The sequence below is a fragment of the Mixophyes fleayi genome, chromosome 4 (genome assembly GCF_038048845.1).
Source record: "Mixophyes fleayi isolate aMixFle1 chromosome 4, aMixFle1.hap1, whole genome shotgun sequence".
Classification (NCBI taxonomy): domain Eukaryota; kingdom Metazoa; phylum Chordata; class Amphibia; order Anura; family Limnodynastidae; genus Mixophyes; species Mixophyes fleayi.
Window position 1 is genome coordinate 53204176 of NC_134405.1, and position 72089 is coordinate 53276264.

Here is a 72089-nt window from a genome sequence, read left to right on the forward strand (position 1 = left end):
AGTCAGATCCTTTGGGTCGGGGGCTTTGTTGTCGAAACTAGATATTGAATCTGCCTTTCGCCTGCTTCCCCTTCATCCAGAGTCCTTTAGATTTATGGGTTTTCGTCTGCCAGATGGGTACTATGTGGACAAATGTCTTTCAATGGGTTGCGCAGTGTCCTGCACATTCTTTGAAGCGTTCAGGTCCTTCTTGCACTGGTGTATACAGGCAGGAACGGGTCATGTGGGTATAGCTCACTATTTGGACGACTTTTTGTTTATTGGAAAGGTGGGCTCGTCAGAGTGCGCAGACATGCTGTTTGCGGCCAAGGCTTTATTTTCTATCTTGGGAGTGCCGGTGGCACACGACAAGACAGAAGGTCCCTTAACTTGTTTGTCATTCTTCGGAATCGAGATTGACACGCGGGAAGGTTGTTGTAGGTTGCCCTAGGAGAAGGTGGAGAAGCTGGTAAGATCAATTGAGCTTACGTTGGCTTCAAGGTCTGTTTCCTTACGCCAGGCACAATCATTGTTGGGTTCCTTTAATTTTTCCTGCAGAATTATTCCTATGGGAAAAGTGTTCTGTAGAAAGATGCAGCTGGCTACAGTGGGAATGTCGCGGCCGCACGCTAGGGTTACACTAACTAAGGAGATTAGAGAGGATTTGCAGATGTGGTTAAGGTTCTTGGAGAAATTTAACGGGATTTCTATCTGGCCGGCTGCACCAGTCTCTAATAAGCACCTTGAGTTAGTGACAGAAGCCTCTGGGTCGGTTGGTTTTGGAGCATACTTTAAAGGTAGATGGTGTGCGGATCGGTGGCCAGAGGCATGGCGTGGTAAAGGGTTGCTAGTCAACCTACTGGTAATGGAGTTGTTCCCCATTGTAGTAGCGGTGGAATTATGGGCGTCTCTGTTAAGAGGGCAGGAGGTGATATTCTGGTGCGATAATCTGGGAGTAGTGCAGTGCATTAATAAACGGAGCACATCATCCATTCCTGCAATCGAGTTGTTGAGGCATTTGGTGCTGCGCTGCCTTGAGAATGACATTACATTCAGAGCAAGACATGTGCCTGGTGCGGAGAATGAGGTGGCGGATGCGTTATCCAGAGGACAGTGGGCACGTATTAGGGAATTGGCTTCGCAGGCAGACGTTACGGGTACGCCATGTCCCCCTTTTGTTTGGCAGGTAGTCGAGACTGGCGGAAGCTTCTTTGGCCCCTTCCACCAGGAGAGCATATCGTGCAGCATGGCGCCAATGGGGACAGTACTTACAGTCGCGCGGTCGGTGTGACTCAGGTCAAAGCGCGGACATGCTTGATTTTATTTGGTTTAAGTATCAGCAGGGCATTTCTAAAACTTTAATGACGGCTATGCTGGCAGGAATCTCGTTTATGGCCAAACTCCATAGGTGAACTGATTTTACTAAAGGGTTCTTGGTCACTAAGGCCTTGAAAGGTTGGTTGTGAGTGCAACCAGGTAAGGAGGATATTAGAAGGCCGGTGGACATGAACATCTTGAGGAAGCTTATTTCTGCGCTGGCGGTCATTACAGAAAGTGTTTATGAGTCGTTGCTCTTTCGCTTAGCTTTTTCGCTCGCTTTCTTTGCTGCGTTTAGAGTGAGTGAGTTGGTGGCGCAGTCTAAGCATAATTTGGGGAATGCCTTGTCAGCAAAGCACATGTTGTTGTATGTTAACATGCTGTCTTGTCAAATCCTCAGATCCAAAACAGATCAAGTGGGTCGTGGTCAATGGATATCCATTTCTGCACAAGGGGATTGTGATATCTGCCCCGTGGTACTGTGCATTGAGTTTCAAAGAGTTAGACCACATGATTCTGAGCCCTGGATGATTCATGCTGACGGATCACCTTTGTCGAAATATCAGTTCACGGCCATATTTAAGAGTGCACTGAAGCACGTGGGCCTAGACCCGTTATTATTTGGCACTCACTCCTTCAGGATTGGGGCGGCTACTGTTGCTGCTGAGAGTGGTTCTTCCGTTAGCGCCATTAAAGCTTTAGGGCGCTGGAAGTCAGACGCGTACAAAAGGTATATTAGACCAAATAGGTGATGGATACGCAATAATATACTCCCCGTCCAGTGTTAACCTTGGGCTTTGCTGCTCGCTGTTGTTTTTATACGGGGGCATGAAGGTATTTTGCCATTTTTTCCTCCGAAATAGGAATGATGGGGTTCACCTGTCAGAGGAAGGGAATTGGATTTTTATAGAACAGCTTTTTTGGAGAGTAGGTCAGTTAGTGAGGTCTATGGGTGGCGGGCTGGGGGTCCGTTAAAGGACTCCAGCGTGGCAGGAGAGCTTTTTCAATCAGCGACTAATTCATACGGTGCTACCACTGATTGGCCGCACGTCACCGCTCCTTTCGAAGCACCCTGGCTCTTGGTACCTCTGTGCGAGGACCCCTTGACCAGCACTGTGCGCGTACGTCTTGGGGAGCCCAGAGGGGAGTGGTCACTATAACGCCAGATTTAGCAGCGGCCGATCGTAAACGACTGTGGTGCCTGGGACCAGTGGTTAGTGCCTGTGGGCCATACACTGTTCGGTTTTCGATATTAATTGTTAGCAGATTCAATCGCTCTCGCCGCCACCCTTTATAGGTAAATAAATAAATAAAAATATTATTTTATTTTCCACTACAAAGTTGTTGTGTCTTTATTATAGTTAAGTTTATAGTGCTAAGATTAACAATATTAATGTATGTTGTTAAGCTGAGGGAATCAGAAGTCTACAGTTTATAAGCAATCCGTCACTGTACCCGTGTAATGTGCTACAAACCAAGACTAAATACAATAGTAAGTGACCATGCTGCTTTAGAACTGAAGATATAGCACTGTGATACTGCAACCCCTTTGTACTCCATACGGTAAGATTTATGGTACTTTAATATCTGCTTTATTGACGAGAGAGGGTTTCCCAGGAGGGACAACATTTATTGACCCTACTCTACAAGTGTTGGCAAGAGAGGATACCAAGATGCCTTTGTTTTTCAATGTGCCCAGCAGCCTGCTCTTGCCACACCAGCGTCTCTTCACAATAAAGATGGCAATTTATTTTCAAGACAAGAATATCATAAAGTTGTTTGGATTGGGAGCAGAGACAACCTGCCTGTGCTAACCACCCGGGTGTACAAGAGTCCTGATCATCTTTATGTCGTTCAATATGTACCCTGCTCTGTACAGAGTGTGCCAAAGAGCATCTTCTTTATGTCAAGTGCCAGGTGGAGAGAGAAGAGCCCGGATGGGCCATTTTAGCCTTGTAGAAACGGGGAGATGTGTCACATGCCGGGCAGATCCGACGGGGTATGGAGGAGCTGCCAGCGGGGATTCCTGGCTTCCTTAGCAGCACCTAGTCCAGCAATGACCATAAAGGGTTAGGAGAGGCCTTGGAGGACGGTTGTGGTGCAGAGAACCAGCTCGCTCGTCTTCTCATTTCGTATAAAAGTCTCTTTTCCTCGGTCACAGAAACACAACGTACGAGGAAAGCTCCCCTTACACTCAGACAGGGAAGGGTTTACGTGTCTGCGTATCCACCAATAGAAACACAGGACGGACTGTGCACACCAGCCAATCACAGCGCAGCCGGCAGTGTATATAAGAGACTTCTGCCGCTCTCTATGGATAGTACTTTTCTATTTGTGTAATTGTAGTGAAGATGGCAGAAACCGCACCAGTCGCCGCTCAGTCTGTTCCTCTATCAGAGGGCGCCGGCAAGAAGAAGAGACAGCCGAAGAAAGCCGCAGGACGAGCCAAGAAGAGCCCCAAACCCTCTGGTCCTAAAGTGTCCGAGCTGATCCTGAAAGCCGTGTCCGCCTCCAAAGAGCGCAGCGGGGTTTCTTATACCGCCCTGAAGAAGGCTCTGGCTGCCGGAGGTTACGATGTGGAGAAGAATAACACCCGCGTCAAACTGGCTGTGAAAGGTTTAGTGACCAAGGAAACCCTCATCCAGGTGAAAGGCAGCGGCGCTTCCGGCTCCTTCAAGCTGAATAAGAAGCAGCTGGAGAGCAAAGGGAAGGCGGCGGCAAAGAAAGTGGCCAAATCCCCTAAGAAGCCCAAGAAAGCTCCGAGTGCGGCCAAGAGCCCGAAGAAGGTGAAGAAGCCAACGGCGTCTGCCGCAAAAAGCCCGAAGAAGGCTGCCAAGAGCCCGGCTAAGAAGGCGGCTAAGCCCAAAGTTACCAAGAGCCCGGCTAAGAAAGCGACTAAACCTAAAGCTGCCAAGAGCCCGGCTAAAAAGGCGGCTAAGCCCAAAGCTACCAAGAGTCCGGCTAAGAAAGCTGCGGCAAAGAAGTGATGGAAGAGCCGCAGCCTGATCTTTCTTAACTCCCCCCAAAGGCTCTTTTCAGAGCCACCCAGCCTCTCACGACAGAGCTGTATGCACACGATATGATCTATAAGGAGGAAACACGGGAGTGTGGGGTATGTATTAGGTAACCATATACGGTCTCCAGGCCTTACACTCAACCACATTTGCTGTCATAACCTTGGGTATTGCTGTGAAGAGGCAAATGTGACTTCATAGCAATATTACAGTAAGACTGCAAACTCATGCGCTGGTTATTACATCTAGACAAATGTATGTTGACTACATAGAAAAATCACCGTTTCCCCTGCAACACCTCCTGATTATCATTGTATATTACAAACGCTGGTTGTTGCACTGCAGTGTATAACATGATTGATCTGATTGCAGATAGGTTCTTCAAGGGTTACTGACATTCTCGGCAGTCTTAACCTTTTTGGCACTTTCAGATACGCAGGGTTCTCGCGACGCCAGCAGTCTTTCAATAGATTCTGTCCGGTATACCCACTGTCATAATGGAGAATATGCAAACTTTAACTCCTTGCATTACACCTGCCGTTAACCATCCTTCCTTGCACATTGTGATCAACTTTGGCACAAAGGATAAATAGCATTGCCGACAATACTTATGTCTCTTGGGGAATACGGTTTATTCACTCTTTTACTCATAGAAATGTAGCAAAAATATAATGCACAAAAAATATTCACTTTGATACTCTATTTGTTACAGTTCAATGTATCAGTAAATTCCTTAACCAGAAGTGGAGAATTAAACAGATATCGGGACAACTAGAGGAGAGTTTCCCTCAGTGACCACATGAGGTCGCTCTTGGGTCAGATTAGTGTGGTTGCCAACTTCCAGTTTCTGATGTTTTCTAAGAAAGAGCCAAGAATCCAAAGCGCGTTTATAAATTAATAATGAACACAAGAAATACAAATTCTATGAAATGTTGTATAATAAATGTTAATGGACAAGGGTTATTACCACATTTATATTTACGTTTCTTTAAGTGCACCATATAGATCAACGTGTACACCTTAAATATTCGCATCATTAAAAGTCCGAATAAACCATTCAGGAAATTGTTAAATGAAGTCCGGATGAAAAGCCAGATAATAGTCTGAAATCATTTGCTAGCACCCTAGTACAGTTACAGCACAAAACACAATAATTACAGCCCGATTATAAAGGAAAGTGGGTGGCTCTTAGAAGAGCCTTTGTGTTCATTTCGGGCGGAGAAGGGATAACTTGGCGCTGGTGCACTTGGTGACGGCCTTAGTGCCCTCGGACACGGCATGCTTGGCCAGCTCTCCCGGCAGCAGCAGGCGTACGGCGGTCTGGATCTCCCGGGAGGTGACGGTAGAGCGCTTGTTATAATGAGCCAGGCGGGAAGATTCCCCAGCGATGCACTCAAAGATGTCATTAATAAAGGATGATGCCCATAGCCTTAGAGGAGATACCGGTATCGGGGTGCACCTGCTTCAGTACCTTGTACACGAAGATGGCGTAACTCTCCTTCCTGGTCTTTCTACGCTTCTTCCCATCTTTCTTCTGGGTCTTGGTCACCACTTTCTTGGAGGCTTTCTTAGACGCAGGCGCTGACTTTACAGGATCAGACATGATCGATTCACTCCTTCTACACACTACAGAATAAACAGTTTTAAACAGCTCCCAGATCTCCCATATTTATAGGCAAATGAATGCAAATGAGGAATCAAGCAATATTGGACAGACGTATCATGTGACGATCAGTACGTCCATAATTCCACCTTTCACTCTCTGATTGGTCTGTGCATGAACCTGAGCGGCATTGGTTATCTTGAAATGGACCAATCACGGAGGAAGAGCAAGTGATTTGATCTGCATGTTACCCTACAGAACCGACATCCCTACAACACAAAGGCTCTTCTCAGAGCCACCCACTTTTTCCTGTAATAGCTGATTACAGCGCGGTTGTTTCCATTGCAGTTTATTTGTGTAATTTTACAGGCCATTATTTTACGTCTATACCGAGACCATGTATCAATCTAGATTTGTGAGCTTCCCGACAGAAAGGAGCTGTGCCGCGGGGAAGTTAATGTTTGGCTCGTGTCATTTTTATGCACTGTAAGAACTCAATGTTATAGAAAAAAACTGTAGCTAGAGTGGGTGCACGTGTTGTGTTCTTACCATAGACAAACTGTAAAGAACGGATGATCTGAGCACAGTATTCGAATCGTGTTTTGTTTTTAAGCGATGACATTTAGATACCACATAAACCGGTAAACAGCGGGTGTAATAGCCTCTTATAAAGTAACATACAGATCATGCCAGAGCTCGTTTAGAAGGATTTGGTAGCTCTGAAAAGAGCCTTTGTGTTATGTATATAGATGTACTATTATCTTATGCCCTCTCCCCGCGGATTCTGCGGGCCAGCTGGATGTCTTTGGGCATGATGGTCACCCTCTTGGCGTGGATGGCGCAGAGGTTGGTGTCCTCGAAGAGCCCCACCAGGTAAGCCTCGCTGGCCTCTTGCAGGGCCATGACTGCCGAGCTCTGGAAGCGCAGGTCGGTCTTGAAGTCCTGGGCGATCTCTCGCACCAGACGCTGGAAGGGCAGTTTGCGGATCAGCAGCTCAGTGGATTTCTGGTAGCGGCGGATCTCTCGGAGAGCAACAGTTCCTGGACGGTAACGATGCGGCTTTTTCACGCCGCCGGTAGCTGGGGCGCTCTTCCGGGCGGCTTTAGTTGCCAGCTGCTTGCGGGGAGCTTTCCCTCCAGTAGATTTGCGGGCGGTCTGCTTGGTCCTGGCCATTGTTCTATTACACGTATGTACTAGTAACTGAAGAAACAGCCGTTAAAACACATCTATATATGCTCAGTCCTGCGCTATGATTGGATAGCTAAAGAATGATCCTGATTGGTTTACGATTTTTCGTAGCAAGTTTTCAAAAGCCCGCCAAGAATTTGTGTTTATTTTTTCATTAATTATTCAATAACGTCTTTCATGTGAAAGAATATGAATTATCTTAACTAATTTATGTATTAGTATACCATCTTCTGTGCAAACAATGTAATGCCTTTAAATTTAGACAACTAAAAAGAACATATTTACTGCTTTACAATCTTTAAATTAGCTATAATGTTATATTACTAGTCCAAATCAGAGGACAAGATACTTACCCGACCAATTTTTTCCATATATTAGTCCCTTTCAGAACCACAATTCCATCCTTCATTTCATTTATAAAGCAAGTACATTTTACATATATAACACATTACAACACAGGAACATACTTAGGGGCACATTTATCATTAATCGGCAAAAGTGAGAAATAGTTATCAATCCTTATCGCAAGGATAAGGATTGAACTATTTCTCAAATTTATTAAAAAGGGAACACAGAAACAGCAGTTCCGAAAAACTGCTGTTTCTGTGATAGAAAAAAATCACACTTACCCCCCTCTTCGGATGCGCTGTTTGGGGATCTCGTCTTCGTTCCTCTTCTTCCTTCAATTGCGCATGTGCAGTGCACATGCGTACAAAGTCCCCACTCTGTCTCTGCAACTATCGTTGCAGAGAGAGCGCACTGAGTGACAGGGAGGGATCATGTGATCCCTCCACACATGCGCTGTCCAGCTCTGCTCTTCGGAGCAGAGCTGACAGCAGTGGATTTCTTCAATTCTGATGATGTACGCCAGTACATTATCAAGACAAGTTCCCGAAATTTTTCTTTTTCGGGACTTGTTAGATTGCGGCCAGGAGCAGTCACCATTCTGTTGAATGGTGACTGCTCGCATAAACGATCAGGAGTGCAAAGCAGCAGATATCCATGATATCTGCTGCACTGCACCTTTAATAAATTTGCGGAGGGCACATCGGGACTTTAATTCCACGGTAAGTGCACAATAGTGCACTACCGTGATTAGTTAAATATGCCCCTTAATGTCTTTAGTTAAATGTATAAAATTAAGTATTTGTATCCTCTTTTTTTGTTGTTAAACTTTCAGCATATATACGTAATTAATCCTTCACAAAACAAGTACATGAAGTTGCACAGGACCAAATCTTTTGCCCCATCCCTGATGCAGTATAGTTTGGTCTGACACACCGCTCACTCACTACTTATCCACCCAGCAAAGAACCGAATGTATGTACACATTACACACAAACCTCCACATTTGGCTTCTTTCTTGTTCAATTATCTTAGTGACTTGTTAAAAGTCTGAAAAGAAGGTTTAGCATGTCTCTAATAGAAAGTAAAACGTGATCTGGTCTTAAATTGTAATGATGGAGAACCAGTGCCCAACGGGATATGGGTAGGAATCTAAGTTTTAGGAAGAACATCAGTTTCAACCAATCTTATGATTTTTATTCCATAGCAACTGATGTTTTTTTTGTGTGCTTTTTACTGATTATTATTAAAAGGTTTAAACTGCAAACAAGGGAAATTTTTTTCTGTAATCACTTCTCAGAAGCTGCAAATAATCACGTATAGAGGATCTGATGAAAAAAACTAAGTTTTACGTATTCTATACCCCAAGCAAATGTTCACAAAGCAGATTATTTTGCAATGTAGGATAAGACATTGATGTAAATAGAGCATACACGTTAGTGATCACATTTCATTAAATGCAAATCATCCTTGTTACTCGTCTCTGGTGTCCTAACCTTAATTCTCTGAGTAGCGACTTTGCCTCTGTAACACTGTCAGATTTGCTACGGACTGGGGACTTGTCTTCCACCAGTAACCAGCAGCTACAAAACAAATCAAGATTCCAACGTCTACAAAACGTGTGCTTGACTAGGACGTGGATGGGGGAATAATACAAGAGTAACTGAATTCCACCGGTTAAGGCTAAGGGATGTGTTATGGGGATCTATGGTTGGGCGGTTTAGTCTGCGTGGAATTCTGCATTAGGAAATTAACAGCATAATGTCACACACTACAAGCTAAATTAGGCACATTACATTGTTGATTTCCAAAAAGTCATTTAAAAATTTTATATTTCCAGTGCAATTCCTTTTCTTAGTTTTTCGGTAAAATTTTATATGTCAGCGATAGATACACAGCTTTCTGTAATATCCAGATTTACAAGTAGAGAAAGTCACCAGTCCAGATTCTGACAGTTCCTCCACTTCCTCCTTTTTGTGGATTTTCCAGGACAGCGGCACATGGCACCGGAGAACCATTGTTGATGCAGAGAGCAGATACTACTGAGGGAGAGATCCACTATGGACATTTCCCTTATAGCAGATTTTCAGCAGCAAATCCTGTAGCGTGGCCTGTACTAAGAACCTGGCATCAGTTTTACAGCCTCCCGTGCATATACTGTTACAGGATACAATTACTGGATCAATCATATTGTTAGTCCATAAACACTACAGTTCTTTCTTCTGTTGAGAGCAACAATGTGTTAATATATTCAAATCGATCAGGCTCTTTGTTTTATTACATCCACATCATCTGGCGCAAGCTGCACTGGCTCACTGGTAAACTGAGTGTCAAAGTTCTCCAACCCATAATCATCTGCGATCTGAAGCTTGAAGGGAGGAACAACCTACTTTTTCTCCAGCATATTCCATACTCTTCTCCTCTGAGGATTTCAGGAGAAATGTAAGTTGGTGATCACAGAAAGTGCTAGTTGTGTCTCCTGGCCCTAGGCCCTCCTTACACAAGCCATAATCAGTTAGCTTGATGTGATCCAAGAATTTGTATTTAGTACTTTGTTTTAAATCTAATAAGCGAGATGGCAGGATCACAAATGAAATTAGTTACAATAAGCAACATTTTTATGTTTCAGTCATAATTACATTAGAATTGAATCAAGAAGAATTTTCTAAGAAATAAGAAGTAGATACACATACTTACCACATGGTGGTAATATCGCATCACATACTGCAATTTAGTACTAAGCTCCAAACATTCTACAAAGAGAGTTTCTGAAACAAAGTCTTCACATACACAGGAAATATACACTTCCCGTGACTTGGAATCTCCATACATATTTTTATATAGCATCCATTATTGATAATGATATAATCATTTGTTTTAAATGATCAATCTCATTTGACGGTCTTAAATAGGTTGTCTCTGTTTATTTAATGTACTGTAAGAGGATAATAAAATATGATGTCCGGAGAGCAGGGTGCCAGGCACCTTGAAAAGTAAAGGTACAGCCCACTTGTCATCCTCTCTCTTCAGTAGTTATATATTTTATTCAGTGACATAGTTTCAAATGTGTTTTAAGCGTCGCAATTTACAGTACTTAAAAGTTTTCCTGTGTGTTCTTTATGTAAAAGTAGGAAGACATTGGACTCAGTCCCAACCTCTCTGACAGAGGAGCAGAACATGTTGTTCTGCAGTCAGGTCATTGCTCCAAGTGACTTTGTGGATATTGCCCCTATAGGGTGAGTTGTTTAGTTGGCTTAGGTGCTTTCAACCCCCTGACACTGTTTGTTAAAGAGTGTGTATTTACTGAAAGCATTTTATTTAGAATAAAAACCTATTTGTTTTTTCATCCAACTGTTTTTGCTAAGTAATTCATGAGGGAAGAGCAGGGTGCTGGACATTGAAAATAAAGGTTAAACTTGCTTGGCATCGCCTCTGATCCAGTACAAGGCACTCATCGCATGTAATGTTTTGACAGTTCTTAAATATTGCCAGGTGGGTCCTCTATGCAACACTAGGCAGTCCATTACTTCCTCTGAAGGAGCTACTATAATACATGGATACCCAGCCGACAGGAAACAGCCAGAGAGGTTACACAGATCGTTGGCTGAGACTTTTTTTTTTACTTGCTGCCCTTGGTGGTCGTCCGTGTTGTGCTAGAAAAGTGGTTAAACTGGGACATGGCTCATAGTGCCCAGGGGTGCAACATTATTTTAGTTAGTTAAGCAGATGCTTCTTGACTCATTTTTCCCTTCCAGCTATATGTTTCCCTTTCTCTCTCTCTCACAAAGACACACACAAAGGAAATATTATCACTCCAAATCCGTCTAAAAAACACAGCGACACGTTTATTAGTTAGGCATGGATCTCTAAGTTGTTTTTTTTTTACTAACTTTTATATAAAAAATAGATTGCTTTGGTTCAAATAAATGGTGACAAATAATTTGAAACAATACTTATTAGTATCTAAAATATAACCTACACATTCCTCACTAGTCTGATGTAGCTAAGAGGTACCTCTATACCTTCTAATAACTGTCTTTCAATATCTCACTAAGGGGTCTATTTATCAAGGATTTTTCTTGTGTTAAACACCCGAAAACAACAGTTTTCGGGTGTTTACCGTGAAATTGCTATGTATTATTGAAGCATCGCAGCAGATATCTCAGATACCTGCTGCTTTGCATTTCCTATCGTTTTTCTGAGCACTCCCCATAACAGTGTATGGGAAGTGCTCAGAACCGCTTTGTATGCAAGTCTATTTAGAGAAACTTTTCTCTTTTTTTACATGTTAATGTACGCCATCTGAAGCTGGCGCCATCTGAAGCTGGCGTACATTAACATATCTGAAAACTTTTGCGCTGTCCAGCTCTGCTCTGAAGAGCAGAGCTAACAGCGCATGTGTGGAGGGATCATGTGATCCCTCCCTGTCAATCACCCTGCAGTTTGCCGTCCAGAATGCTAGTGCGCATGCACCAACTTTTTAGTCGGTGCATGCGCACTAACAAAAAAGGAAAAAAAAGAGAAGATCACCGCAGCCTTTAAACTTGAGAAAAGACTGCGATGATCAGGTGAGTCACTTCTCAGGGACAGCAGTCTATCGGCACTGCTGTCCCTGAGAAGTTTTTTTAATACATAGCCGTTACTTTTCAATCCTTATCAAGGAGATAAGGATTGAAAAGTATCAAGTGAAAAAAACGAAGGGTCATAAATAGACCCCTAACAACGATAACTATCACTAACAATATACACTAAACTCTATCACAGCTGCTTTAACTTAGTAAACACATAGCATACAAGTACATTTGGATGTTAAGCAGAGGTATATATGGGTATGCAGTCTCTATACAGTGGCAGTTTAAACACAGTTCACTACTTCTCTTTCACAGTTCAAACAAACATTCCGTGGAAAATAGCACAGAGCAACGTCACGGCTCCCTGTATTCCTCAATTTGAATTTAGCACGAATAATCCCAAACAGTGGAACATTGCAATGTTAATCCCCTCCAACGAACAGTTACTTTATTCCAGGCAATTTGATAAAGCACGTGTAAGAAACTTACCTGCTCCACGCTCCTGTTCCCGTCCTGTCTGTAATGTGGGGACTTCCGATTGTGCGGCTCTGCTGGTCATGTGACCTCCAGCAGGGAATTTGACCTTCCCCTTCCTACATAAGAATCACTCTGACACTTGTATGGTGTAAGTTATCTAGCGTCTGACTCGCTTTGCCTTCTAGGTGCTTCTTCTCCCTGTGATTCGTGCCTGCTTCATTACTGGTTCTGACCTGTGTACCAGACCTCGGCTTATCTTGAGACTTCGCTACTGGATACTCCCTGTGTACGACTTGATACATTAAAAAACACCTTGACTACCCAAGTTAATCCTCCGGCTTGCGGTCCCCCAGTGCAAAGCTCTGCAGTAACACATTCTTCTGCGTCATAGCTCCGGATCCTTAATTCTCCGAAGTTTGATGTTGATCCTAAGTCCTGTTGGGGCTTTTTAATTCAGTGTGCTTTACAATTTTAATTGCAGCCGGGAAATTTTCCTACTGAAAAAACCATAGTCACATATATCATTTCTGTGTTATCTGGCCAAGCCTTGGCTTGGGCCTTGCCGTTCTGGGATCGCAACCATCCTTTGTTACATAACTACACTATGCTTTTGGAGATGTTTATGAAAATATTCGAAGAACCAGGCAGGTTCTCTAGTACAGCCTCCGCCATTCTTCATATACGACAGGGTACGCTTCCTCTGGGTCAATATGCCATTAAGTTTCGTACTTTGACTTCTGAGCTGCGGTTGAACAATGACACCCTGGAAGCAACTTTCTGGCAGGATTTATCCAATTTTATAAAGGATAATCTAGCTGGTCAGGAATGTCCTGTTTATCTTGATGCCCTTATCTCCATTTGTAACCAAATTTACATTAGTTTTAGGGAGAGAAATCAAGAGAGAGAACATTCCTGTCGCTCTAACCTGTGTTTGGCTCCCAGTTTTCAAAACCCCATTGTCCCTGTTGAGTAGTCCATGCAAATAGGCTGAGCACATCTCTCACTTGAGGAGAGGGAGAGACGTTTTAATAATAATCTCTGTCTGTACTGTGGTGAGCCCGGACATTTCTTGATACAATTGTTCTAAGCACCTGGGAAACGGGAGAACCCAACCTCCTCCAGAGAGGCCGGGTTAGGTACATCAGAGATCTCTCTGTGTGACTCAAACTATTCCTTTGAAGTGCTGCTTTGTTATGCTGATCATCAGGTCTCACTGCCCGCTCTTATTGACTCCAGTGCAGCCGTACATTTGCATCTCCTTCCTCAACTCATAGCTATCACTAACATTGACTTAGTCGCATTGTGGGGGAATCAGTCAGATTTTGCACTATTCCTCTTTCTCTTCAGGTGGGTGCGCTGCACACTGAATGCATCTCCTTTCTGATTATCCCTATATCCATTAACCTGCTGGTATTAGGTCTTCCTTAACTCCAACTCAATTCAAAGGTATTGTATTGGCAAAAAGCGCAAGTGGTATCTTGCGGATCCTCCTATCATTCCCGATGCCTTCAGAAGGTGCTGATTCCTAAGAGAGAATCCTTACCATATTTGTTTACTTCCTTGGATCTTCTGGCTCAGTACGTTAACTTCACAATTGTCTCTTGTGAACAAGAAGCCTCCAAGTTACCCCTTCATCGGGCTTGGGATTGTGCTATAGAGTTGTTAACTGGCAAGACTCCTCCACATGATCGCGTCTATCCTCTCTTCTTACCTGAATCCCAGGCCATGTCTACCTACATTGAGGACAACCTAAAGAGAGGCTTCATATGGAAATCTACCTCCCCTGCTGGGGCATAGTTCTTTGCGTCAATAAGAAAGATGGAGGGCTTCGCCCTTGCATTGATTATAGGGGTCTCAATTCCATCACTGTTATAAACAGGTACCCACTGCTCCTGATCTTGGAACTCTTTGACAGGATAAAAGGAGCTTCCATCTTCACAAAATTGGATCTAAGGGGAGCTTATAATTTGAGTCGGATTAAAAAAGGCAACAAATGGAAAACAGACTTTAACAACCTTGATGGCCACTTTGCGTATACGGTGATGCCTTTCAAGCTGTGTAATTCACTCACTGTTTTCCAAATTTTTATAAATAAGGTCTTTCAAGATATGCTCTATCAGTTCGTGGATATATATCTGGATGATATTCTCATCTACTCTTCTGATTTAAGATCTCATCGTGAACATGTGGCTGCCGTTCTCACTCAGCTTCGACAATATCACTTTTTTTTGTAAATTAGAAAAATGTGTTTTGGAGAGAGAACAGCTTCATTTTCTTCGGTATGTGATCTCTGGTTCCGGATCTCAAGTGGACCCCGAGAAACTCAAGGCTATCTTGGAATAGCCCCAGCCTGTCTGTCTCAAAACAACTCAGCGTTTTATAGGGTTCGCTAATTATTATCGTCACTTTATTTGGGGATTTTCTTCTCTTGTTGCGCCCATTACAGCCTTGACTTAAAAATCAGCTGATTCTAAAACTGGCCTAACGAGGCAGTAATGGCCTTTGCTTTACTAAAATAAGCCTTTGATTATGCAACAGTTTTGCAACAGCCCGACACTACTTTCCCCTTCCTTCTGGAAGTAGATGCATCCTCCATTGGATTTGGGACTATCTTGTCTCAAAGTTCCTCTAATGGGAAAATTTACCCTTGTGGAGTCTTCTTCCAAAAATGATCGTCTGCTGAAAAGAACTATGCTATTAGAGACCGGGAATTACTTGCCATAAAACTAGCACTAGAGGAGTGGAGACAACTGCTGGAAGGCACATCTTTTTCTGTTACTATTTATACTAGAGATGGGCGGGCTCGGGTCCCCGAGAACCGAAAACGCCCGAACTTCCGGAATCCGAGTACCGAGCCGAGTCGACTCGGTACTCCGGCGCCTATTCGGATTCCAAAACGAGGCAAAACGTCATTGTGACGCCGTCGGATCTCGCGAGTTTTAGAATGAATAAATAGCCGCCTCCACGGCGATCTAGCGCCATTTGAGAGAGGGACAGGGGAGTGTTAGGTCAGAGGAATAGAGCAGGAAGAGAGAAGTATAGAGAGTATAGAGGAGGCATTGTTCCTGATTTACACTACAAAGGGTTTGGGGTGTTATATTTCCCCCTTCTAAAAAAACGATTTGCTGACTGCTGAAATTCTAATATAGCAGCACTATATATTTCTGAATTTGCACTACAAAGTGTTTGGGGGTCTTATTAAAATGGAGACACAGCAGTACACACATGAGTAGGAGCAGCAAGCTGCTTCTGCCACCAGTCCTGATGGTAGTCTTTCCTGTACATCATCTGGTAAAGCCTATGTAAAAGTACATAGTCTTTTGAAGTTAGGGAAAAAAATCACAGAAAAAAAACACCTTTTACCGTGTTGAAGAGAAAAAGAGCTGTAATACAGGAAAAGTTAACTGCCCATAAAAAGAAATTGCCAACATGCCATTTTACACACGCAGTGACAAAGAAAGAATAAGGCCTTCGCCTTTCTCTATTAGTGCGTGATTTAAAAATGTTACTGAGGCTTCTTTTTGTAAGGTCACTCGTGACCAAACAGGAACAAGTAATTCAGAGTCCAAAAGTGGTGCACAACTACTGTTACGTGTGAAAGCCGAGCTGCAAGATAACAGTAAGGCATTAGAGGAAAATGTATGTTCAGAATCAGAAATTACACCAATCCCTGAGGAGAGTCCATCCACGAGTGGTATGTGCAATCGTGACCATTCTAATAGTGTACCCATAAAGAAGGGCCCTTTCAGCATTTCTACTGATGTGTACCTGAACTGCCCGAGTGTAGCTGGCGATACACCAATTGAGGATGCCACTTTGGAATTGGAGGAGGATGAGGGGGATATTTATGTAGCTGACGAGGGTGCTAAAGAGGGTGTTGATGATGATGAGGTTGTTTGTGTAAGTCCTGCACCAGTGGAAGCAGTTCTGGCAGGTGACAAGAAGAAGGCCATTGTCATGCCTGGACATAAGAGCAAAAAAAGCCACTTCTTATGTGTGGAATTATTTCTACCCAGATCCTGACAACAGTTGTCTAGCCAATTGTAGTGTATGTAAAGCCACATTCAGTCAAGGGAGGGACCTTAACCATCTTGGAACCTCATCCATGTTACGCCATTTGACGCAAGTTCATGGCAAGGTGTTGGGAAAAGCTGAAAGAAAAATAATAACAAGCAGTCCGTCATCAGCTAGGACCCTTCTCTCACCTACATCTCGACTCCTGCAATCTACACCCACAACATTGTCCTCATCAATATCCTCAGTAGTGATAGGAGTTAGCCCTGCATCCAACTTTGTAAGGCTCGATGACTCCTGCATTATAATTGATTCCTCTGAAGAATTCTTGAGCGTTAGTCCCACTGCTGCTGCTGCTGCTGAGGGTGAATCTTCCACCCATAAGCAGCCCAATATTTTTACATTTTGCTGTGCCATAAAATATATGTGTGCTACGAACGATCTTAGGTGTTGACCTAAATGACTGCTACAGCTGTACTAATTGCAGCAGGTTGTATATATAATTGGACCCCAACGAGTGACCACAAAGTATCTTTGACATAGTCAGAATCAGACTGACGAAACGCGTTAGTGGATATTTATTCCGAATCAGACAGACATATGTGGAATTTTAACATCCTTTTAACCTGGACATCAATGTTTCTATCAACTTTTGAGAAATATTCTCTCTAATAAGTACATCATTATAGAGGAACTGTGAATCGAACAACTGTATTTGGCTGCAGGAATTGTAGAGGGGGAGAATCCTTCTTCAAACAGCCCACAATCTCTGAATCAGGAGGTTGTCAGCCTTAATTGAGGAGAGCATGATAAGACTAGATTATTGTTCCTATGGAGGGATATCAGATGAACTTTGCCATTGTTTTTCAAACTTAAACACTCCTTTGGCGCATCTATATATGTTTATAGATTTTTCGGTACTGTAGGGGTTGAGAGGCTGAAAAGAAACTCAGTGAGAGAAGACTCGGTGCAGGAGTTGCTGCTGATAAACTCCTCTAGATCCTGGCAAATAGCCTGTGGGTGCTGCATATTGTGACACCCAATTCTCCAAGTGTTCCAACAAGGGCACATTATAAAGTCCCTGAGCTAATGTCATCTATTGCTCTGTGTCACATTGTATTTTCAATTGACTATAACAGGAATAATAGAGACAACCTATGTGATAGTTACATCAGAATGATCATTTAAAACAAGTAATTATGCCACTATCAAAAAGTGATGCTATACTGTAGAAGAATAAAATAGAAGGAATGGGGAGGGGGAGTATATATTGAACGTGGGCTGTTTAGATCCTAGTACTGTTTTGTAGATTGTGACGCAATATCACCACCGTGTGGTAAGTATGTGTATCTACTTGTTATTTCTTCCCGCTGAAATACTAGGAAATACTTCCCGGTTCTGTTAAATCGTAATAATCATTATTGAAACATGAAAATACCGTTTGTCCTAATTGTTATCATTTAATTCCTCATCCTGTCAGATGGCTTATATAAAAAATAACGAAAAAAAACAATAAAGATTATTGGCGGACTTTTTGAAACATGCAGCGAGCTGATTAAACCAATAAGGATGAAAGGCGACCTTAAATCATCCAATGACAGCGCAGCACTTTCTATAAATAAAGTTGGTTAAGCAGCTTTTCTTCAGTTACTAGTACACATCTGTAATAGAACAATTGCCAGGACCAAGCAGACCGCCCGCAAATCTACCGGAGGGAAAGCTCCCCGCAAGCAGCTGGCAACTAAAGCCGCCCGGAAGAGCGCCCCTGCTACCGGCGGCGTGAAGAAGCCGCATCGTTACCGTCCCGGGACAGTTGCTCTCCGAGAGATCCGCCGCTACCAGAAATCCACTGAGCTGCTGATACGCAAGTTGCCCTTCCAGCGTCTGGTGCGGGAGATCGCCCAGGACTTCAAGACCGACCTGCGCTTCCAGAGCTCGGCAGTCATGGCCCTACAAGAGGCCAGCGAAGCTTACCTGGTGGGGCTCTTCGAGGACACCAACCTCTGCGCCATCCACGCCAAGAGGGTGACCATCATGCCCAAAGACATCCAGCTGGCCCGCAGAATCCGCGGGGAGAGGGCATAAGATAATCCGTACATCTACATACATAACACAAAGGCTCTTTTCAGAGCCACCAAATCCTTCTAAACGAGCTCTAGCATTGATCTGTGTATGTTTTCAATTATTTATCTAAAGTAATAACTGTCTGGTATAAGACACGGGTCGGTATTCGATCATTTATGGGGATCCAAAGCGGCACCTCAGCCTGTATTATCAGCACAACGTGCATTTCGTCAGTTGCTGTTTGCACACACTGATTCTCCTACCTACTTAACATTATTTTTTATTTATTTTCGAGAAAACTAAGGTTGTACTCAACTAGTTTCAACCACCCGCACAAATGGCATAAACTAGTGTGTGTATGTATAGATACTGACGGCTTTTCTCAGCCACGTTATCCTACTGAACGAGCTATTAACATTAGTTGTTCCCCACAAAGATCGTCCCTGTACATAATCTCACGTATCTACCCAAAGTGGTGATAAAAGTTCTGGCCGGGTTTACTAGTGAAAGAAACAACCGCATTGTAATCAGCTCCTATAGGAAAACGGTTGCGACTAAATCCCCTTCGGCTTAGGTACCCGGTACCTACACTGCATGGGAAATAGCACACTCAGTGTGAGACAGCTAAATCCCCTTCACCGAAGGTACCTTTTGGCCCCCTGCTGGCCGGGTCATGAATTGGAAGGGGATTTAGCCAGCTCAGTGTGAGACAGCTAAATCCCCTTCACTGTAGGTACCTGGTACCTACACTGCATGGGAAATAGCACAGTCAGTGTGAGACAGCTAAATCCCCTTCACCGAAGGTACCTTTTTGGCCCCCTGCTGGCCAGGTCATGAATGGGAAGGGGATTTAGCCAGCTCACAGTGAAATGTCTAAATCCCCTTCAGTGTAGGTACCTGGTACATTGACTGTATGGGAAATAGCATTTAGCCAGCTCTTAGCCACACTTATACTGTCTTATATTATTATTATTATTTTTTTTGGTGATGGTAATATCAGTACTAAATAATATGAAAACCGAAAGTATAATATGTGCATTTTGTTTTTTTTTAATTAGTTAGGCAGTCACCCTAAAAAACTAATATTTATTTTAGCCTTTTTTCTTGTTATTGCAAAAATGTACATAATGTGAGAACCTTTTAATAGTTAATTTCTCTTGTGGTTACTCCTTAATCATTTATATGGATGTTTAGAGATCTAAAAAACAAGTTAATATTAGAATGAAAAAGAGATAAACTTAAGATACAGGGTCATAAATTTCTGGAAATGACAGCAAGAAATGCAAATTGAAAGGTCAATTCAAAGTAAAGGATAATGTGTAGATATCAGGCCATAATAAAAGTTATTTACAATTATTATTGTATGTTAGAACCTTAATGCACATTATAATGCATTAGATATATACGAAGAGCACAATTTTTCCTCTCTATTCACAGAACTTGTTTTCACTAGCAGATAATTATAGTTGGCAGCTCGTTTGTTTGGTGTTACTTATTATTCTCTATGTCTGGAGCATGTAGATTTGCTTACAGGAGATGACTATTATACTTGTATGCTTTGTACTGGATGCTTTAGGTTATGTATTAATCATACATGCACACTATCCCGTTTTGTCCTGGAGACTTCCTAATTCTGAATAGGTCTTCCACTCCCGGGAAAGCAGTTTGTTTTCCCGCATCCTTCCGCTTCCTAGTGAAGTGGGCAGGATGGGATCCTGTATGATGTCAGTCCTGGCAATCCCTGTAATGTTGGCTTTCCCACCTGGGTGATATAGCTACACAGTAATATCAAGGAACTTTTTTAACTCACAGCATTCCACTATTCCAATGTAATATAAAGCATTAGAAAACCATCGACATAACAAATATTAACTATATATAAATTTAATTTAAAAAAAAACAATGATAACAGTCATAAACGTATTTTTTTTTAATTTGCAATATATACACAAAAAAATGTAAATGGAATATAATACAATGTTCCTTTCAACTCAAAATTGCAAGGTAATTTTTATTCTCAATAATGACAACGTAATTTATACATTGTAGCTTATCTTTTTTTGTCTTTACATTGCGGACAGTAAAACATTTTTCTTTTTGTTGTGACACATTTGTCATCCTTTGTTAAGCCAACACAAGTGAAATGATACCACTGTTTACAAAGGTCACACTCCACCATTCCTTCTTTAGGCTTATGGATCTTGCAGAGGCAATGTGTTGTGAGTTGTATTTTTTTTTTTAACATTGTTTTGGCCTTGTTTAATTGAATATGTGGAAACATGGTAATGTTATTTTCTTCAATGCATTTGACTAAATGTTTCCTCATCTTGTCTTGTTCTAAATGTATTTTATTTAAATTCAACCCATTTGCCAGTGACACAGCATTGGCCAAGGCAAATACCCCACAATCATTTGCACCATCCTGTTTTTGGCAACATACCAAATTAATGTCAAGTACTGAATATTCACCAGTAAATAGCGGAGCATATAAACACAACATCTGTTCTTTAAGAGTCTCTGGTATTGATGGTTTTAGGGAGTCATAAACAGTCACTGAATTTTGAGACCTGTGTGACACCACCCAGTGAGCACCCAAATGGTGTATTTGCAGAATATTTTCACAGTCAATCTTAGAAACACTCCCATGTGCCAGTAACACTGTATCCTGCAGACCGGCAACAGAAGGGAATTTCTTTGATATTAAATACTGGGAGATATTCATGACATTGTCATCTAACCAGGCGTCATTGGATACAGCTTCTTTATCAGCAGTAGTTAATTTTATCCCATTGACTGTGACCCATGGACTCTCATTAACTGTAGTGCCTGAGTGGACAGTGTGAAAATCTTGTGATTCAGCAATTTGCGGATCTACTTCTACCGATTGCCATACATCTACTCTAAGCATATCAGCTCTTGATCCAACTCTCTGGGACGCTGGATGCTTAGGCTTTCCATATTTTCTTTTTGGCAAAGGCTCAAATTTTTCAATATTTTTTCTTTTTTTGGGTGTTTCTATCAATGGTAAGCCTTGATCTTTTGGGATGTCTAGTTTAATTTCTTCAAGTAAAGTATTAAATTTTATATCCCAATTTTCCAGATATGTTTCTTCTTTCAACAGATAAACTGTGTCTGTAATATTTTTTAGTGTCTGTACACAATTAATAATAAGTGTTGTTCTTTTGGTCCTCCTTCGTGGTTCAAAGTGTTGAAGATCTTCAAGTGGTGACATCGTGTGCATGATACCTTCAGAGGGGTATTCAGCTTCATCTCCCCCTCTTACAGTATGGTCAGAAAAACAATCTGTGTCTAGTATAAATAATGCATTGTTTGAGTAAGATGGGTTAATTTTTTCCCATCCCCATCCCTCTACAAATTGAAAAATACAACACATGTGTTTACAAGGTAATAGAAATTTGATCCAATCTTCACATGTACATTCTGGACATTCTGCTCCCAGATTTACTGTATAATACTTTTCTTTATCGAATTCACTGTTGACTTTGAAAATGCCACTTGTGTGATCTATACAGGAAACATGTGTTCCATCGAGGTTACTTGACAATCTCCTCATAACGTGGTGAATAAATTCTCTTGGACGATTTTTCAGAAAATTTGGAACATCTTCATGGTATTTCCGGAAACTTTCGGAACTTCTCAAATTTAACTGTACATACCTATGTAAAAACAAATGAAAATCTATCTTATTACAACTATTAATTATGTTTTGCAAAAATTTACAACTGAGGTCATGTCAGGCTCTTTTTCAGCATTTATGAAGTGTAAGTGGCGTGTGTTTGAATTTCATACAAAGTAAGGTCATTTTTGGGTAAGTGACGTGGACGTGCCCACCACATTGTGGATACACCTCCTCTGCTAGTGCATTTAATTACAAGGAGGAGTGCCTGTTTAAATAGCACTTTGCCCCACATTTAGGATGACAGGCCTGCACATAACATAATAGAAATTACCCATGACATTTTACAAAGCAAGATGTAATTTTCTTAATGTATTTCTTCCTTGAAATACATTTTCCAAATATACTTTAAAAAAAGATGTATTACATTTTTGTGGCACAAGCCATTACTATAAATAGCAGACCCAAAATGTACTGAAAACACAAATCTTACTTCTTGTAAGTATTAGGAAAAAAACTACTGTGAAGCACTGTAATCATGTCACTGAGAGTGCAATTCTTGTAGCCATCCAGGTATGTATATTTAAGAGTCTCGTTTTGGCGCTCAAGTCCATTGTTTGTGTTAATTGCAATATGTAGTAATCCAGACCTGAAAACATGTGCCCATTTCTGTAGTGAGGGAGAGAGAAACATCATAAACAAATCATATTCATTTTAAATTGAAAAAATATTTTATTTTTCCCCCCAAACAATATAACCTTTATTAAAAATATGAAACCAAACAAGTGAAGGATAGAACTGTTATTGAAATGGTCCATTATCAACTTATGAGGAATGTTAACAATGTATGCAGAGTGTTCCAACGTTCATATTAACGTCAACTGTCAGGAGTTCAATTAATATGTGTCTTCTATCCTGTCACTTGTTTATTAAAATACACAGAACATGTAAAGGCCAGTTCTAACAGAAAAGTTGAGGTGTTGTATATAGCAATTGGTAAAATTTTAGCTATCATGTAGCTACTACTTTCTAGAAAGTAAAAGATTGAAGTTTTTGTTTTGCTACGGGCAATACCTCCACCTTTAATTTTTAAATGATTGTTAAACCCCCCTCGTCATGTATTGTCCTTAAAAATAACAATAAAACTTTTACCTTTATTTCAGGCATCCACTTGTTTGAGAACCACTGCCGCAGTGCATCGCAGTTTTTCCAAATCTGGCAATTAGTCAGTATATTGAGAGCAACGTTGTGTTCCTCTATGTTTGTAGCAAGTGCTACACTACGCAGCATATTCAATATAACACTGCGACAACTGTGTACTCCATGTTGTTTTTTGGTCACCCATTCCATCCAAGCTTTCTCACGATGAAAATCGCAAAGTAATATTTGTGTATCTAAAATGTAAAAATACTGTTTATTGCAGTGAATTTATCAGATATACCCTTTGAATTAATACTCAAAAAACATTAAAGTTAGTTGATATTGACATTTTATTTGTATTATTATTTGCTAAGATTTGCTGAATGAAAACTTAATTAGAGCTTTCATGTTTTAAAGCTAACTTTAGTTGTGAAGTTTACTAAGTTAGTAAAAGGTTTGCTGGTACTTTTAGCCTACTTAAAAGGGTAATTCCATCCAAAACTAATAAATGTTTGGATTGTGTTAGCTGAGAAAAAAAAAAATTGGATATGGTTACTTGTTTATTTTGTCTCACACTTACCTTGATTTTTTGGGATAACTATGCATTTTTGCGAGATTATTTTTATGAAATGTAATTGATGCTGTTTAAAAATATAGATATTTAAAAAAAAAAAAAAAAGATGCATAGCAAAAATAATTATACAGTAATTTGACTAACCTTTAAATAACTGAGATATTGCATTTATCTCCTCTAGGCAAAAGTCGACCAAAAAACATTTTGGATTCCAGTTTAAGTTCCACTTTTTGAAAATTTCCAAGGCCTCCTGTATGCATGCTGATGTTTCTTGTTGTATTACGAATGCTCCAACTATTGCATAGCATACATTTGTCCGAACACAAAGGAAAAACAGTGGAAGCGCATACCTTGTTGTTCTGTATGTAGCATCTAACAGTGTGATCTGGTTTCCATACATTTGCAATAATTTTTGTTGCCATTCAGCTTGGTAACATAATATAAAACTTTGTTTATTTGTCATTTCCTCAGAGGTTGTATTAGGACGACAAAAAATATTTAATTGTGGGATTTGTTCTTTCCATTCTTTTAACTGGTTCAAAACATTTTCCTGATCCAAACTTGAGTTTCGACCTTCCCGTTTCGCTTTAAACATGAGATTGGCTAGGTCTTTTCTTGTGGGGTAAAAGCGTCTCCGTAAAGCTACAGGGGGATCATCACCCGGGAAAAGTTCTTGTGTTACAAACGCGTTAATGTGACCCATCATCTCATTTATTTTTCTAACCCCATTTCTGTGCAAACTGATTACTTTTTCTTGAACTCTTCTGTCGACCTTTTCCTGTAGGTTTGCTAACTGTTAGAGATGATAATTTAATTTTAAAATTTATAAAACACAATAAATATTACTGACGGAAATAATGTTAAACATTAAAACCATATCAATAAAAACATTTCATTCTTACTAAAACAAAATAACATGATAAGTTTATTACAATCTTACCTCTCCACTAGTTGCATGGAATTTATGTTCAGATAAATGTGGAAATCTAATTACGTAGGCATGATTGCCTTGTATTGTGTCACTTTGAAAGGCTTCTTTTACTTTCTTTGATGCATTACGTCTTCTTTTTTGTGTATCACTTTGGATCTATTAAAAAAAAGATAATTATTTGCTGTATGTGCATACCCGCACTGGCCTATCTCAATCACTGTTTTTATGTTTACATACTATATATGTAGAGTGTGTGTTTGTGTGTGTGTATATATATATATATATATATATATATATATATATACATAAAAATCCACAAAAATCCACAAATTAGTTTACCTTTGCCCTTCTAAAAATATGTTTGCAAAATTTCTTTACCAATGTTTTACATTTTATTGGTCTGACAATTAAGTTGTAACAATGTAATTCAATGTAATGTGCTTAACACCGATTTTACCATAAAATCTGGGTATCTGATAATGTGCAATACATTGATTTCAGCTGGACAGCCCATTTTTTTGGTATGCTGTATAATACGCCTCCTTTTGGTGAAGGTATGATCTTCTCCCTATTAAAAGAATAATTGAAAAGAGCACTATATTAAACAATATATGTATGTTGTATTTTATTGTTATAACGCCTCTTTGACTTCATTAGCTGTGACCATGCTAATGAGGATACCTCTCCCCATTAAAAATGTAAGACAGAGAGTTGTTTGATGGCTCCACAGTACAATCTTTCAGCAATGTTCTACACATTCATTCTTCACATTTATTGTACTGCCTATCGTAGTGTTAAGTGTAGTTGTTCCCTAGTTCATTCTCAGCTAATTGAATGCTGTTAAAATACTGCTCGTTTGAGGGCACAAAGGCATTGATTGCAGCGCTTCAAATAAATGATATTAGCCAGCACTATTAAAAGACAGGCAATGCGTGGAAAACATTTTATAATTCAAAAAATAAGAGATACCTGGGTGATTTGTCTTTGATCTCCATAATTTTTTTTCTTCACAATGCTGAAGTCTCTACCCAAATGACACTGTAGAGTTTTTCTCCCAACCACCACGTATGGAATTCCAGAAAACTTAATTAGTTTGCCATACTGGATATCATTACTTTTCCATTGAATTCTAGATCTTGCATTTGGTTTGAAATCTTAATGGAAGTGATAAAAATTACAGTATTGTATTGTACATTTTAAACATGAACAACAATGTATTAGGCGTTTTTCTATATAAATGTATATACTGAAGATAAAAAAGGAAACCATAATTATTACTATATACAATTTCAAATAAAAATTACAGATTGTAAATTTTAGGTATATTAAAATAAAATGTACCCTCTTTGCCAAATTCTTTACTCTTCTGATGTATAATGAAGTTAGATTGTGTATTTTCCTCAAATTCACATATTGCTCTCTGCAACATGTCCAATGAATGAAAGATTTCACTTTGACAGCTTTCCCTATCTCCACCTTTACAATGCTTATCCTACAAAACAAAACAAATTATGCTCATCATGTCCCAAAAATATGAAATCCAATGCTAGATTTTATATCACTTGTGCAAATTATTTTACCTTTTTTTCACATTGATTTGATGATTCAATGTCTTGCATGTGTTGGATGGCAGGTGTTACCAGTTCTGGTATTTCTGCACTAGTAGCCGAATGCATTTCTACACTAGACTAAACCTATATAAAATAAGAATCAGCTGCTAATCACAGATGATTTAAAAAAAAAAAAAAAAAAGTTGGATTTGGAAAATATAAAGCAATATGTGATATAACTTTGCATGGAATTATCATCTAACAAATGAAAGAACTTACCTTATGACAGAAAAAAAGACTGATCTGGTCTTTCAGCTTAGAGCTTCTACTAACCCCAAAATTATTTTTGGATTTGAAGACACTACAGGACATTGCAGGACACAAGTTTTATAGGAGAAGGTGGGGTGAGAGACAGGTCACCAGCTGTAAATTAGGACTCATTTGTTATCTAAACAAATATAAATGAAACATATAAAAAGAAGGAAAAATAACAACAAATGTAAAGTCTCTAAGAGGTCAACATTCAATTTTAAGGATGTCCTAATAATCCTTATCATTCTTCAGTCGTCTAACAATTTATTCCTGTGCGGTGAAGAGGGGTCAGGTAAGGTACAGGTCAAGAGCCATAAATTAGCTCTCAATTACTATAATAACACATCTAAAGAAAACATAGAAACCAAAAGATAATTAACAAAAAATATAAAGTTTTTAAAAGCTCAACATTCAATTGTAAGGATGTCATAATCATCCTTATTATTCAGCAGTTGAATCTGAATTTATTTGTGGTGTGAGGTCCATATTGACATTTTCATTGTGAACATGTATTAGTGTTTATCCTTAAAGCATACATAAAATATAGGGTATCAATATTTAACACATTCAAGATTGTAAGCTTTGAGCAGGGTTCTCTTACCTGTGTCTGTCTGTATTACCCAGTATTGTTTTATTAATGTTTGTTCACAATTGTAAAGCGCTCCAAAATTTTATTGCGATCTATAAATAAATGTTGATGATAATGTGATTGACAGAGATAGTGGGCTGAAGCTTGCTATCCGTTATTGAAATATAGTGGTGTAGTACATGCGACAAGCACTTTCATGATCACTTCCACCATATCTTAAATAACAACATTGAGACAGGGGATGGGGTACTCAGGTTTAATACATGACACTGTGCAATGCATCACCAACACAGGGAAATAGACACTGCTGACAGTGGGTAGGCATTACTGTTGATGTAAACACCTGAAACTTACCTTATTATTCCACAGTAACAGAACAAGAGTGGGGGAGTCCGCTGGTCATGCCATCCATTGTCTATTTGGGAACTGTAGTTGAATTCAATTAATGGTTTTTTTTTTCCTCCCCAAAACACAACACTTCTTATTCTGGATCATATGAAAAACGCTGTACAAGTTCTAGATTCCCAATATAGGTGTACAATTAAAGTTTATTATGCTTGGGTCCTTCTTGTCATTAGATGTGGTGTTCTACACGTGGCACTACACCCAAATATTTTTGAAATTTGAGTAATTTTTAATATTTTAACAGCTATGAAAAAGTAATTATTGACAGGCAAAAGTAATGTAGGCATTGAAGAATACACTCGAAAGTGTCCCAACTAGTTCTCAAAATATAAAGGCATATTATATTGTCACTTTTTTAAAAGATAATTAAGAGAACTTATAGATGTACATATTTTGTTGTACACTGCTTGGTAGAACTGTTATACTTTATGCATTTATCTAATATTTTGACATGTTTTTAGGACACAAGCGGAAAGTGTGAAGGTTTCTTATACACGGCTTACATATACACATGTAAGAAATATCTACTTTACATGGGATGGGTGGAGGGTTGATTTAAGACTACTTTTCCAAGTCTGGTGGATTTAACACAAAAGAGAATGTGCTACATATAAACCAGTGTCCGGCCAAGTTATGGCCAGTGATCCTACCTGTGTAAGTTAATGTACATTCTGGATTATTGTGCACCTTTTTCACAGACGGTTGGATGACACTCAAGACAATGAATGTGCCGGTCTATGCAGCCGGAGGGATCAGTTAGCCCCTCCAGTGTCATCCACTTCTGGGGGGGGAGGGGACATTGGTCGGCACAGCAATCACCGACTTTCAATAATAAAAATGCCGTTGATTTTGTGAAAGCAAATCATTTAAACAGAAAATAAATATGTACGATTTGTAATGTGGAAATAAATACCTAGTTTATAACACTTATACCTCAAATACACTAAAATGCTGCTTTAAGTATGTTTTATTAACATCACATATTAAATTATTATTAGCAAATAGTGAAATATAGATTACAACATTCAGCTCTATGTAGTATGAGACAGTACACTCAAAAGTCTGATAATGTTCATTTAAAGTGTTAGCTAATATATTCCACGTTCTGTTTTTTGGCATAACAAGCGAGAACATAACTATCACTCTTTACATCAGGCATTATCATGGGAGATAATAAAATGAAGTTCGGGAGTAGAAATAAAATGTCTTCATGTTTCTTGTGTTTTCCTTTATTAATATCGCTTGAGGAATGGATGCTTTAAAGAAACAAAACCATAACAATCCTCAAACACGTGTCCTTTTAAACTATGTAAAGTGGTTCTGGGAGAAACGAGTCAAAAGCAGTAATTTAACTAGTCAATAAACAGCTGATCATTGAGCTGGATCCGGCAGTTAGAGATTTTTGACAGACATTCTGTTGAAGAGTTCCAGGGGCAGCTTTGAAGAAGGGTCCTAGTCCTGAGGGCAGAGGTAACCTGGCAGAAAGAGATAAAAAAAAAAAAGGTTCAGCATGAGCAGACTGTTGGTATGTAGAGAGATAGTGGTTATAAATATAACAAGTGTAAATGGATTTAAATCACTAAATACTTTTGTAGTGAAAAGAAAAACATGCCCCGTGTGCCAGACCTGCGTCCACCACACATGCCCCCTGTGCCAGTCCTGCGTCCACCACACATGCCCCCTGTGCCAGTCCTGCATCCACCTCACATGCCCCGTGTGCCAGTCCTGCATCCACCTCACATGCCCCCTGTGCCAGCCCTGCATCCACCTCACATGCCCCGTGTGCCAGCCCTGCATCCACCTCACATGCCCCGTGTGCCAGCCCTGCATCCACCTCACATGCCCCCTGTGCCAGCCCTGCATCCACCTCACATGCCCCGTGTGCCAGCCCTGCATCCACCTCACATGCCCCCTGTGCCAGCCCTGCACCCACCACACATGCCCCCTGTGCCAGCCCTGCATCCACCTCACATGCCGTGTGCCAGTCCTGCATCCACTACACATGCCGTGTGCCAGTCCTGCATCCACTACACATGCCCCCTGTGCCAGCCCTGCATCCACCTCACATGCCCCATGTGCCAGTCCTGCATCCACCTCACATGCCCCGTGTGCCAGTCCTGCATCCACCTCACATGCCCCCTGTGCCAGCCCTGCATCCACCTCACATGCCCCCTGTGCCAGCCCTGCATCCACCTCACATGCCCCGTGTGCCAGTCCTGCATCCACTACACATGCCCCGTGTGCCAGTCCTGCATCCACCTCACATGCCGTGTGCCAGTCCTGCATCCACTACACATGCCGTGTGCCAGTCCTGCATCCACTACACATGCCCCCTGTGCCAGCCCTGCATCCACCTCACATGCCCCATGTGCCAGTCCTGCATCCACCTCACATGCCCCGTGTGCCAGTCCTGCATCCACCTCACATGCCCCCTGTGCCAGCCCTGCATCCACCTCACATGCCCCCTGTGCCAGCCCTGCATCCACCACACATGCCCCCTGTGCCAGTCCTGCGTCCACCTCACATGCCCCCTGTGCCAGCCCTGCGTCCACCTCACATGCCCCCTGTGCCAGCCCTGCACCCACCACACATGCCCCCTGTGCCAGTCCTGCATCCACCACACATGTCCCCTGTGCCAGTCCTGCATCCACCACACATGCCCCCTGTGCCAGTCCTGCATCCACCTCACATGCCGTGTGCCAGTCCTGCATCCACTACACATGCCCCGTGTGCCAGTCCTGCATCCACCTCACATGCCCTGTGTGCCAGTCCTGCATCCACCGCACATGCCCCCTGTGCCAGTCCTGCATCCACCTCACATGCCCCCTGTGCCAGCCCTGCATCCACCTCACATGCCGTGTGCCAGTCCTGCATCCACTACACATGCCGTGTGCCAGTCCTGCATCCACTACACATGCCCCCTGTGCCAGCCCTGCATCCACCTCACATGCCCCATGTGCCAGTCCTGCATCCACCTCACATGCCCCGTGTGCCAGTCCTGCATCCACCTCACATGCCCCCTGTGCCAGCCCTGCATCCACCTCACATGCCCCCTGTGCCAGCCCTGCATCCACCACACATGCCCCCTGTGCCAGTCCTGCGTCCACCTCACATGCCCCCTGTGCCAGCCCTGCGTCCACCTCACATGCCCCCTGTGCCAGCCCTGCACCCACCACACATGCCCCCTGTGCCAGTCCTGCATCCACCACACATGTCCCCTGTGCCAGTCCTGCATCCACCACACATGCCCCCTGTGCCAGTCCTGCATCCACCTCACATGCCGTGTGCCAGTCCTGCATCCACTACACATGCCGTGTGCCAGTCCTGCATCCACTACACATGCCCCGTGTGCCAGTCCTGCATCCACCTCACATGCCCTGTGTGCCAGTCCTGCATCCACCGCACATGCCCCCTGTGCCAGTCCTGCATCCACCTCACATGCCCCCTGTGCCAGCCCTGCATCCACCTCACATGCCCCGTGTGCCAGTCCTGCATCCACCACACATGCCCCCTGTGCCAGTCCTGCATCCACCACACATGCCCCGTGTGCCAGCCCTGCATCCACCACACATGACCCCTGTGCCAGTCCTGCATCCACTACACATGCCCCCTGTGCCAGTCCTGCATCCACCACACATGCCCCCTGTGCCAGTCCTGCATCCACCGCACATGCCCCCTGTGCCAGTCCTGCGTCCACCTCACATGCCCCCTGTGCCAGCCCTGCATCCACCTCACATGCCCCATGTGCCAGTCCTGCATCCACCTCACATGCCCCGTGTGCCAGTCCTGCATCCACCTCACATGCCCCCTGTGCCAGCCCTGCATCCACCTCACATGCCCCCTGTGCCAGCCCTGCATCCACCTCACATGCCCCCTGTGCCAGCCCTGCACCCACCACACATGCCCCCTGTGCCAGTCCTGCGTCCACCTCACATGCCCCCTGTGCCAGCCCTGCACCCACCTCACATGCCCCCTGTGCCAGCCCTGCACCCACCTCACATGCCCCCTGTGCCAGCCCTGCATCCACCTCACATGCCCCCTGTGCCAGCCCTGCACCCACCACACATGCCCCCTGTGCCAGCCCTGCATCCACCTCACATGCCGTGTGCCAGTCCTGCATCCACTACACATGCCGTGTGCCAGTCCTGCATCCACTACACATGCCCCCTGTGCCAGCCCTGCATCCACCTCACATGCCCCATGTGCCAGTCCTGCATCCACCTCACATGCCCCGTGTGCCAGTCCTGCATCCACCTCACATGCCCCCTGTGCCAGCCCTGCATCCACCTCACATGCCCCCTGTGCCAGCCCTGCATCCACCTCACATGCCCCGTGTGCCAGTCCTGCATCCACTACACATGCCCCGTGTGCCAGTCCTGCATCCACTACACATGCCCCGTGTGCCAGTCCTGCATCCACCACACATGTCCCCTGTGCCAGTCCTGCATCCACCACACATGCCCCCTGTGCCAGTCCTGCATCCACCGCACATGCCCCCTGTGCCAGTCCTGCATCCACCACACATGCCCCCTGTGCCAGTCCTGCATCCACCACACATGCCCCCTGTGCCAGTCCTGCATCCACCACACATGCCCCCTGTGCCAGTCCTGCGTCCACCTCACATGCCCCCTGTGCCAGTCCTGCGTCCACCTCACATGCCCCCTGTGCCAGCCCTGCATCCACCTCACATGCCCCCTGTGCCAGCCCTGCATCCACCTCACATGCCCCGTGTGCCAGTCCTGCATCCACTACACATGCCCCGTGTGCCAGTCCTGCATCCACTACACATGCCCCGTGTGCCAGTCCTGCATCCACCACACATGTCCCCTGTGCCAGTCCTGCATCCACCACACATGCCCCCTGTGCCAGTCCTGCATCCACCGCACATGCCCCCTGTGCCAGTCCTGCATCCACCACACATGCCCCCTGTGCCAGTCCTGCATCCACCACACATGCCCCCTGTGCCAGTCCTGCATCCACCACACATGCCCCCTGTGCCAGTCCTGCATCCACCGCACATGCCCCCTGTGCCAGTCCTGCGTCCACCTCACATGCCCCCTGTGCCAGCCCTGCATCCACCTCACATGCCCCATGTGCCAGCCCTGCATCCACCTCACATGCCCCATGTGCCAGCCCTGCATCCACCTCACATGCCCCATGTGCCAGTCCTGCATCCACCTCACATGCCCCGTGTGCCAGTCCTGCATCCACCTCACATGCCCCCTGTGCCAGCCCTGCATCCACCTCACATGCCCCCTGTGCCAGCCCTGCATCCACCTCACATGCCCCCTGTGCCAGCCCTGCACCCACCACACATGCCCCCTGTGCCAGTCCTGCGTCCACCTCACATGCCCCGTGTGCCAGTCCTGCATCCACCTCACATGCCCCCTGTGCCAGCCCTGCATCCACCTCACATGCCCCCTGTGCCAGCCCTGCATCCACCTCACATGCCCCCTGTGCCAGCCCTGCACCCACCACACATGCCCCCTGTGCCAGTCCTGCGTCCACCTCACATGCCCCCTGTGCCAGTCCTGCATCCACCACACATGCCCCTCACACACTAGCACCCCTTCTACTTACCTTTTTTTACAGGAATGCAGCCAAGATCGGAAAGAAATGATGGCGCTCCTGCACCGACTACCATTCACTTTCAGCAGCCCGCCTAACACTTTGCACCATGTGACCGCTGCGATCACATGACCCTGCGACGTCATATTGACGTGCCAGGGTACCTAGACCGAAGGGGATTTAGCCGCTACCATAGGAAAACGTGGGTGGCTCTGAGAAGAGCCTTTGTGTTATAGGGACGTCGGTTCTTTAGTGGAAATATGCAGCGGCAAATCACTTGCTCTTGGCCGGTTTGTGGCTCTCGGTCTTCTTGGGCAGCAGCACGGCCTGGATGTTGGGCAGGACACCTCCCTGGGCGATGGTCACCCCACCGAGCAGCTTATTGAGCTCCTCATCGTTGCGCACGGCGAGCTGCAGGTGGCGGGGGATGATACGGGTCTTCTTGTTATCACGGGCGGCGTTCCCGGCCAGCTCCAGAATCTCAGCCGTCAGGTACTCGAGTACTGCGGCCATATACACCGGGGCTCCGGCTCCCACACGCTGCGCATAGTTTCCCTTCCTCAGTAGACGGTGAACGCGACCGACAGGAAACTGCAGACCGGCCCGAGATGAGCGAGTCTTGGCCTTAGCCCGGGTCTTACCGCCTTGTTTCCCTCTTCCAGACATGTTCAGTTCAGCCTAATATACTAGCACTGTAATATAAGTATAATTCTGCTCGTCTCCTTCCTTCATATACTTGGAAGGGACAAACAGCTTCCTCTGTGATTGGTCCGCTTTTCACTAACCAATGCCGCTCAGGTTCATGCGCAGACCAGTCAGGAAGTGAAGGGTGGAGTTATGAATACACCGCCCGTCACATGATAAATTTGTCCAATAAATCGTGATTCCTCATTTGCATGCGCTGCCTATAAATAAAGCCGATCTGAGGGCGGTTAGAAACAGTTTTTCAGCATCGTGTATAGAGAGAAAGAACTGATAATGCCTGATCCATCAAAGTCAGCGCCTGCTGCTAAGAAAGGCTCCAAGAAAGCGGTGACCAAGACCCAGAAGAAAGATGGGAAGAAGCGTAGGAAGACCAGGAAGGAGAGTTACGCCATCTACGTGTACAAGGTACTGAAGCAGGTGCACCCCGATACCGGTATCTCCTCTAAGGCTATGGGCATCATGAACTCCTTTGTTAATGACATCTTTGAGCGCATCGCTGGGGAAGCTTCCCGCCTGGCTCATTATAACAAGCGCTCCACCATCACCTCCCGGGAGATCCAGACCGCCGTACGCCTGCTGCTGCCGGGAGAGTTGGCCAAGCATGCCGTGTCCGAGGGCACTAAGGCCGTCACCAAGTACACCAGCGCCAAGTAATATCCTCTGTCCTACATGAACACAAAGGCTCTTCTAAGAGCCACCCATCTTCTCACTAATCGGGCTGTAATTATTGTGGTTTGTGCTGTAACTATACTAGGCTGCTGACAAGTGATTTGGGACTATAATCTGGCTCTTCATCCGGACTTCATTTAACAATTCATTTCCTGAATGGTCTATTCGTACTTTTAATGATGTGGAAAATGCAGGTGTACAAGTTGATCGATATGGTGCACATAAAGAAACGTAAATAAAATGTGACAATAATCCTTGTCCATTAACATTTATTATACAACATTTCATAGAATTTGTATATTTCTTTTTTTCATGTTTATAAATTGAACACGCTTTGAATTCTTGGCTCTTTCCTACAAAACATCAGAAATTGGAAGTTGGCAACCACACTAATCTGACCGAAGAGCGACCTCATGTGGTCACTGAGGGAAACTTTGCCCTCGTTATCCCGATATGTTTAATTCTCCACTTCTGGTTAAGGAATTTACTGATACATTCAACTGTAACAAATAGAGTATCAAAGTGAATATTTATTGTGCATTATATTTTTGCTACATTTCTATGAGTAAAAGAGTGAATAAACCGTATTCCCCAAGAGACATAAGTATTGTCGGCAATGCTATTTATCCTTTGTGCCAAAGTTGTTCACAATGTGTGCCAGGAAAGATGGTTACCTGCGGCAGGTGTAATGCAAGGGGTTAAAGTTTGCATATTCTCCATTATGACAGTGGGTATACCGGATAGAATCAATTAAAAGACTGCTGGCGTCGCGAGAACTGTGCGTACCTGAGAGTTCCAATACGGTTAAGACTGCCGAGAATGTCAGTGACCCTTGAAGAATCTATCTGCAATCAGATCGATCATGTTATAGACTGCACTGTAACCACCAGCGTTTGCAATACACAATAATGATTATCAGGAGGTGTTGCAGGAGAAACGGTGGTTTTCTGTGTAGTCAACAGACCGATCTAGATTTAAAATCCAGCGCATGAGTTTGCAGACTTACTGTAATATTGCTATGAAGTCACATTTGCCTCTTCACAGCAATACCCAAGGTTATGGCAGAAAATGTGGTTGAGTGTAAGGATTGGAGACCGTATATGGTTACCTAATACATACCCCTCACTCCCGTGTTTCCCCCTTATAGATCATATCGTGTGCATACAGCTCTATCGTGAGAGGGTGGGTGGCTCTGAAAAGAGCCTTTGGGGGGAGTTAAGAAAGATCAGGCTGCGGCTCTTCCATCACTTCTTTGCCGCAGCTTTCTTAGCCAGACTCTTGGTAGCTTTGGGCTTAGCCGCCTTTTTAGCCGGGCTCTTGGCAGCTTTAGGTTTAGCCGCTTTCTTAGCCGGGCTCTTGGCAGCTTTAGGTTTAGCCGCTTTCTTAGCCGGGCTCTTGGCAGCTTTGGGCTTAGCCGCCTTCTTAGCCGGGCTCTTGGCAGCCTTCTTCGGGCTTTTTGCGGCAGACGCCGTTGGCTTCTTCACCTTCTTCGGGCTCTTGGCCGCACTTGGAGCTTTCTTGGGCTTCTTAGGGGATTTGGCCACTTTCTTTGCCGCCGGCTTCTTGGGCTGCACAGACTTCTTGGCCGCCTTCTCTTTGCTCTCCAGCTGCTTCTTATTCAGCTTGAAGGAGCCGGAAGCGCCGCTGCTTTTCACCTGGATGAGGGTTTCTTTGCTCACCAAACCTTTCACAGCCAGTTTGACGCGGGTGTTATTCTTTTCCACATCGTAACCTCCGGCAGCCAGAGCCTTCTTCAAGGCGGAAAGAGAAACCCCGCTGCGCTCTTTGGAGGCGGACACGGCTTTCAGGATCAGCTCGGACACTTTAGGACCAGAGGGTTTGGGGCTCTTCTTGGCTCCTCCTGCGGCTTTCTTCGGCTGTCTCTTCTTCTTGCCGGCGCCCTCTGATAGATGAACAGACTCAGCAGCGACTGGTGCGGTTTCTGCCATCTTCACTACAAGTACACAAATAGAAAAGAACTATCCACAGAGGGCGGCAGAAGTCTCTTATATACACTGCCGGCTGCGCTGTGATTGGCTGGTGTGCACAGTCCGCTCTGTGTTTCTATTGGCGGATACGCAGTCACGTAAACCCTTCCCTGTCTGAGTGTAAGGGGAGCTTTCCTCGTACGTTTTGTTTCTGTGAACGAGGAAAAGAGACTTTTATACGAAATGAGAAGACGAGCGAGCTGGTTCTCTGCACCACAACCGTCCTCCAAGGTCTCTCCTAACCCTTTATGGCCATTGCTGGACTAGTTGTTAATAAGGAAGCCAGGAATCCCCGCTGGAAGCTCCCCAATACCCCGTCGGATCTGCCCGGCATGTGACACATCTCCCCGTTTCTACAAGGCTAAAATGGCCCATCCGGGCTCTTCTCTCTCCACCTGGCCCTTGTCATAAAGAAGATGCTCTTTGTCACAATCCGTACAGAGCAGGCTGCATATTGAACGACATAAAGAGGATCAGGACTCTTGTACACCCAGGTGGTTAGCACAGGCAGATTGTCTCTGCTCCCAATCCAAACAACTTTATGGCACTCTTGTCTAGGAACTAAATTGCCATCTTTATTGTGAAGAGACGCTGGTGTGGCAAGAGCAGGGTGCTGGGCACATTGAAAAACAAAGGCAACTTGACATCCTCTTTTGCCAACACTTGTAGTTCTATATTTTTATATGAGAGTAGGGTCAGGAAAGGTTGTCCCTCCTAGGGACCCTCTCTCATCAGTAATAAAGTACCATAGATCTTGCCATATGGAGTACAAAGGGGTTGCAGTATCACAGTGTTATATCTTCAGTTCTAAAGCTGGGTACACACTACACGGTTTTCATCCAATAATCGGCTCAATCAGCCGACATACTACCGCTCGTTCAAAAGTCGGGTCAGTGTGTGCAGTGACACAATGGTCGAAAGTCTGCCCAAATGGACGATTAACGCCTCATTTGGTTAGTTGTACCGTTTTACATTTCCGTTCCAATCTCGTTTCCGTTGTGAAGTGTGTATAAACTTCCGACCGATCCACAACAGTGAGTACGAAATTACAGTTATTGCTCACCACAACATGGCTGTAAAAAGTCGCTAAAGGGACGTCCGCTCTTCCCTTTATTGTCCTAAACAAGGCTAGTGTGTATGCAGTCCATGAACCAAGCGATCGGAACATCGATCGCATGTAAAATCGATTGGCATAAAAAGTTGGTGGAAAAATCTGTAGTGTGTACCTAGCTTAAAGCAGCATGGTCACTTACTATTGTATTTAGTCTTGTTTTGTAGCACATTACACGGGTACAGTGACGTATTGCTTATAGTATGAACTGCAGTATTTTGGACACTAACGGCCAGATTCCAGGAGCCAAAAATCCCAGGCTGCAGGTTAGCATTTCTAGATAGAAAAAACAATAACGGGTTCATTTTATGATTATCTTGGATTTAGAGACATTTTCTTAGATTATATTGAATTGTGTGACAATTGCTGGCTCCATTGTTTAATCATTCACTACTACAGACTTCAGGGAGCCCTTGGGCACGTGAGGACACAACAAACTTACTGGTACTCTCCGCAAGATAGTGCCCTCCAACCCTCATACTGGGACAAATGTCTCCACTTGTTCCCATCCCCTTCTGGACCAAGAGACCCAGAAGAGGGGCTTAAAGGGTGATGCAACGTACATATTCGGGATCAATTTGCTTTCAAGCTTGTTGGAGGTTATAACTCCTGATGGACTGTCAGACATCACTTGGGAAGTCTTTAGTGTTAGCGGTTCCCAAAAGTTAGAGTGCAAAATTATCCTCATTAGTAACCTTCTAGAGGAGTTTTTGACTTCCCTGCCTCTACTTACCATTGTCTACTTACCATTGTCTTGTCACTTTTAAACTCATGGTCATGTTAGCTGGTAGGTATTCATGCCTAACTCGGAGACTCTTCCCCACACTTTTCTGTGATGAGAGCAGAGTATTGGCATTAATCAATAAGGAGTAAATCTCAGGGAATCTCCTCTCATCATTAATAATGCTGCTGCTCAGATTATAACATTTTACCATGGGTCATAATCAAAGTAATTTTGTATAGTGTTATGAAATGTTCACTGTAAAAGAGCCTAAACGCCTATTAAAGTAAATGAGGAAATGTACACTGATAAAACACCTGGGTACCCTGAACAGACATTCCTGTGAACGGAAGAATGGGTAGTTATTTACCCATTTGTAGGTAGAAAATACACCAAGGGTTTAAATGCACAAGCAGCCTGTACTTAAAGACTTTGATTATGATTATCCTCTTTCTGAATGTCAAATGCACAGCTTACTGGTTCTTTGCAGTGCTTCCAGAATTTACGGATACAAAACAGGAGGTCTCAGGCTTCATTCAACATTATTTTATGTATATATTTTTATATATATATATATATATATATATATATATATATATACCGTATATACTCGAGTATAAGTCGACCCGAATATAAGCCGAGGCACCTAATTTTACTACATAAAACTGGGAAAACGTATTGACTCGAGTATAAGCCTAGGGTGGAAAAGAGCGCTAATTTAAAAACCTAAATAAAAATGATAGGTTCAATCTATGAAATCATTTTTAGCTAAACCATAAATAACAGTAGATGACAAGGAACATTCATAAATGATTATAAAATCATTGGCATTGGGTACAACCTAACCTAAATAAAGGGGTAGGGATATAAATGTATGAACATGGTGGTTGTATTGTTTGTTCATTATGTAATTGCACTGAGAGAGAGAGAGAGAGAGAGAGAGAGAGAGAGAGAGCGCCCTGTACAGTACTATAATCCTAAAACAGTTCTAGAACAGAATTCTACAGAAGTATTATGGACCAATTGAATTCCTCAGCCCTGTGAGCCACCATGGCAGATTGAGGTGGGAGGTCACAAAGGGCACGTTTGCTTTGGAGTAACACCTTACAATTTTCCTATATGTGTAATGTTTACCCAGGAATATGTCAAAAATGTAAAGCTACAACTTAACATTGGATGACTTACCATGTTAACCTAATATAAATGTTATATTCACAGATTATCTGCCTAAAAGCATGGGGACAATTGGCTAAAACGCCATCTTACCATGAAAGTTAACTATGCTGCAAATCCCTCCCACGTATCAGGTTCTCACCTTGTTCATTTTGTTTTCGTCTACAACTTCCTTAGAAATGTCCTGGATAATTTCTGGGCACAGAACGAGTAAAATTATTTGCAAAGGCCACACTGCTACTTTTCGTTTGTTGCTTTCAGCAAAACTATCCACCAGGTAAAACAATTTCTCCGCACAGTCTTGAGAGAGAGAGAGAGAGAGAGAGAGAGAGAGTTTCACTTACCCGGCAGTGGAACGCATATGCGTTCCAACAACAGGAAGTTCGGCATTTGGAACGCAAGTTTGCGTTCCAAATGCCGAACTTCCTGTGTTGGAACGCATATGCAGAAGTTGAAGCCGAGGGACCGGACACCAGGTAAGTTCACCCGTGTATAAGCCGAGTGCCCTTTTTCAGCATACAAAAGTATGCTGAAAAACTCGGCTTATATACGGTATATATATATATATATATATATATATATATATATATATATACAAAAACAGACTGGGGTGGAAGAGGGGGTTGCCCACATTGTATAAATTGTCAATACAATGTTGGCAACCCCCTCTTGCACCCCAGTCTGTACATGGAGAGTGCAGAGGATCTATGTCTGTTTTTGTTTATACAATGTAAGTCCCATGACTCTTGCAACCCATTCTTTACATTAATTAATTCCAACTTGTGTCAGGTGAGTCCCAGGTCTCCCATGGTTGCTAGTGCTTGGGAAAGACTTGCATTTAAAAGCTGTGTGCAGGTAAGCCTTAAGCCCAGATAAAATAGCATAGCATAAAATAGGACTGACCAGAATGGGAAGACTTTGGCGAGAGTTGGTCAGCTTAACATATATTGCAATATGTGGAACTAACATTTCCTGTTTGTAATATAGAAAAGAATTTAGTACAGCATTAGTTATGTGTTTGGAGAGTGCAGAGTATCCCTGTTTTTTGCCTATATATATATATATATATATATATATATATATATATATATATATATATATATATATATACATATATATATATAATTATTATTTTTATTATTAATTTTTATTTATAAGGCGCCACTAGGTATCCGTAGCGCCGTACAGGGACATACAGAAACACGATACAGGGTGAGGCAGCACGGTACAGTTAACAAAAAGCACAGTAACTCAGAAGCTCAAAGTACAGCTAGATGAAAGGTTAGAGCCCCCAGCTGTGAAGCTAGAGGGGCAGAAGGGCAGGAGGACCTCACGGAGGAGACAGGGAGCTGGAGAGCAGAGTTAAGGTGGTGGAGAACAGGAGGAGAGGAGGCCCTGCTCGAAGGAGCGTACAATCTAAGGGGAGGGTAGGACAGACAGAGACACAAGGGTAGGAGGAGAAAAGGAGGAGAACGCAGAGAGGGAGAGGGGGGAGAGGAGAATGACGAGGAGGGAGGCAGGAGGAGGGCAGGATAGGGAGGGCGGTAGGTGGGAGGCTGGAAGGAGGTCGGTTAGGTGGGGGACTGGAAGGCTTTGAGGAAGAGGTGGGTTTTTAAGGCCTGTTTGAAGCTGGACAAGTTGGGGGATGTTCTGATGGAGCAGAGGAGCTGGTTCCAGTGGAGGGGGACAGCGTGGGAGAAGTCTTGGATGCGAGCATGGGAGGAGGTAACCAGGGGGGAGGTGAGGCGACGGTCATTAGCCGAACGCAGAGGGCGGGATGGAGCGTGGATGGAAATGAGGTTTGAGATGTAGGGAGCAGTGTAGTTGGAGAGGGCCTTAAAAGTAAGTGTGAGGAGCTTGAACACTATTCTGTAGGGGAAGGGGAGCCAGTGAAGGGATTGGTATAGGGGGGAGACAGAAGAGGAGCGGCGAGAAAGGAAAATGAGCCGAGCGGCTGCATTGAGTACAGAGCGAAGGGGAGCGAGATGAGTGCGGGGGAGGCCGGTAAGGAGGAGGTTGCAGTGGTCCAAGCGGGAGATGATAAGAGCGTGGACAAGAGCCTTAGTGGCATCTTGGGAGAGGAAGGGCCGAATGCGTGCGATATTCCGCAGCTGGAAGCGGCAGGATTTGGCGAGAGAGAGAATGTGAGGAGCAAAAGAGAGAGAGGAGTCAAGGATGACACCGAGGCAGCGAAGTTGAGGAACAGGGGAAATAGAGGAGTTAAGAACAGAGATAGAAAGGTCGGAAGGGGAGGGGGAATGAGCGGGAGGAAAAAAAATAAGTTTGGTTTTAGCGAGATTAAGTTTGAGGAATCTAGAGGACACCCAGGAGGAGATGGCAGAGAGGCAGGCAGACACCCTGGAGAGGAGGGAGGAAGAGAGATTGGGAGAGGAAAGGTAGAGTTGGGTGTCATCGGCATAAAGGTGGTACTGGAGACCAAAAGAGCTGATGAGTTTCCCTTATAAGTCAGACACCTGCTACCACTTCAAGAGGGAAATACAGCTACAAACTTCTCCATTAGTCACCGGTCTGCATCTTTTTATGTGTGTACTGAAAACGGGTTGACCATTGATCAGCAGAACAGAAAGTGATTTAAGAAAACAATACCGAATTTACATGCTATTACACCTTTATTGGACAATCACACTACATCTTAGTTTCATTCTATGGGGAGACGTATGTGGGGTTAGACGTGTGTGATTTCTGCACTAAGTGGGATTTTCTCACAAAGTGGACGAAAATGCACAGTTAGACAACACAGCAACTAATCCTCATCTTTCTCTTCTCTTTTCATCTTCAGGTATGTTCATCCATGCTGCTACTACTACTCTGATCATTATTCTGTGAATTTCATCCCTGCAATCTGTGTTTAAGTATGTTCATCCATGCTGCTACTACTACTCTGATCATTATTCTGTGAATTTCATCCCTGCAATCTGTGTTTAAGTATGTTCATCCATGCTGCTACTACTACTCTGATCATTATTCTGTGAATTTCATCCCTGCAATCTGTGTTTAAGTATGTTCATCCATGCTGCTACTACTACTCTGATCATTATTCTGTGAATTTCATCCCTGCAATCTGTGTTTAAGTATGTTCATCCATGCTGCTACTACTACTCTGATCATTATTCTGTGAATTTCATCCCTGCAATCTGTGTTTAAGTATGTTCATCCATGCTGCTACTACTACTCTGATCATTATTCTGTGAATTTCATCCCTGCAATCTGTGTTTAAGTATGTTCATCCATGCTGCTACTACTACTCTGATCATTATTCTGTGAATTTCATCCCTGCAATCTGTGTTTAAGTATGTTATAGGAAGCTGTTATCTGTTTAAACTTAGGTTGGCACAGTCTTTTATTGCTGCCTAATTTATGATAGGTATCTGGCCTCCTCTATCCTTTCCCACAAATGTTTTCTTTTCCTTTGATTAGCTGACCAATTAGCACATCTGTAGTGTATTCCTAAATTAGACTGACTACATCTTAGTTTCATTCTATGGGGAGACGTATGTGGGGTTAGACGTGTGTGATTTCTGCACTAAGTGGGATTTTCTCACAAAGTGGACGAAAATGCACAGTTAGACAACACAGCAACTAATCCTCATCTTTCTCTTCTCTTTTCATCTTCAGGTATGTTCATCCATGCTGCTACTACTACTCTGATCATTATTCTGTGAATTTCATCCCTGCAATCTGTGTTTAAGTATGTTCATCCATGCTGCTACTACTACTCTGATCATTATTCTGTGAATTTCATCCCTGCAATCTGTGTTTAAGTATGTTCATCCATGCTGCTACTACTACTCTGATCATTATTCTGTGAATTTCATCCCTGCAATCTGTGTTTAAGTATGTTCATCCATGCTGCTACTACTACTCTGATCATTATTCTGTGAATTTCATCCCTGCAATCTGTGTTTAAGTATGTTCATCCATGCTGCTACTACTACTCTGATCATTATTCTGTGAATTTCATCCCTGCAATCTGTGTTTAAGTATGTTCATCCATGCTGCTACTACTACTCTGATCATTATTCTGTGAATTTCATCCCTGCAATCTGTGATTAAGTATGTTATAGGAAGCTGTTATCTGTTTAAACTTAGGTTGGCACAGTCTTTTATTGCTGCCTAATTTATGATAGGTATCTGGCCTCCTCTATCCTTTCCCACAAATGTTTTCTTTTCCTTTGATTAGCTGACCAATTAGCACATCTGTAGTGTATTCCTAAATTAGACTGACTACATCTTAGTTTCATTCTATGGGGAGACGTATGTGGGGTTAGACGTGTGTGATTTCTGCACTAAGTGGGATTTTCTCACAAAGTGGACGAAAATGCACAGTTAGACAACACAGCAACTAATCCTCATCTTTCTCTTCTCTTTTCATCTTCAGGTATGTTCATCCATGCTGCTACTACTACTCTGATCATTCTTCTGTGAATTTCATCCCTGCAATCTGTGTTTAAGTATGTTCATCCATGCTGCTACTACTACTCTGATCATTATTCTGTGAATTTCATCCCTGCAATCTGTGTTTAAGTATGTTCATCCATGCTGCTACTACTACTCTGATCATTATTCTGTGAATTTCATCCCTGCAATCTGTGTTTAAGTATGTTCATCCATGCTGCTACTACTACTCTGATCATTATTCTGTGAATTTCATCCCTGCAATCTGTGTTTAAGTATGTTCATCCATGCTGCTACTACTACTCTGATCATTATTCTGTGAATTTCATCCCTGCAATCTGTGTTTAAGTATGTTCATCCATGCTGCTACTACTACTCTGATCATTATTCTGTGAATTTCATCCCTGCAATCTGTGTTTAAGTATGTTCATCCATGCTGCTACTACTACTCTGATCATTATTCTGTGAATTTCATCCCTGCAATCTGTGTTTAAGTATGTTCATCCATGCTGCTACTACTACTCTGATCATTATTCTGTGAATTTCATCCCTGCAATCTGTGTTTAAGTATGTTCATCCATGCTGCTACTACTACTCTGATCATTATTCTGTGAATTTCATCCCTGCAATCTGTGTTTAAGTATGTTCATCCATGCTGCTACTACTACTCTGATCATTATTCTGTGAATTTCATCCCTGCAATCTGTGTTTAAGTATGTTCATCCATGCTGCTACTACTACTCTGATCATTATTCTGTGAATTTCATCCCTGCAATCTGTGTTTAAGTATGTTCATCCATGCTGCTACTACTACTCTGATCATTATTCTGTGAATTTCATCCCTGCAATCTGTGTTTAAGTATGTTCATCCATGCTGCTACTACTACTCTGATCATTATTCTGTGAATTTCATCCCTGCAATCTGTGTTTAAGTATGTTCATCCATGCTGCTACTACTACTCTGATCATTATTCTGTGAATTTCATCCCTGCAATCTGTGTTTAAGTATGTTCATCCATGCTGCTACTACTACTCTGATCATTATTCTGTGAATTTCATCCCTGCAATCTGTGTTTAAGTATGTTCATCCATGCTGCTACTACTACTCTGATCATTATTCTGTGAATTTCATCCCTGCAATCTGTGTTTAAGTATGTTATAGGAAGCTGTTATCTGTTTAAACTTAGGTTGGCACAGTCTTTTATTGCTGCCTAATTTATGATAGGTATCTGGCCTCCTCTATCCTTTTCCACAAATGTTTTCTTTTCCTTTGATTAGCTGACCAATTAGCACATCTGTAGTGTATTCCTAAATTAGACTGACTACATCTTAGTTTCATTCTATGGGGAGACGTATGTGGGGTTAGACGTGTGTGATTTCTGCACTAAGTGGGATTTTCTCACAAAGTGGACGAAAATGCACAGTTAGACAACACAGCAACTAATCCTCATCTTTCTCTTCTCTTTTCATCTTCAGGTATGTTCATCCATGCTGCTACTACTACTCTGATCATTATTCTGTGAATTTCATCCCTGCAATCTGTGTTTAAGTATGTTCATCCATGCTGCTACTACTACTCTGATCATTATTCTGTGAATTTCATCCCTGCAATCTGTGTTTAAGTATGTTCATCCATGCTGCTACTACTACTCTGATCATTATTCTGTGAATTTCATCCCTGCAATCTGTGTTTAAGTATGTTCATCCATGCTGCTACTACTACTCTGATCATTATTCTGTGAATTTCATCCCTGCAATCTGTGTTTAAGTATGTTCATCCATGCTGCTACTACTACTCTGATCATTATTCTGTGAATTTCATCCCTGCAATCTGTGTTTAAGTATGTTATAGGAAGCTGTTATCTGTTTAAACTTAGGTTGGCACAGTCTTTTATTGCTGTCTAATTTATGATAGGTATCTGGCCTCCTCTATCCTTTCCCACAAATGTTTTCTTTTCCTTTGATTAGCTGACCAATTAGCACATCTGTAGTGTATTCCTAAATTAGACTGACTACATCTTAGTTTCATTCTATGGGGAGACGTATGTGGGGTTAGACGTGTGTGATTTCTGCACTAAGTGGGATTTTCTCACAAAGTGGACGAAAATGCACAGTTAGACAACACAGCAACTAATCCTCATCTTTCTCTTCTCTTTTCATCTTCAGGTATGTTCATCCATGCTGCTACTACTACTCTGATCATTATTCTGTGAATTTCATCCCTGCAATCTGTGTTTAAGTATGTTCATCCATGCTGCTACTACTACTCTGATCATTATTCTGTGAATTTCATCCCTGCAATCTGTGTTTAAGTATGTTCATCCATGCTGCTACTACTACTCTGATCATTATTCTGTGAATTTCATCCCTGCAATCTGTGTTTAAGTATGTTCATCCATGCTGCTACTACTACTCTGATCATTATTCTGTGAATTTCATCCCTGCAATCTGTGTTTAAGTATGTTCATCCATGCTGCTACTACTACTCTGATCATTATTCTGTGAATTTCATCCCTGCAATCTGTGTTTAAGTATGTTCATCCATGCTGCTACTACTACTCTGATCATTATTCTGTGAATTTCATCCCTGCAATCTGTGTTTAAGTATGTTCATCCATGCTGCTACTACTACTCTGATCATTATTCTGTGAATTTCATCCCTGCAATCTGTGTTTAAGTATGTTATAGGAAGCTGTTATCTGTTTAAACTTAGGTTGGCACAGTCTTTTATTGCTGCCTAATTTATGATAGGTATCTGGCCTCCTCTATCCTTTCCCACAAATGTTTTCTTTTCCTTTGATTAGCTGACCAATTAGCACATCTGTAGTGTATTCCTAAATTAGACTGACTACATCTTAGTTTCATTCTATGGGGAGACGTATGTGGGGTTAGACGTGTGTGATTTCTGCACTAAGTGGGATTTTCTCACAAAGTGGACGAAAATGCACAGTTAGACAACACAGCAACTAATCCTCATCTTTCTCTTCTCTTTTCATCTTCAGGTATGTTCATCCATGCTGCTACTACTACTCTGATCATTATTCTGTGAATTTCATCCCTGCAATCTGTGTTTAAGTATGTTCATCCATGCTGCTACTACTACTCTGATCATTATTCTGTGAATTTCATCCCTGCAATCTGTGTTTAAGTATGTTCATCCATGCTGCTACTACTACTCTGATCATTATTCTGTGAATTTCATCCCTGCAATCTGTGTTTAAGTATGTTCATCCATGCTGCTACTACTACTCTGATCATTATTCTGTGAATTTCATCCCTGCAATCTGTGTTTAAGTATGTTCATCCATGCTGCTACTACTACTCTGATCATTATTCTGTGAATTTCATCCCTGCAATCTGTGTTTAAGTATGTTCATCCATGCTGCTACTACTACTCTGATCATTATTCTGTGAATTTCATCCCTGCAATCTGTGTTTAAGTATGTTATTGGAAGCTGTTATCTGTTTAAACTTAGGTTGGCACAGTCTTTTATTGCTGTCTAATTTATGATAGGTATCTGGCCTCCTCTATCCTTTCCCACAAATGTTTTCTTTTCCTTTGATTAGCTGACCAATTAGCACATCTGTAGTGTATTCCTAAATTAGACTGACTACATCTTAGTTTCATTCTATGGGGAGACGTATGTGGGGTTAGACGTGTGTGATTTCTGCACTAAGTGGGATTTTCTCACAAAGTGGACGAAAATGCACAGTTAGACAACACAGTTGGACAAACATTGGACTACATTTGACTTGCTTTAACTCCCAGCAATAAGCAACATCTGCCACAGCCTATTTCTGCACTACTTGTCTATTTATATGGAATACTGCTAATAGGTAATTCTTAAAATATCCTTGCTTTTTGCTTTTACCCCTTTTTTCACAATGTTTCACAAATTGCTTTTCTTAGTCTCATTTCATGGCATGATCTTTAGGACTGTGTCATCTTTCACCCCTCCACCAACACACAAATTTGTTCATATTGCACCTGCATTACTCCACTCACCTCTATTTAACACCCATGAACTGTTGTCCTATTTATTATCTCTAACAAGTACAGCCTCCACCTGTCGCCAGAAAATAAAAGGCCACACATCTTACAATCCCCTTGCCTATCTTTCGCTCACTCTGCTTCTATTAGCTGGTGATATATCACCTAATCCAGGTCCCCCACACTCCTCACACACACATACATCAGAACACTACCGTTCTATAGCAAACCTCAAACACATCACCTGTCTACCCTCTCTTCCCAAGTCCTTTAAATGTGCCCTTTGGAATGCACGATCTGTTTGTAACAAACTTACCTCCGTTCATGATCTCTTCCTCTCAAAAAACCTCAACCTTCTGGCAATAACAGAAACATGGCTCATGCAATCAGACACTGCCTCACCTGCAGCACTTTCACATGGTGGCCTCCATCTCACCCACACCTCCAGACCTGAAGGCAGACAAGGAGGTGGGGTTGGACTACTTCTCTCCCCACAGTGCACATACACAGTTCTACCAAATGTCCCATCACTCACGTTCACATCTTTTGAAGTACATGCTATTCGCATTTTTAATCCATTCTCCCTACGTGTTGCGGTGATCTATCGTCCCCCTGGAGCACACCAACAATTTATTGAGGATTTCTCTGCATGGCTCCCTCACTTCTTATCTTCAGACATCCCCACCATCATCATGGGTGACTTCAACATCCCCATTGATAACCCACCTTCCAAAGCTGCTTCCAAACTACTCTCTCTAACATCCTCACTTGACCTCTCCCAGTGGATTGAATCATCTACTCATAAGGATGGCCACTGCCTTGATCTTGTTTTCTCTAGACTATGCTCAGTTTCTAACTTTATTAATACACCCTTCCCCCTCTCGGATCATCACCTTATCAGCTACACTCTCACCCCCACTGCTCTAACCTCTCTACTGTCTAACTCAACCAAGCCTCCTCATACTCGTAGAAATCTGAATTCTATTAATCTTCAACAGTTTTCCACCTCTCTCCAACACCTTCTCTCCCCTATCTCTACATTCTCATCCCCTGAGATGGCAGTACCTCATTTTCACCTAACCTTAGCAACGGCCCTTGATCAAGTGGCTCCAGCGACACTTCATACTACACGTCGACTTCGATGTCAACCGTGGCACACCAAAGCAACACGAAATCTTCAAAAACTGTCCCGTAAAGCAGAACGTCACTGGCGTAAATCTCGAAGCTCTAATGACTTCTTCACATATACTTCTGTCTACCACTCCTATCGAAATGCTCTGGACACTGCAAAACAAACATACTTTCAATCTCTTATCTATGCTCAGGCTTCTAACCCAAACGCCTTTTCAATACATTTAATCATCTTCTCAATCCTCCCACCCCGAACATTCCATCTACTATCAGTGCTCAGGATCTTGCTACCTACTTCAAGGACAAGATTGATAAGATCAGACTAGAAATGGTATCCTCTTCCTCAACAAGCCATCAGCTCATTTCCTTCCCACTACCCTCTGACACCCTCTCTTCATTTGACCCCACAAATGAAGAGGAAATTTCTACGCTCTTCTTATCTTCCTACTCTACCTCCTGTCCTCTTGATCCTATTCCCTCGCAAATTGGTAGATCCCTGTCTTCTGTGCTCATTTCACCTCTAACTCAAATCTGTAATCTCTCACTCTCTACTGGCATCTTTCCATCACTATACAAGCATGCAGTGATTACTCCTATTCTAAAAAAACAAAACTCCGACCCAAACTCTCTCTCAAATTACCGTCCCATCTCTCAGCTCCCTTGCCCCTCCAAGCTTCTAGAGAGACTTGCCTACACTCGCCTCACACGCTTTCTTTCCGCAAACAACCTGTTGGATCCTCTTCAGTCAGGCTTTCATTCTCAACACTCCACAGAGACTGCGCTGACCAAGGTTGTTAATGATCTGATCACTGCTAAGACTGAACGCCATTACTCTCTCCTAATTCTCCTTGATCTCTCGGCTGCATTTGACACAGTTGACCACTCTCTTCTCATACAAACGCTGCAATCCCTAGGTCTTCAAGACACAGTTCTATCCTGGTTCTCATCTTACCTCTCTAATCGCTCTTTCACTGTTAATTTCTCTGGAGCCACATCTGCTCCGCTTCCCCTATCAGTTGGAGTACCACAAGGCTCGGTGCTAGGTCCTCTGCTGTTCTCTATCTATACCGCTTCTCTTGGAAATCTAATAAGTTCCTTTGGCTTTCAGTATCATCTCTATGCGGATGATACCCAAATCTATCTATCCTCTCCTGATATCTCGACATCTGTGTTGTCTCGTGTAACTGACTGTCTTTCTGCCATTTCATCTTGGATGTCCTCTCGTCAACTCAAACTTAATCTTTCTAAAACAGAGTTAATAATATTCCCACCCGCCAACAAGAGCATACCTGACATTTCTATCTCTGTTGATAACATGACCATAAATCCCACCCCACAAGCTCGCTGCCTAGGTGTAATCCTTGATTCACGCCTATCCTTTGTTCCCCACATTGACTCTATATCTAAATCATGTTACATACATCTAAAGAACATTTCCAGAATCCGCACATATCTCACACAAGACACTGCTAAAACCTTAATTCATGCACTAATCATCTCCCGCATTGACTATTGCAATTCCCTCCTTACTGGTCTTCCCAAAAACAGACTCAAACCCCTAAAATCTATTTTGCATGCTTCGGCAAGACTGATTTTTCTTGCAAATAGCTATTCCTCTGTTGAATCACTCTGTATGTCTCTACACTGGCTGCCTGTCTTCTACTGAATCCAATATAAAATACTTTTACTAACCTACAAGGCCATCAACAAGGCTGCACCAACATATATCTCCTCTCTTGTCTCAAAATATCTCCGAACTCGGCAACTCCGTTCTGCAAAAGATCTGCGTCTCTCATCCACCCTCATTACATCCTCCCATTCCCGGTTACAGGACTTTTTTCGGGCTGCACCCACTCTATGGAACTCTCTCCCTCGCACAATAAGACTCTCCTCTGTTCTACAAACTTTCAAGCGTTCTCTGAAAACCTACCTATTCAGACAAGCGTATAATATTCCTCAACCACCATCTTAACCTCACTACCTTTAGCCTGTTACACAATTTCACACAAGACAACTACCCCCGGACCAACATTATTGTGTGACAGGATCATTTAGCTTATGAGTCACCCTACCTTTGCAGTCTGGCTGGGCCAAGATGCAAAATGTATACTTAACCTCATGTGTCAATCTCCCATTGTCCCATAGATTGTAAGCTTGCGAGCAGGGCCTTCTCACCTCTTTGTCTGTTTTACCCAGTTTGTTTATTAGTTTATTACGTTTGTCCCCAATTGTAAAGCGCTACGGAATATGTTGGCGCTATATAAATAACTGATGATGATGATGATGATGATGATGAATACCGAATTTACATGCTATTACACCTTTATTGGACAATCACGTCAACCCCTTTTCTGTAGGCCACTCACTTGGAACAAGTGAACAAGGGAAGAGAACAGGGCAATTACATATTGAAGTGGTGAAGTTCTTACGTATGGAAATGTAAAGACAAATTATTTTTCCTCTTCCCCAGTAGACAACCTGGAGCCAGCATCACAGGTATTCCAGGGAGCATCATACATTGGAGACAAACACTGCTAAGCCAATGATGTTCTCGTCACTCTCCAAAGACAGCCAATTGGGGGTGCCAGCTGGGGGTAAGAGTAGCTACCTAGGGGTTATGGCGTTGAAAGTATTTGAATAGTGATCGCTGTACAGAAACAACAGAAAAAGCTTCCGGGAATCTGTGATCCTGCCAAAAGCAAGGAGACAATAAAATAGGACTTTAACATTTGGTAGAGGAGTGAAGATTTGGCCGTGCTCACAGATGGAGAGCTGTATCACTGGGGTACTGGAGAATGCTGTGGGGTGATAATTGTTGAATATTTTGAGTTATAATGATGGTTCTTGCTATTGTTATTTGCAATGTTTACCTGTATAATTGGCTTTATCCAAATGATTTCTGAATCCATAAAGGAACTATGATGAAACGGGGACCCACTGGACTGAGGACTTTTTATCCATCACCTGTTTCTCACAGTTTATTGTACTTTTTAATCCTTGGCCCAGTCTAAGTGTATACACCAGATCATCAGTGCATTATTGTGTGGGTGGATCACTTATAAATAACTTATTTTAGATATTTACTTTAATTAAGGGTTCAGGGCACCACTGTATTTCATTTAAAATGTACTGGTATTTTTTCATATTGTGTGTATTTTGGTATAGGAAATGTATTGATTTCTAATATATTATGCCAGGTCAGGGAAAGTCTTGTTTGCTGAAAGCAGGAAATGCTAAGTAAGTCTTTTCATCGCAGAAGTGACAAAAACCTGGTTTAACCTGAAGGCCCAGCAAGAGGTTGTTACATGTTGTCACTTCTTGTTAGAGAGACATGAACCCATCTGAACAATGTAAACTCAGGATGCAAGTTATGTAGGATATCACATATTGCTGTGAATTTTATGCTAAATTTTAATGTAAATTGCATTAACTTCACGTCTAGAGAAATATCACATCCTGATGTTAAATCATCTGATGTGATATCAGACAATTTGGTGTCTGGTCGGAATAGGGGGCTGGTTTATCCCCTGCCAGGACTTGTGTCAGAATCTGTATAAAAAGGAGCTCTGTTTGACAATGTAGTATTTTAATATCTGTAACTGTTATTAGGAATACTTGAGCTAATAAAACATTACTGCTCCAAGATCCTGTTTTGACACCTACTTACCTGCGGCAATTCCTGTGACCTACAGATTAGACAATCTAATCCGTTATCCAGATGTTCTGAGGTTGGGACCCAGCATTCCAGTACCGATACTCTGCGTCAAGGCCGGACTGGCCATCTGGCACTTCTGGCAAATACCAGAAGGGCCGATAGCTAGATGGGCCGGTCCACAAGGCCGCCCGAGCTGCAGCACCTCCCTGCGCTCTGCTCGGCAGACAGAGACTCAGTGATGTGCACCCAATGCAAGTAATCACATGGGACGTCACCTGTCACGTGGTGCCGTCCCATGTGATTAGTTGCATAGGCGACACGTCACTGATTTTCCGTTCGCTGAGCAGTGCGCAGGAAGGAGGTGCTGCTGCTCTGGCTGTCATGCGGATGGCTGGATCGGATGTAACAAGGTAAGTGTGTCTGTGTGTGTCCACATGTTAATATTGTGTGTGTGTCCCCATGTTAATATAGTGAGTGTGTTTGTGTCCATGTTGACATAGTGTGTGTGTGTGTCAATGTTGACATAGTGTGTGTGTGTGTGTGTGTGTGTGTGTGTGGCCCCATGTTAATATAGTGTGTGGCCATGTTAATGTAGTGTGTGTGTGTTTGTGTGTGTGTGTGTGTGTGTAGCCGCATGTTAATATAGTGTGTGGCCATGTTAATATAGTGTGTGTTTGGCTATGTTCATATGGTGTTCTTGTGTGTGTTTGGCCATGTTCATATAGTGTACGTGTGTGTCCACAATATTTTAAAAATAGTGTGCATGTGTGCGCGCAGTATTTTATTTATAGTGTGTGTGTGGCCCCATGTTAAAATAGTGTGCGTGTGGGGCCCCATGTTAATATAGTGTGTGTGTGTGTGTGTGTGGCCCCATGTTATTATAGTGAATGGTCTTGTTAATGTAGTGTGTGCGTTAGTGAACCCATGTTAATGTAGTATGTCACCATGTTAATATGGTGTGTGTGTGTGTGTGTGTGTGTGACCCCATGTTAACATAGTGTGTGTTTGGCCATGTTCATATAGTGAGCTTGTGTATTTTTGGCCATGTCCATATAGTGTGCGTGTGTGTCTGCAATATTTTAAATATAGTGTGCGTGTGTGCGTGCAGTATTTTAATATAATATGTGAGGTGAGGAAGGATCTTAATATAGTGAGGGAGGTAGGCTATATATTGGTGGAGTGTAGATGGGGGCTAATTATTTAAGGTGAGGTGAAGGAACCTTTAATTTAATTTAATGCTGGGGTGGTTTAGGGCTATCAATTCAGATATGAGGTTGATTTTGGGGAGGAGGGCTATTTATTACATGTGAATATGAATTATTTATTGCTGGGGATGGTTGTGGAAAATGGTTATATTTATTAAACTTTAATGCTATTTTATTTATTGCTGGGACTGTTTGGAGGGAGGGAAATATGTTTTGAGTAAATGGGTATACTGATAATTTAATGTTGGAGCTGGTTAAAGGGAAATAGTTCTACTTATAAAATATGAATATTATTATTGTGGGGACTGGAGGGAGGCCTAATTTTAAAACGTGAGTGCTATTGTTTTAACACCGGCGCTGATAGGAGTTTTCTAAATCTCATGTACCCATTGTTTTTCAAAATAGGGCATCCAATATTCCAGGATCAAGATAAGAAGGAACAGAGCTAAAGAATTCTGCTAGAAGTGGTGAAAGTGACCAAGACAGGTAGGAGAGAGCAGGACAGTCTGCCAACTGTCCTGAATGTGGTGGGGCAGTCCAGAATTTGGGAGACTGTCTTACTTAGTCAGGATTTGGTCCGACTGCAAGGACAGTTGGGAGGTATGTCCCGCTTCACAACATTCTGCTTGTGAAGGCAGAGCTGTCTACTTCTAACAGTAGTGCCTGTGTATTTGTCTAAAACGATAACCATGTAACATAATAGGGGCCCTGCTGTCTTAATTACCCTGGGCTCCCTGAGCCTTAATCCACCTCTCTTTAGGGGATGGGAACTGATAGCTGCTCCCAGTCTCGGATAGGACACAGACTGCAGAGCAAGCCGAAAAGCTCTTGGTATCACAAGATTGGGTAATCTCGTGAGACAATGAGCTTCCCTGTTCACTCTACTGTAAGTTCCCACCCTGATGGATATCAGCAGCACCAGAAGCATAGATAAGTACAGTGGGATGGCGGTGTCATAATCTGCCTGGTAGGATGGCGTGATGTGGCTGGGAGGGCGTGATAAATGTTATCTTTTATTAAAATGTATGTATCAATGCCCCATGTTGGCCACAACACAATGTGGTTATGCCCTTATCAGCGCCGGCGCTGAGCGGCGGCACATAGTTTCCTTCCTGGTGGGCCTGTGTACTTTAAATGCCAGGGCTGATTTTTAATCCAAGTCTGGTCCTGCTATGTTGCTACCTTGCAGCTCTGGACAGTGGGATAGGCCAGGGTGAACCATCCTCAGCAACCCTGATATGAAGCCAAGAGGTCAGGGGTAGCAGTTCAGGTGCCCAGCAAGGGGGCACACTAGCAGTGAAAGTTACCCAGAAGGAACCTGTTCTAGGTGCCGGTGAAAGAGCTTAGTGGTGGTAGCAGGCACTGCCTGCTGCGGTTAAAGTGGCACAATTTGGGATAAAGAAAAGAGACAGTAGCAAGGCATGCCCAGCCGGTCCCCAGCAACACAACAGACAGGGTGGAATAGGAGGTCCATCCTTCACATATGTGTATTGTCAAAGCCGTATTTTGGATTGGATTGGATGAACGAAAGTATATTGGTTAATATTGTTTTACCGTGCGATTGCGATCAGTACAACACATAACACGTGGCTTGGCGCGATCGCAAGATAAAACATGTACGCATACACTCACACTCTCACATTCATTTATTCATATATTTCATATTCATAATGGTTGAATTCCACAGTTGTTTATAAGCAGAAGGTATTTGGTTTATAGTTTTATATATATATATATATATAAACAATTACAATAGATAGTGCAGCGCGTAACTCTGTGAAGATAAACAAGTTCCAATTCAAATATTGTCCTTTGGAAGAAGTAGGTATCCTATGTTCAGGAGGCTGCCAAAATTCCCACAAAGCCAGATGGTGGACTGGAATAAATCTAAAACAAAATAAGTAGGAGGGGGCGCCACATAGTATAATACTGTATTCAACAATACAGATAGGTGTACCACAAGCCAGAGTTTTAGATCAACAAGTGGATATAGGCACTCAGGTGTTAGGAGTGAATCAGTAAGGAAAAAAACACACACACAGGAGGAAATATTTCCAAGACCACCAGCACCATACCAATATGCGTACCAGATAAAAGAACTTTAAAGCTTATCTGTAGGTATAGTTGGTCCCTTCATAGATTAGAATAACTTTGATTCCCCTTCAGGCTGGTGGAGTGTTGTTGCTCAACATTTACAGGATCACAGACAGGCACTTCATATATCCTCAGTAATAACCATGTTTATATGAAGAAAAAAGGTTCTCATAGTGTAATACCAAATGATTACATATTTATTGCAGAGTAAAATACAGATGTACACTTACATTAAAGATTAAGATATATGCTTATCTGGGTATCTTTAAGCTGGAACAGGACAGCAGGATCCAATAACTATCACGCTACCTCGTTGCCAGAGATACAGGTCACTGAGTCTTTAGGAAGATAATCCTCAGCAAGGTTCAACAAAGAACACGCTACCAAGCTGTTCTCGTCACTTTCACGGTTTTCCCTATGGAAGTCCCGGGACTGATGCACCGAGTCCCGGGACTTCCATAGGGAAATGTAGGGGCCTCCAACATTCCAGGATCCAGACAAGCAGCAGTTGATCTAAAGACACCAGCAGCCACAAACCGTGAAAGTGATGAGAACAGCGTGGTAGCGTGTTCTTTGTTGAACCTTGCTGAGGATTATCTTCGCTTAGACAATACTTATTGGAAAACGAAAAAAATACTTTAGCTTCCAGCTGCGAGCCCCCAAATTATTAATCTACCGGACATTACGCAAAGCATACGGATTTCGGTTCCTCAACAAAGGGTGGATTGACGCGTCATATACGGCTAAGAACGTAATGTGTTTTAAACCTGTTCATCATTCTGTGTTGTGGAACCGAATGTCCATTTTTGCATAATCTAAAGGAGCGCTAACTTGAAACTAGGGACAAGTAAGAAAACCGTTTCTTTGTATTGTCGTTTTGCGTTTGAAATGTATTGTATTGCATAGCGCATGTGTAATGCCTGCATTGAGTATGTGTACTTCCGGTGATATTGCCACGTGTTTAAACAGTCATTTTGATAGTTTGTTATATGTATAGTATAATGACTTGCTAAAGCCTCTGAAAAGATATTACTATTGTTTGGGAGATGTATTTTCTGCGCAGAAAACAAAATGTTGTATGTGTATGTGAATGGTAGGCATAAAAACAAGAGTTTATTTACTGTTGAAAAGAGACAGATAAGAGAAGAGTTTGTAAACTGTTTAAAAGAGGCAGATCAGAGAAGAGTTTATGTACTGTTGAAAAGAGACAGGGATTTTGTTCAGGTGTGTCTGACGAGACACAGTAAAAAGGTGACCTGAAAACAAAGGTTCTGTTTGAAGGGCGGACAGGATATAAAGAAACCTTTGTGTGAGTGGCGTTCTGTTCTAACAAAGATCAGGGGAAAAAGAGACGCCACAGAGTATACATGGCAGGTATACTCGAAGCAAAAATAACAGGTTTTTGCGGCATTCCCACTTGTAATTGCAAAGCTTACCGATAATTAGTATCTGTAGGCGGTGCGATCGGACCGCATGGTTGATTGTGCAGCCGTGATTGTGACTTGGGAGATGTGGGAGGAAATACGCTGCAACCACTGATATTCATAATAAGTATCGGGTGCTAACAGTTGTAAAGTACTCAAACTAGGAAAGGCAGGGTATTGGGAAGTTGGGTACTCCATTGAGTACGTTGACAATCGTGTGTTATTGTTCAGTGGTACTCAGTGATGTGGAGTTGAGGGGACGTACCTGTTGAAATCGTCCACAGCCAAGAAGAGATGGCCAATTTTGTACTGCCTAAGGAATGGCCGATTGGTTCAGCAAAGTATGTTATGCATAATTAATATGGTGCGTACGCAACAGCGTACTGCGCCAAATGGGTCAAGATGACCCGGGAGTGTGTGAAACATTTCCCAAACATCAGTAGTTTCGAGTCAGAGCTGTTAAATAATGTTAGAGATAAAATGCGGTTGATTAAAAAAACGATCAACAAAAACGAGAATTGAACATGATGTCTGTTTAAAATTGTAGCAACCAGAAGGGTACACGTGGCAAGGGAGCGCGTGCTCAGCGGAAGTAGGCGCGGTGCAAAGCGCGCACACAACGGAAGTGCACGTTGCAAAGCATGGAGAACTGAGCGCATGCGCGCCCTCGCGGCCAAATTGGGTTGGGTTGGTAAGTACAGCCGATTATGATGAGAGTAATGTTTCAGAAAAAGAAAATGTACCCACCGTCATTTCAGCCATTGCCCATGCCAGTAACATGCAACAGGCATCACACGAACAAGGAAGGGGAACGGTTCCACTACCAGGGGCAGTGGCTGAAATGGGAGAGAATAATATAGAAATTAATAGAAAGAGGGACATTCATTGTATTGCAACAGTAATTCCAGCAAGTAGTCCAAAATGTAGTGATTTGGTAGGTTTACATCCTGTCCGCGTAACAGCAGTTCCCAATGGGAAGGCAAACAAAAATGATGTAGTTCCCATAAAACATGTAGCAATGCATTTTTCATGGACTAGGACTGAACTGTTATCAATTATGTCTGATTTCCCTGATCCAAGAAAAGATTTGGCCAAGTGTCAGAAATGTATTAGACATTTAGGTAATACACATGAGCCTACTAATAAAGATTGGCGAGTGGTGTTTAGGGCCTGTCTTCCTCTCGATATTGATATACAAAAGTTCATTAAGGATTGTATGTTGGAGGAGGATAAATACTTAACCGAGGATGATAATCAGGAAAATATTAGACATATCATTTCACAGTTGGCTATATATTATCCAGTGATAGTGGACTAGAGAAATTTTTTCACTATCAAACAAAAAGGTAGTGAGATTACAGCTGACTATTTTGCTAGGGCTCTGGCAGCCATGACTAAGTACACAGGGATACCAGATATAAAGGAAAATGTGGGACACAGGGAAGTAACTGTTGCAGTACTAATGGATGGTCTCAGGGAGGATTTAAAGACCAGGGTACAAACCTCTTTTCCTAATTGGAGAGGCCTCATGGTAAATTAAATTATAGAGTCTGCTGTGGAACATGATAAAAACATATGTAAAAGGGAAATGGCGCAGAGTGATAGGCTAATGATGGTGAATATCCAGGCTTTAGAAAGATTACATATCAAGGGACGATAAGGGACGAAAGAAACAGAAATTTTTGAAGTGTTTTAACTGCCTTAAGAAGGGACATTTGAGGGAAGATTGTAAAGAAAATATTAGAGTGAAAGCTAGAAAATTAGGACCAGGCAAGGCAAATGTTAATCTGTGGTAAGTATCAGTGTGCATGTTCAGAAAGAAACTCATTTAAATGTATATTTTGTTGTTAGTGCTTGTTTGTTTTATGTTGTCTTGTGTTTGCTTTCCTGTTCGTTGGCCGATGGTAAGGAATGAAAATGTTTGTTTCCTTTGTTGTTTAAGAATAACTTTCTTGTGTTTTCTTTTTTTTTTTTTTTAAATAAATTTTTATTGTAGTTTTTCAAAACAACACAGGAGTGAAAATGAGACATCATATGACAAATATGTGAAACAATTCACTTTAAATAACAGACATGCATATATATGGGAGCATGTACAGCACAAAGAAAATTGGCATGTTTCTGTAAAAAAGTGAGGGTTGTTTTTATTTTTGCTGTATGGGGAAAGGGGGAAGACAAACAATGAGGAAATAGGGATTAGGGGAAGAAAAAGAGGAGGGGGAAGTTTATAACCTATTGTTCCTTAAATCAGGTGGCAAAGAAGAAAAATAGCGATAGACTTGGCTATATGGAGGTGTAATCAGATTGTCTGTGATTACCATTTAAAAATACAAGACATTCCAAGCCTCTAATGATCATAATTTATGGGAGCGGATAAGTGTCAAATGGTTGTTAATGGGGGTTCAGCATTGAAATGGCTCGTCCAAGGAGACCATGTATTTTGGAATTTCTTTGGTTTATCTTTGAGGACAGCTGTAATGCTTTCCATTCTGTAAATTGACCAAATTTTACTAATGGTAGCTGAGAGTGAGGGGAGGGCAATATTTTTCCAGTGAGTGGCTATCAGACATTTAGCTGCATTTACCATATGACCAATGAGTTTTTGTACGGGTCGGGTGACGTCAGGAAGCCGTCTGGGTAGGAGGGAGTAAAGAGGGGAATCGGGCATCTTAATCTGTGTCACAGATTCAATCAGCTTATGAATTTGCTGCCAGTAAAATTGCAGTCTAGGACAGCTCCACCAAACGCGCAACAGGGTACCCTGCAGTCCGCAACCCCTCCAACATCGATCACTGGATGTAGGAAAGATAGCATGTAGACGGGAGGGGACTAAATACCACCTGTAATAAATTTTACATGAATTTTCCTTTATTCTCACCGAAATTGATGTCTTAGCTACATTAATTCTAATCTTTGACCATTCTTTTGGTGTCAGGGTCTCCCCAGTGTGAGAGACATCAATGTTATGAGCTTTTGAATAATGCATTTTGTATAATTGACATGCTGTATGTGTGTAAAATAGTCTGCAGGGCTGCAGGCTATTTCAGACATCATATGACTTATGCTATCTTATCTTTTGCTTCTTTCAACATGTTTCTTCTCAAGAAAATGTGCACATCAAGCAACTTCTGTTCCAGGAACCCACATCCCACAAACCCCCACCTGAGGCCTACGTGACTGAGATAAGGACATCTGCTTTTTGGCATGACCACAAACTGCTGATATGTACAAGCTGCTTTCACAAACCTTGTATTCTTATCTTCTTTCCTGTTTTTCTATGTATAAATAAAGTTACTCTGACTAAGGGCTGGTCAGAACCAGATTGAGCTTCAGCCTGATATCTGAACTTGTCTGTCTCTCTATCGATCGATACCCACAAGACATAGCAGCCGGAGTTCAGTAGAAAGGACCCATTTAGGTCATCTCTGACAGTTTCAGTGGGGGCTCTTGTCCGAGATCTCCAATACATCAGACCCCCCGACATCGGGACTTCTTCTTCTTCACACAGACAGACATCGAAATTCAGCTGGTGAGTAAAAAGCTTTATTTTTGCTCTTAAAGTGCTGTCTCTGTGAAAGGAGGAAGTGTCCCAGTTTGAGGGTATCCTAGTCTGATTGACGGAGATCTCCGAACTCTGGCAACATATACTATTGAGGGTATCAAGGTAGGGATTGATTAATCAATATTAGTGACCATACGAGTTGTTTTGTGTGTCATAATTGTCATGTCTTGAATCCTTCACGTTTTACAAATTTCCATGAGATGAAATGAATAATACCATAACACAAAATCTGGAGCAAATTGACATAGCCTTGAAGTGCTTAACAGTATTGTGGATAATTGTCTTTTTCTGTTGGATTCTGTTGAAAGTTGTCAGGAATATTCAGAAAGGGAAACCTCCTGCAAACTTACTACTGTAAGGAAGGAAACATTTTCTCATTCACATAAAGGGACCATAAGGTAATTCCCGATGGGAAATAAAGGGTCCAAAACGGGGCACAAGCCCCAGAAATACGGGGGATTAAGCCCCATACAGTATGTGTCTAGACATAGAGGTAAAGACCTCACTAAAGGAATGAAGGAATTGTTTACAGCAGCAGTAGTGTCTGAAGACGGTAAGCTGAAAGTTCCATTTTGGAAACAGTTTATAAAAGACAATGAGAGAATATTGAAAGAAAAAGGCTATTTTGAAAGGTGTCAAGTATGGTATAAATTAGCGGAAGAATTGGAGGATGACAGTGACTATTATAATACTTTACAATTGACAAATTTAAGTGACACTGATGAAATAAAAAATGTATTACCACCAGCCCACAATGTTCAAGCCAGCAATGCACCCTTGCCCGTCTCCCCGTCGGGGCCAATAATGTACCCCGATTTAAGACCCCTTATAGACGGTCAGACAGGTCCCAGTTTAAGACAAAGGCCCACACAACGGCCCAATTTTTATGGAGAATGGGTGTTTCCTGTTACAGGACCCCCACCGTATAACCCTGATAAGATTTCCCTGAATGACAAGGCTAGAGTCGGCCTCCCCTATGGGACCGTCTGCAAACAATGTTATCGTTGCGTCCCGGCATACTCTGAAGTGTGTCCATTTTGTGGTCAGCCACCAAAGGCTACAGACCAGCGATGTGACCCGCCCCAAGGCATGTTCCCTGTGACCACCTCCACAACGATGGACCCAGGGGCAGGTGAAAAATGCCCCTGATGTTAGAATGCGCACCACTACACAGCACAGACCCTGGACCCCGAGTGAGACAAGGGACATATGTGACAAATGCCCAGACCCCAGAAAACACCCCACCCAGTGTCTTGCTTACTTTAGAAGAATGAACAGAATTTACAATTGTACATGGTCAGATCTAGAGGAACTAGCCAACATTGTAATTGGTCCAAGTGGGACCGCTGTTTTTAAAAATTCAGATAATGTACAATGTCCCGAAGGGGAAAATGCCCTGACATTGGCCTCTGCACTTACATTCCTGGCAAAAATGGGTGTATGGGTGGCTGCAGAACAGCGCAAGGTCCCAGTAGGTACCCCCCTTAAACAAGAAAACAGTGAAGACTGCCGTAAATGGTATGACCGCTGCCTGATTAATCACACTGACGGGGGATTTCGCACTGCTGAACTCCGTGAAGTACAGCTGTTGAAAAATACCTTTCTCATGGGCCTTAAGCTAGAAATGAGAGAGGCTCTGCTTAGAAACAGATCCAAGGCAGGGAGTTTAAACATAGAAGTGTTGTTGGATATACTGAGGGCAATGGAGGATAGAGAAGATCAGAGAAAGAAAAAAGCCCCCATTTACATTGTCCAAACTGCAGCAGAGAGGAGGGGCCCCGGGACTGCTACAGCGCCTGGGGCATGTTTTTTCTGTAAACAAGTGGGACATTTGAAGAGAGATTGTCAGAAATACAAGGCGTGGCTCAAGAAAAAGGAGCAAAAGTCAGAATAGGAAATTGGCATTCTAGTGTCTGCAGGGGTTGTAAAAGATATGGGTCCTCAAGCTCTTATTGACATATTGCTTGATGGAAAAATTGAAACTCATTGCCTGCTTGACACTGGAGCAAGCCGTTCATGCATAATGCATACCCCTGCTATCAAACAATATCTGACCGATAAAACAATTACCACCACGGGACTCAATGGTACTGCCGTGAGTCTGCAAGAAACCGTCCCTATTCCAGTACAAATACCTGGTGAGGAAGAGACAATTGATGTTCAGTTCTTAGTCTCTGCTGGATGCCCTGTTAATTTATTAGGAGCAGACATACTTTCCAAAATACAAGCATCCATAAAATATAGAGATGGGAAGGTTTACTTACAACCCTCAGACCCCTTATTAAGAAACTCGAAAGTACTTGCAGCTCTAGCAATGGTACAACGGGTTACAGAACCTGATAAAAACCTCATGGAGACTCATTCCCAGAAATTTTCCAATCCTTACCCGACACCCTTTGGTCCAAAGGTAAAACTGATGTTGGACTACTCGCAGTTCCCCCTGTTCACATCAAGCTTAAAGATGGTACAGTCCCTGTCTCATGCAGACAGTATCCCCTTAAGGGAGAGCAAAACAAAGCCATTAGTGAACAAGCAAAAGAGTACGAGAAACAGGGAACTCTCCACTCTTTCCCGTTAAGAAGAGATCGGCCGATGGGAAAGCCCAATTTAGACTTGTGCACGATCTAAGGGAAATTAACAAACGAATGGTGATAGATGTTCCCATTGTCCCAAACCCACACGTTTTGCTCAATGACATCCCAGCCTCACCCACCAGCTTTTCAGTGATTGATTTGGCAAATGCATTCTTCTCTGTACCATTACACCCCGACAGCCAAGAATGCACTGCATTCACATTAAACGATGCCCAGTTTTGTTGGACCAGGCAGCCGCAGGGAGCTGCAATTTCACCGTCCGCCTTCTCAGAAGCATTGCACACTGTCCTAGCCTCCTGGGTCCCAGCACACGAGAATACGTGTCTAATACAGTACGTAGATGATCTTTTGCTTTGTACTGACAGCAGACAAATCTGTTTAAAGGAAACTAAAAGTTTGCTAGAATTCCTAGCACAAGCCCACTGCAAGGTGTCAAAGGACAAACTGCAAATAGCTCTACCCCAAGTCCAATTCTTAGGTCACTGTATATCAGCAGGCGCTAAACACCTGCTAGATAGCAGAAAAACTGCTATACAAAAGTTCCCTCCCCCCACAGCAGTAAGACAGCTACGTGCTTTTTTAGGACTCGCAGGGTACTGCCGTGAGTGGCTAATCAACGCCTCAGTACTTTTTGACCTCCTCTATACTGTTACAAAAGAAAACACCACCGGCCCGATTACCCTAACAGCTGAACAACAAGCAGCCTTTGAAATGATTAAAGAATTAATCACAAGTGCCCCAGCCCTTGGGCTCCCCAACTCTGAGCTCTACTTTAATTTGTTCTGCCATGAATAAAAAGGATATGCCCATGGGGTGTTAACGCAGGACCATGGGGGCAAACAAAGACCACTAGCATACTACTCCCAGAAGCTAGATTCTGTCATAATAGGGGCTCCTACATGTATAAAGGCAGTAGCAGCAGCTGCTTTATTGCTACAGAAAGTTGCAGATATAGTGTTGGATCACCCACTCACCATCCAGGTACCACACTCAGTCATGGAAATACTGAATCAAGCCAGAACAAAACACATCTCAGTGGCTAGATTAACTAAATATGAAGTGGCACTACTGACACCCTCAAATGTTACACTGAAGAGATGCACAGTTTTAAATCCAGCAAATTTGCATCCAAGTTGCATGGATATAAAAGAGGGGAGTGACAGTATAGATGCTGCAGACACAGACAGTACAGAAAGTGTTGAGGCTGTGACAAAGCAGGAAACACAACACAATTTTTTTTCTTGTGATCATGATTGTTTAGCCTTAATGGACCAGGAAACTACACCCCCTGGTGATGTCAAAGAAACACCTCTTAACAACCCTGATCTACTCCTGTTTGTAGATGGGTCCAGGTACTATGAGGAGGGCTCTCCCAAAACAGGTTATGCAGTCACAACAGAGACTGAAATATTGATTCAGCAACCCCTCCCACCAAGTTTGTCAGCACAACAGGCTGAGCTGGAAGCATTAATCAGTGCATGCCAGCATGCGGAGGGCAAAACAGCCAATATTTACACAGACTCTAGATACACTTTTGGGGTTGCACATGATTATCAGAGCAGTTGGAATAATAGACATTTTATGACTTCCAATGGTAAACCTATTAAAAATGCAGATATCATTTTAAGGTTGTTTGCAGCATTGGAACTGCCTAAAGAAGTGGCAATCATGAAAGTAAAAGCACACACCAGAGATCAGACTATGGAGGTGAGAGGAAACAGGCTGGCAGATCAGGCTGCGAGAGCCGCAGCAGACTTACCACTGGTAAAACACTATCTAGCAACTGCCACTCCTCTCACATCCCCTATAGATCTGGAAATGTTGAAAATCCTCCAGAAACAGGCATCAGAGCCTGAGAGGGAAGAGTGGAAAAAGAGGGGTGCAGAATGCACAAAAGGCATATGGGCCACAACAGAAAGACACTGTCTCCCAGAGTCCTTTTTCCCACAATGGCCACTATAGTGCATGGACCCACTCATGTCTCAAAGGATGCTATAATCAACTCTGTTTTTAGACACTGGATTGCACCAGGCTTCAGCACTGCTGCCAGTAATCTGGTAAAGGCCTGTGCCATCTGTAACACCAATAATCCTGGCCACACAGTAACAGTACCTCCCAGGGTAACCCCTAAGCCCCTCTACCCCTTTCAACGCATACAAATAGATTATATTCAGCTGCCCAAATGTGGAATATATGAATATGTCTTAGTGGCTACGGATATATTCTCAAATTGGCCAGAGGCGTGGCCAGTAGCTAAGGCTACAGCGAAAAACACAGCAAAGAAACTACTTTCTGAAGTAGTATGCAGATATGGGGTCCCAGAGGTAATTGAGTCAGATAGAGGTACCACCTTTACCGGGGAGGAAATGACGTCCGTCATGTCAGATTTGGGGGTCAGTCAGGCATTCCATACCCCCTACCACCCACAGAGTAGTGGCAAGGTAGAAAGGCTAAATGGCACTCTCAAGCTCAAAATACAGAAAGCCATGAAGAGCACGGGGATGCCTGGCTGCAATGCCTCCCCCTTGCCCTATACTCAGTCAGGACAACACCTAATAAGAAACATAGGCTAAGCCCCTATGAAATACTGTTTGGGGGGCCGCCAAAAACAGGGTGTTATTTCCCTCAATCTCTAGTGAAACACCAAGGTGAACTGACTAATTATGTGAAAGAACTGCAGAAGTCCCTCACTAACATACATTCTCGAGTTTTCTCTTCAATCCCAGATCCAGAAGACTGCACTGGAACACATGCCCTGGTGCCAGGAGACTAAGTCTTCGTAAAAAGACACGTGAGAAAGGCTCTGGAACCACGATTTGAGGGACCATACCAAGTACTGTTGACTACTCCCACCTCAGTGAAACTCGAAGGGAAGGATCTGTGGATTCATGCCAGTTACTGTAAAAAGGCCACAGTAACCCAAGATAAACCATGAAGGGGAGTATGGTTCTTTGTGTTTTTCTCTCATGTGTCCCTTTGATTTTTTCTTCCTTGCAAGAACTAGGAAATACTGTATTACATTTCCATGAAACTGTTGGCCAGGTGACTAACACCAGTAATTGCTGGGTATGTTCCCGTACTCCGTCAAACGGTAAAAATATGGCCCTAGTCCTTATACCTTTGAGCACTGAGGAATTAACTAAGCTCAGGGAAAGAAATCTCACCTGTGGACGTATGGTCAGCCCCAAATATAACACCACAAGGTATCCTACGGTCAAGTTAGGCCCTAATACGATAAGACCAGACTACTGTTTCAATAAGGGAATAGAATCCAATCGAATCATTAATGAATCAATATGGACCCCCCATGGCCAAATATGTATCAGATACCATAATAAAAGTTTCCCACTAGGAGCAATCCCTAAATCTAGGTGCCGGGTTATGGTGAATTTCGCTCAGCCTTACCTACCCTAATGCTCCGCCCAGTGTTCCCCAAATAAAACAGAATTATCTACAATATAAGAAGTTCTAACTGTATTAACTGTCAATATGGTCAATATAATCACACTTGGAATGGGACATTGCCCCCTTTCGATAGCAATCAAGAAGAGAACGATACCTCATGCCATTTGGGACTGCAGGTATCTACGTTGTGCCTATTCTACGACATCCCTTACCTATTGCCAGATGATATCTATTATGTATGTGGGCAGAATGCATATAGGTGGCTCCCACCAAATTCAGTTGGGGTATGCTACTTAGCCTGGTTGGTCCCTGAATTTTATGTTATATCTCACTATAATCTGAGTAAGGTATTGAAGAGTGGAAGGGATCATAGGCTCGATAAGAGAGAAATCAAGACAGTAGACAATAAACACATCCCCCTCATAGCAAAGTCCAAAGGGCACAATGTGGGCATTGGATTTGGCAACATAATCTCAATAGGGTCATGGGGGTACATGGCAAACTACAATATGATAATAAAGGTTGCAGGACTTTTAGACAATATAACAGAAATCTATGATAAATCCTTCAGGTATGTAGGGAAGGAATTACAGGCCCTTAAAACACAACTAATCCAGCACCAATTAGTATTAGACTATATCACTGTCCAAACTGAAGGGTATTGCCTCACACTGGAAACCGAGTATGGTATACATTGTTGTAATTTCATCACAAATGACACTGATAACCCAGAGGAGACAATAGACAGGTATATGACTGAGGCTAAAGAACTAAAGGAAAAGTTCAGAAAAGACAATTTTGATCCCGATACAGTAAACGACAGCTGGTGGACATCAGTTTTCTCATGGCTAAACCCAGGCAATTGGGGTAAAGGTATTTTCACATGGATCTCTGGTATTTTGATATGGATAGCCAAGATATGTGCTCTTCTGCTAATACTGTATGTTTGTTTTAAATTAAGCCTATGTTTTTTCCAGTGTTGCTTGAAAAATTGCAAAAATAAATTTGTATTCAATAGAAAGCTTGCAAGCATAAAGAAACCTGAACCAGAATCAGAGGTTCACCTTGCTCTCACTAAGCTCTAAAAAGACACCATCAAACTTTCTCCCCCCCAACCTTTCCCCCCCTTAGAACGGTGTACATAAACTATAGACTTGATTGAATGTATCTTTACCATTCTCTAGGGCCTAGAAGAGGTTCCATTGAGTGAAGTAGGTCAGGTGCAGGAATGCTTTGTGTACACCAAACGGATAGGCAGGACAATTATAAAAATGATAAAAAGAGGGGTTTATCTAAGAGACATCAATGTTATGAGCTTTTGAATAATGCATTTTGTATAATTGACATGCTGTATGTGTGTAAAATAGTCTGCAGAGCTGCAGGCTATTTCAGACATCATATGACTTATGCTATCTTATCTTCTGCTTCTTTCAACATGTTTCTTCTCAAGAAAATGTGCACATCAAGCAACTTCTGTTCCAGGAACCCACACCCCACAAATCCCCACCTGAGGCCTACGTGACTGAGATAAGGACATCTGCTTTTTGGCATGACCACAAACTGCTGATATGTACAAGCTGCTTTCACAAACCTTGTATTCTTATCTTCTTTCCGGTTTTTCTATGTATAAATAAAGTTACTCTGACTAAGGGCTGGTCAGAACCAGATTGAGCTTCAGCCTGATATCTGAACTTTTCTGTCTCTCTATCGATCGATACCCACAAGACATAGCAGCCGGTGTTCAGGAGAAAGGACCCATTTAGGTCATCTCTGACACCAGTGTCCCACTCCCAAGCTAGTTCGTGCGGTTCCTTATCTGGCTGACCAAAGCCATTGATCAGCTGGTAAACAGTGGATATTAAGCCTCCAGTAATGGTTGATGTGCGACATAGAGACTCTAAGGGCGAACATCGGTCTGACGGGGGAGGAGTCCTTAGGGATCGATAAAAATGCCTAAGCTGTAAATATTGATAAAAGTAAATTTGCGGCAGACCTAGTGTATTTTGCAATTCTGAAAATGTAGGGAAAACCCTCATTGGAGCCAGATCCCAGGCAAAGAGGAGGTTGTGAGAGGTCCAGTGATGAAATGTTTTGTGATCTAGGCCAGGTTCAAATTTTTTATTGTTCCAAAGCGGGACAAGAAGTGGGTATTCAGATAACATTTTATAGGATCTAGTCACTTGTTCCCAGATTGAAACAGAAAAACGGGCGGTAGGAAGTTGGGCTAGGCGCCTTGTCCTATGTTGGGGTGAGATCCAAAGCAAGGAGTATGGGGAGTATAACTGTAATATATCTGATTCAATATGAGTCCACACTCTACTATAAGTAGGGGAATGCCAGAGAATACATTGAGACATATGTGTAGCTTGATAATACTTTAATATGTTTAGGAGTCCTAGGCCACCAGCAGTCTGGTGCTTAAAAAGGATACACATTCGTACCCTAGGCTTACGACCTGCCCAAACAAATTTGGAAATCATCTGCTGTAGATGCTTAAGGATATGTGAGGGAACCTGAATTGGGAGAGTCTGCCATAGATACAATAATCTAGGTAAAACATTCATTTTGATAGAGGCCATTCGGTCTATCCATGAAATGTGAAATTTATTCCATTGGGATAGGTCATTTCTAATTGTGTTGAGGAGTCTGGGAAAATTAGCTGCGTATAATGAGGGGTAGCTTTTAGTTAAATAGATTCCCAAATATTTAATCTTACTATGTTACCATCTAAAATTAAAATTGGCCTTAAGCGATTGAATAATATGCTGTGGAATGTTTAAGTCAAAGATTTCCGATTTATCGGCATTTATTTTATATTTCGAGAGTGAGCTATAGGACACAATTTCATTAAAAAGGCTGTGCAGGGAAATATGTGGCCTAGAGAGGGTAAGTATGACATCATCCGCATATAATGCAATCTTATGGTCCCTAGTACTCGTGGGGATGCCTGTGATGTCCGGATTATTTCTAACCCTTGCTGCCAAGGGCTCCATAATTAGAGCGAAAAGTAGAGGAGATAAAGGACAACCTTGACGGGTGCCATTATTTATACTAAAGGGAGAGGAGGTGAGACCATTAGCTAAAACCGATGCTGTGGGGTTATGGTATAATGCGGAGATTCCCTTACAAAAAGCTCCCTGAATCCCCATGCTCACTAAGGTTTGCTGCATGAAGGGCCCGGCCACTCTAACAAAAGCTTTCTCAGCATCTAAAGCGACCACCAGAGCAGGGAGAGACGTGCGATTAGCCAAATGAATTAAATTTATTATTCTTCTGGTGTTATCTGAGGCTTGTCTACCCGGAACAAAACCCACTTGATCAGGGTGGACCAATGAGGGGAGAACACGACCCAATCTATTGGCAAGTATTTTAGCAAAAAGCTTTAAATCTACATTAAGAAGTGATATGGGTCTGTAACTACCTACCTCAGTGGGGTCTCTGTCAGGTTTGGGTATCACCACAATCCCTGCTCTGGTGGTGGCACCATCAAATTTGCTTCCTTCCATAATCGATCCCATCAATCCCGTGAGCATGGGTACTAGCTGGCGGGAGAATTTTTTGTTATAAATAGCTGGAAATCCATCTGGGCCTGGGGCAGACTGACGCTTTAAAGTTTTGATAGCATCGGAGATTTCCTCTGACGTAATATCTGCATTGAGGGATGCTAATTGTGCTCTAGTGAGTTTAGGTAATCGGCAAGAATGAAGGTAGTTTTTAATATTTGCCTTAAGCTGGGCTGGGTCATCTGATGTGGGACGCAAGTTATATAGCGAGGCATAGTAATCCCTAAAGCGCTGCGCTATCTTTTGAGGGTCAAAGAGTAGGGACCCCACGGCATCCTTCACCGACATTATTCTATTTCGAGTACGTCGGGCACGGAGTTTGCGAGCCAAGATCGTATCCGCCTTATCTCCTTTTTCATAGTATTTCTGCTCGACCCATAGAAGAGTTTTAGCTGCTCGCTTAGATAATATTTGATTTAGTTGCCCTTTGAGAGAAAGGAGCTTGGAGTATAAACGTTTTTTAAGATTAGTTTGATGGTGAGTTTTAGTTAATTGTATCTGTTGTTCTAGCTCCAGAATACACTCTCTTTCTTTCCGCCTCTGCTGTGCTGTCAATTTGATGAGGGCACCCCGTATAGTGGCCTTATGGGCTTCCCAAAGGACAGATTGTGATATGTCTGGGGAAGCATTATGGGAGATGTAATCAGAGATAGTTTGGGAAATCTGGGAGATATGCTCTTTCTTAAGGAGTATAGACTCATCTAGACACCACTTGGGGCATGACTGAGGGAAATGAGGTAAGCGCAGAATCAGCTCGACCGCATCATGATCAGACCAGGACACCGGGAGGACCCAAACATCCCCCAACCTCTGAGTTGTCAAATGGTCAACAAAAAAATAATCTATTCTTGAGTATAGGTCATGAGGTGCTGAGTAATGAGTGTAAGCTTTGGAAGAAGGATATAACACTTGCAAAGCGTCATACAAGTTGAATGATTTCAGTTGGAATTTCAGCTTTTTAGATTTCCCAACATGACCCACAGATATATGTGTTTGACTGGACCTATCCAGTACTGGGTATATTATAGTATTAAAATCCCCTCCAATGATAATCATACCTCCTGCATGTAAGGACAGCTGCCGAAAAAAGTCTGCATAGAAGTTTCCCTGCTGCACGTTTGGAGCATATACTGAAGCCAGAGTTATGGGACGTTGGTTTAGGGTGCCTCTAAGGATGATATACCTACCAAAAGAGTCAGATGTCTGGGAGTCTACAGACAGCGGGACTCTGTTGTGAATTAGAATTGCTGTACCTCTGCGCTTAGCATCTGCAGAAGAGTAAAAAGAGTGCGGATATGATTTAGAGGCCAGTGTAGGGTGCGGGACTTTGAGATGCGTTTCTTGCAGAAAAATTATGTCTGGGTTCTTCCGCTTGAAATACTGTGAGGCCATTGTGCGCTTGTT

The 72089-nt window shown here is 42.7% G+C and overlaps 5 protein-coding genes, 2 long non-coding RNA genes and 1 pseudogene across 7 annotated transcripts; 2 read left to right on the plus strand and 6 right to left on the minus strand.

Moving 5' to 3' along the window:
• Positions 1 to 5493: 5493 nt before the first annotated feature.
• Positions 5494 to 6094, minus strand: LOC142149805 (histone H2B 1.1-like; annotated as a pseudogene).
• A 581-nt stretch (positions 6095 to 6675) lies between these two features.
• On the minus strand, positions 6676 to 7086 carry LOC142150657 (histone H3). Its single transcript, XM_075205851.1, has one exon. It carries the CDS (start codon positions 7084 to 7086, stop codon positions 6676 to 6678), a length of 411 nt encoding a protein of 136 aa, XP_075061952.1.
• Positions 7087 to 10623: 3537 nt separating this feature from the next.
• Positions 10624 to 18593, plus strand: LOC142150658 (histone H3-like). The gene is made up of 2 exons (XM_075205852.1): positions 10624 to 10682; positions 18179 to 18593. Exons 1-2 carry the CDS (start codon positions 10624 to 10626, stop codon positions 18591 to 18593), a joined length of 474 nt encoding a protein of 157 aa, XP_075061953.1.
• Positions 18594 to 22089: 3496 nt separating this feature from the next.
• LOC142149806 (uncharacterized) lies at positions 22090 to 24493 on the minus strand. Its single transcript, XR_012690888.1, has 4 exons — positions 24068 to 24493; positions 23362 to 23603; positions 22703 to 22878; positions 22090 to 22249 (listed from the first exon to the last, which is right to left on the minus strand). It is a non-coding gene; the product is annotated as an uncharacterized LOC142149806 (long non-coding RNA).
• A 142-nt stretch (positions 24494 to 24635) lies between these two features.
• LOC142149807 (uncharacterized) lies at positions 24636 to 26003 on the minus strand. The gene is made up of 4 exons (XR_012690889.1): positions 25824 to 26003; positions 25312 to 25422; positions 24864 to 25010; positions 24636 to 24716 (listed from the first exon to the last, which is right to left on the minus strand). It is a non-coding gene; the product is annotated as an uncharacterized LOC142149807 (long non-coding RNA).
• Positions 26004 to 33513: 7510 nt separating this feature from the next.
• On the minus strand, positions 33514 to 34070 carry LOC142149808 (histone H2A type 2-B). Its single transcript, XM_075205111.1, has one exon. It carries the CDS (start codon positions 33942 to 33944, stop codon positions 33552 to 33554), a length of 393 nt encoding a protein of 130 aa, XP_075061212.1. The 5' UTR covers positions 33945 to 34070; the 3' UTR covers positions 33514 to 33551.
• Positions 34071 to 34256: 186 nt separating this feature from the next.
• On the plus strand, positions 34257 to 34981 carry LOC142149809 (histone H2B 1.1-like). The gene has a single exon (XM_075205112.1). The coding sequence runs from the start codon at positions 34257 to 34259 to the stop codon at positions 34635 to 34637; it is 381 nt and encodes a 126-aa protein (XP_075061213.1). The 3' UTR covers positions 34638 to 34981.
• A 738-nt stretch (positions 34982 to 35719) lies between these two features.
• Positions 35720 to 36601, minus strand: LOC142149810 (histone H1.11R-like). The gene has a single exon (XM_075205113.1). It carries the CDS (start codon positions 36599 to 36601, stop codon positions 35897 to 35899), a length of 705 nt encoding a protein of 234 aa, XP_075061214.1. The 3' UTR covers positions 35720 to 35896.
• Positions 36602 to 72089: the final 35488 nt, after the last annotated feature.

Bases quoted from the DNA above. Each gene is read 5' to 3' on its own strand.
- LOC142149808 (XM_075205111.1), bottom strand. From the start codon at position 33,944: ATGTCTGGAAGAGGGAAACAAGGCGGTAAGACCCGGGCTAAGGCCAAG.
- LOC142149810 (XM_075205113.1), bottom strand. From the start codon at position 36,601: ATGGCAGAAACCGCACCAGTCGCTGCTGAGTCTGTTCATCTATCAGAG.
- LOC142149809 (XM_075205112.1), top strand. From the start codon at position 34,257: ATGCCTGATCCATCAAAGTCAGCGCCTGCTGCTAAGAAAGGCTCCAAG.
- LOC142150657 (XM_075205851.1), bottom strand. From the start codon at position 7,086: ATGGCCAGGACCAAGCAGACCGCCCGCAAATCTACTGGAGGGAAAGCT.
- LOC142150658 (XM_075205852.1), top strand. From the start codon at position 10,624: ATGTTGTTCTGCAGTCAGGTCATTGCTCCAAGTGACTTTGTGGATATT. The intron at 10,683-18,178 runs GTGAGTTGTTTA...CATCTGTAATAG, and splicing joins GTGGATATTGCCCCTATAGG to AACAATTGCCAGGACCAAGC.